This window comes from Macadamia integrifolia, chromosome 2 (assembly GCF_013358625.1).
Source record: "Macadamia integrifolia cultivar HAES 741 chromosome 2, SCU_Mint_v3, whole genome shotgun sequence".
NCBI classification, from domain to species: domain Eukaryota; kingdom Viridiplantae; phylum Streptophyta; class Magnoliopsida; order Proteales; family Proteaceae; genus Macadamia; species Macadamia integrifolia.
This window is the reverse complement of record NC_056558.1, coordinates 26714250-26781943: the sequence shown is the minus strand read 5'-3', so window position 1 is coordinate 26781943 and position 67694 is coordinate 26714250. Positions and strand designations below refer to the sequence as shown.

Below are 67694 nucleotides of genomic sequence, written 5' to 3'. Positions count from 1 at the left end.
TTTTTTTTTTTTTCACATCCCTTAAAATTTGTCTGTTGATCGATCTATCCAATGACTTACCCTCGGAAAAACATCATCGGCAGGGAAGCTAAGGAGCGGTGAGGTGCAGTGAAGCACCTCCTTGCAACACGTGTCTACGAGGCATCCTACGGCTGAGAAAACTCGACCCATTGAAGCGCAGTTTGGAAAACCCAACCGATGAAAGCTCGACCCATTAGCAGAGAAGAAGATGATTCACTCGTTCACTCCCGAGCCTTCGATGGATTCAGGCAGCGCTTGTCCTTCATTTCCAGGCAAGAGCTCTTCTTCCTCTCGAATCGATGCTCCAACGAAGCCCTTCGGCGTCTCATCTATAAATAGAGTCTTCCAAACAGATACCCCTCTCAACCACCGATCCTAGTCTCCCTCTTTTCAATCTCTCGACACTTCAGCGGAAGATGGATTCGCTTCAGCGACTCCTTTCTGAATCCGTCCATAGTAACACCTTGCTCGTTCGAGATCAGATGGATATGGTCTCTAAGGAGATCGTCTCAGCCATTCACCACGTCATTGTCAACGGCGCCGCACTTCCTTCCCAAAACAACGAGCAGCAAACTGGGAAGAAAGGAGAGGCGCTCTGCAGGTTTTCCTTCCGATCAGCGGTGTTATGAAGAAGATAAGAGTTGAATGAAAAAAAAAAGAGGGTTATTATAGGTATAACACAAGATTTTCACACTCCATCGGGTGGGTTTTCCAAGCTGGGGCGCTTGAACGGGTCAAGCTTCCACGTGGTTCAGGCAAGGCACTTCACTACACGCTCCTCAGCTTCCCTGCAGGGATGTTTTTTCCCTACCAACCCACCCACCCCTCTTTTGAAAGTTCCAATCCAAAAGTAGTGCCTCTGGCCTCCTGAAAATAACCCTAATTGTCATCCCCTTATAGGGATTCGGATCCATCGCCATCAAATTAAAACAATATATGCCTTCCAATAACACTCGTCAAAGTATTTGGATAGGTAGTGTCCCTAGTGATATATTTGACATTTTCAAAAGCAGATGCCATGAGTTGCTGGCAACACCTTTAACCGGTCCCCCCTCCTCCCTTTTTCCTTAAGGAGGTCCCACACTCCCACTAATACAATTGTCTATGAAAGGCACTAATATTGTAGCGAGAGAGTGGAGTGATGAACGGTAGGAGCCGCAAACCTTGGCCTCACGAGACCAAACAATAACCAGTGTCCATTAAAGAGGATTAACCCAATATTTAGAGTTATTTAAATCAAGAAAAAAATAAATAAATAATTTAAAATTGATTAATGATTATGTCATACTTAAGAGTAGTCATTTATCCATGTAAAATGATAGGATTTGCCTTCGTTAAAAAAGTAAGTGCACTATATTAAAAGGGCAAAAAAAAAATATTTATAATTTCCTTTTTCACCAATCAAATTACAGCGATATTTTTTTTTTTTAGTGTAAAATTAAGTATGACAAAAGAATATTGTCATGGAATATTTTGCCAAAGATAAATAGAAAAAATAATAATAATTAACTAAAAATTCAAATTTAAGGAGAGGCAATGCTATTGATTTTATTTATTTATTTATTTATTTTATTGACAAAAAGGAAAATATCATTAAACTAAGAAAGAAGAATAGAATGTAGATCATCTGGTAATATATGCCTAAGCTTATCTATCCTGGCCTTTGAAGCCAAGTAATATGAAACCGACACTAATAACATATCCTTCTCTTTTAATAATACAAACCCAATAGTACCAGATAAAATAGAAACATTATGCAAAATAGAAAATGACTAATCAAAGTTTCCATCACTAGAAAAATGTTGATACTTAGAAAAAAAACCATAGTAATCGATAGCAGTGGAGTCTTGTGTGACCATTTTTCAACAAACTTGACATTGTGCCCAGTTCATGTTCGTGGATTGACAGAAGAGTGGAAAGAACTTCAACTACATCCTCACCCTCTACTATGATTTTGCTAACAAGTGTTGTTTGTTGGATATGTATGTCCATCAAATTCAGTTCTTTTAATAAAATTGTTTATTTTTATCAACGCATGACATTTATTTATTGGGTTTATAAGTTGTTCTAGGGGTTTTCACCCCAACTTGTTCTTAGCTAGGATAGAACCGGACATTTTGTTTATATGACTGTCACATTGTATGTTACTAGGAATGTAGTTTCGATATATAAATATGAGTACACATACTATTGTATAAAAAAGAATCTAGTAAAAATCTTGCATATGCTATAACCAGTTGTGTGAGGATGGGATTCATACATGTCACTTGACCTTTGACATGAGAGATCCTATTTGTTGCAGTGTTGTATCACGTGGTTTGGTAGACCAGTAATTGATGTTCTACGGAATATAAATTGGTGCACTAGACACATAATTCCGGATTGTTAATGAAAACAATCATCAACTTGGGATCTACTACCTTCCATTGGGGAATATCGAGGAGAGATAATATTTATACTTGATCGGATAGAATTCTTTTACCAATGTCATTTTTGTAAAATTTTTACAAAGATTATTCTCTCATATGAAAAATAATATTTATTTTATTAAATTTTTATTTAAAATTTTTTCTTGTGTTAAATAATGATCATAGAATCCCTGATATAGACATATACAATAAGTTGGGGGAGGGGTTTGATAATATAAAATTATATGCCCTATAACTCATTATGGGATATTGGATAAGTGGAAGGTCTTATATGAAAATCAAAGAGTTTAATTATGCACGAAAATTTTAGAAATATTAATTAGTTAATTATCTTTTTATTTATTACAGTGAGGTCAGGACATTGCACGGATCAGAATAATTGAGAAAAAAAAAGTTGCAGACACCAAATTTTGTCTCCCCTCGGCAATGATGAATTACGGGTAATGAGGAGACATATTCTCTCTTTCAGAAAGAAGTTGAATTTTTGACATAAGTCTAGAATTTGTGATCGGTCAAACTTGATATTTTTAATGATGTAGGGAGGGTGATCGAAAGTGGTCATTAATACATTTTGATAGAATATGAAAATCAAGCCTAGTATGTACTCGATTCTCGTATCATTGGCAAGTACTTGAAAAAACGGTCCCATTGATATCTTGTATGAAAAAAAGGGATACCCAGATGTGCCGTAATGCCTACCTAAACTTTGAACCAGTTAAACCAGAATAAACCTGAACCAACCCAAACCAGACCAAACCCAAAACCAAACTAGACCAAACCAAACCAAACCCTAAACCATATCAAACCTTAAACCAGACCAAACCCTAAACCAGACCAAACCAAACCAAACCAAACCCTAAACTAGATCAAACCCTATACCAGACCAAACCGAACCCTAAATCAGATTAAACCCTAAAACCAGACCAAACCCTAAACCAGACCAAACCCTAAACTAGACCAAACCCTAAACCAAACTAAACCCTAAACCAGACCATACCCTAAACCAAACCAAACCTTAAACCAGACCAAACCAAACCAAAACCTAAACCAGACAAAACCCTAAACTAAACCAAAACCCTAACCTAAACTAAACCCTAAACCCGAACCAAAACCCTAACCTAAACCAAACCCTAAACCCGAACCAAAACTCTAACCTAAACCAAACCCTAAACCCAAACCAAAACCCTAACCTAAACCAAACCCTAAACCCTAAACCCAAACCAAAACCAAACTCTAAACCAAACCCTAAATCCGAACCAAAATCCTAACCTAAACCAAACCCTAAACCTGAACCAAAACCCTACCTAAACCAAACCTTAAACCTAAACCAAAACCCTAACCTAAACCAAACCCTAAACCCGAACCAAGACCAAACCAAACCTAACCTAGACTATGCCCTAAACCTGAACCAAAACCCTAACCTAAACCAAAAACTAAACCCTAGCCCAAGCCAAATCTTAAACCAAACCAAACTAAACCCTATCTTGCCGACCGACCTACGGCTACTGCAGTGATAAGATTTCCATCGAGGGCTACTGCCGCCCAATCTTCGGGGTAGCCACCACCTATGGGCATATTTGGAAGCCTTACGGGGTGCCACGACACTTTTGAATGCGTAACGGGGTGACACGGGGCTTTTCAAGGCATAATAGAGTGCCACAGGGTAGGGATCCGTGTAAGACTTACACGGATATGTAAGCCCTTACACAAATCCATGTAAGGCTTACACAGATCCATGTAAGCTAAGGCTTACACGGCCCTAAAAAATCTTTACACCCCCTTTGCAAGCTGTTGCGTGGCATACCTCCTCCCCTCTATAAATAGTGACCCCAGGTCACTATAAAACCCGAAAAAAAATAGAGGAGATCCCCTGAAGAAAAAAACTTGTTCCAGAGGCTTTACAAAAGAGAGAGAGAGAGAGAGAGAGAGGAAAGAAAAAGAATAAACCGAGCCGAGCTTATTGAAGTTGACGGAGTCCACGTCATCCATATCAGGTTAGTATGGAACTTCTGTTTAAGTTCATTTGTATTTAATTTTGATATTTCTCTGCACAAATTTTTAGAGCTAATTCCGACCCTAGGAATACGGCGTAGAAGCCCTGCCCAAATTTTGGAATTTGACGCGGAAGCCTTGTCTAAATTTACAAAGCTGATTCTGACCCTAGGAATACAACACAGAAGCCCTGTCCAAATTTTCAGAGCTAATTTTGACCCTAGGAATACAACACGGAAGCCCTGCCCAAATTTTCAAAGCTAATTCCGACCCTAGGATTATGACGCGGAAGCCCTACACAAATTTCTAAAGCTGATTCCAATCTTAGGAATACGGCACAGAAGCTAGTTCAGGTTTAGGGTTTAGGGCAGTCCAATGCACCTCGTACCATACCGAGGCTTGTTGTCGATGATGATGAAGAAGAAATCCAACCAAATCTTCCAACTGAACCCCCTAAAACTGAAAGGGAAAGGAAGATGAGGGAACAATTCGAAAGACTTGAAAAGTTGCTGTAGAAGGGGAAAGCCATGGACACTCAAGCCACAGAAACTGACGAGATGGTCCTTTTTCCCAGAACTTGAATTTCAGAGAAATTTAAATGGAACACTGATAAGTTTAACGGCAAAGGCGACTAGAGGGCACACTTGAAGGTCTTCATTAATATTTCCAGATCATAGAGATTTACTGAAGAACAAATGGGGCAAGCATTTTTGTTTACTCTTTCAGGCCTAGCTCTTTGTTGGTTAACTCAGTTAGACCCTTCCCAGACTCAGAATTGGTCAACAATCATGAAAGCAATCAACAAGTAGTACTCTTACAATATTGAACTGGATATAACTCGACGAGAGTTAGAAACTGTTCGACAGGCTCCAGCTGAGGGTTTCACTGAGTTTCTCCTAAGGTTTCGAGATAAGGCAGGTATGATGAAATATCGACTTACTGAAAAAGAACAAGTTGAAATGATCCTAGATAACTTGGCAAATCCCTATTATGATGTGTTATACAATCAATACATCGAGACATTCTCAGCGTTGCTAGCAATAGGGAGAAGGATTGAAAACCGAATCTTTAGAGAAGCGCAACATTGGAATAGTCCACAAGGTTCCTCAGAGCAGAGTAAAAATACAAGTATAGCAAAGGTCGTAATACAGAGGTGAACACTGTAACTGCCGCAAGCACTGACCAGCAGCTTGCAGTGCATACAGTAACTCTTAAGCCTGCTCCAGTTGTCATTAAGCCAGGTCTTTCAGCTTAAAAAGGTTCAATATAGAGGAGGCAATTCTTAGATTTAGGGATGTCCTTATCTGTGTGTTATGAGAAATTGAAGAAAGAAGGCCTCTTGAGTACGACACCTGCCTGTCCAATCAGTGATCCTCCACCTGCTTGGTACAAGGACAATGAATACTATTCTTTCCATAATCAAAAGGGTCTTCTCACTAACCAGTGTATCACATTGAAGCATGCAGTGCAAGATTTGATTGAATCAGGGCAGATTGAACTAGAATTGAAGAGCCAACCAAATGTGACTACCAATCCACTTTCAAATCATAAAATGGTTGGAATGCTACAAAGTGATTCAGATGAAAATAATCCTACATGAAGGATTCAACCTGCACCTAAGAGAGGGCGTCTCAATGCCCGAACTTATCGAGCTATGCTCAAAGCCAAGCACTTGTAAACAAAAGAGGAGGAGAATCGGAAGAGAATTGAAGAAATCAGTTCTTAGGAAGATGAAGGTCTCCCACCCTGCAATATTACCTTTCCTCAGACAGGGTCACCCTCACATCACCCAACATCACATCCTCCATCACCTTCATATCACCCAGCATCATACCTTCCATTATCTTCTTATCACCCAGCATCACATCCTCCATCACCTTCATATCACCCAACATCACATCCTTCCAGCATCACATTGTCCATCACCTTCATATCACCTAATATCATACCTTCCATCTCTGTCCTACCACCCCACATCATACCCTCCATCTCCATCTTATCATCCAACACCAAACTATTATATCCCACCTCGGACAGGATTGTCATCATTTGTTCTTGCCCTATTTCCCCAGTCATTACTGCCATTTTACCCAGAACCTTACTACCCACCAATTTCATATCACCTGTATCCTTATCCACCACCACCAGAATACTTTTCCATGAACGGATGGTTAGAAGAAGGGAGCCGACATTAGTGTTCAGAGGCAAATAGGCCGAATGGAACTTCTTGGATTGATATGTTAATGGATCCAGGTACTCTCACTTAATCCTCTATCGGATTGGTGAATCTCATAGATAGGGAAAAAGAGTCCCAAATTGACCCTACAACTCTCATTGTACTAGCAATACCTCAAGTGCATGTCATGGAAGAAGTCACACTAGACATGATCAGGGCAATGATGGCATTGGCTATTAGAGAATTGATCTCAGATGAAATACACCTGATCCATATAGTTGAAGAGATGACAGTGATACTGAAAACACTGAACAAATTTATGACACAGTGAATGCTATTAGGGGAAATGTGCCTGATGTGGATCCAACAGATATCATTTGCCCAATTTTCCTTCTGATGATGATTCAAAAGAAGAAGAGGACGAGGATGGGGACATAGAAGATGGTCAAGGATCAAAAAAATGAAGATCTAGAGGAAGACCTTGTTAAAGAAGACGAAGATGAAGATATAGAAGAAGGTCAAGAATAAGAAAATGAAGATCTAGAGGAAGATCTTGTTGAAGGAAGGGAAAACAATCAAGAGTCAGAAGGTGAATATTTTGTTGAAAGAATTGAGTTTGAACTATATCCAGAGGAAAGTGAAGAAGAGAATCCCTCTGTGTGAAGATATGTTAGTAACTGAAAAAAATATTGAGGAAAGTTGCAGTCCAACAAGAAGCTATCAAAGAAGTTTGTGAAAACCTTAAGGTTAATTTTGAGGATGGACCCTTTCTTAAAGGGCTTATTCTGCATTTGAATAACATTATTCAAATAGTTAAAGCTTAGGCTTTTGCCATTTCAGGGGGTCCTCAAGTCCATTCACACCATCTGCATATGAAGAAAGGACTGAAGAACCTATGGTTGGTGTGATTGTCGATACAAACAATGATGATGAGAGTAAATACCCTTATAATATTCTCATCAAAAAGAGGCCTGAAAGATTCAAGAAAGTGATGGCCACTAGAAGTGGGAAAGACTACAAAGCAAAAGGGTTGATAGTGGAATAACCAATGGTCATGGAGACAGGACAATGTAGCAGGCAGCCACACCCTTAGAATCAAGTATTGAGCCAGTTGAAAAAGGTACAGGCCAACATCTCTATCTAGGGGTTGTTAATGGCATCTCCTGCAAGTCCCTCACAAGTGTGCAAGTGCTTATCGAGATGGATCCATTGTGATTATCTCAGATTGTGGGAGGCACATATGTTGTTCAAGCATTAATGTTCTCTGATATAGACTTACCTTCAGAGGGTATTAAGCACACCCAAGCTCTATATATCACTGTGGAATGAAATATGAATACAGTACCTCAGGTCCTTATTGATAATGGGTCAAATTTGAATGTTCTACCATTGAGGGCTGCCACATGTATAGGCTTTAATCCAGACCAATTCAAACCCTCGACTCAGATCATTAAGGCATACGACAACACCAGAAGAAATATTGTCGGAATTCTCACAACGATGGTGATAATAGGGCCAACTAAGTTCTGTGTTGAATTCCAAGTGATAGATATCCTAGTGTCATCTACTCTACACCAGAAAGTAAAATTTATCTATGATGAAAATATATTTACTATTTCTGAAGATCCTCAGTTAGTCAACACATTGGCTAACATTGAAGTTGGAAAAACTCAAGAGTAGGAGGTGCGTCTGAGTTACTTTGAACTAGAAAAAGTTTATGCTTCTGTTGTTAAAGAGACAATGAAGGAGAATATTCTAATGTCCTATAAGGGCATGTGGAATACTACTGTTGGTCGAATAATGAAACAAATGCGTTATTTTCCTGGAATCGGATTGGAAAAATACCAGCAAGGACTTACGAGGTTGCCTGAATTCCCCCACACTGCAGAATGCGTGGTTTAAGATTTTCTCATAAGGAAGAACAAAAGATGCTATAAGATATAAGGAGGGGCCGAAGTAGAGAAAGTACTTATCGAGGGGTTGAGAATCGAAAGATGCTCGTGATGGCAAGGAAGGAATCCTCCTGTAAGAAAAGGGGTTGCAAACTACCCTACCTTAGAGAGGTACTTTGTGAAGGAAGCAGAAGGTTTTCCCGGTTATGAGGATCTTGACTTTCAACCTAAGAAAGAAGCAAAGAAAGTAGATTCTGAGTTCGAAGTCATCTATGAAGTTCAGATTGATTGGATCACCTATGAGCTGGAGCATCTAACATTCAAGGAGGAGAGTAAAAACAATGGTATCAGTGATATCTTTGAGATAGATGTGATTTCCACAACTAAAGAAGAATCTACAATTGACCCTTCATCCCTGATTCGATCATCACAGGTTCTCAAGCCTCGTCTTACTCTGAAAGAAGTTTGGCAACATAAATTAAGAGCTACTTGGCATCTCAATCTTTCAATAGAGATGCGAGCTCACATCTCTTCCTTCTTATGGAAAATGTATCTGAGGGAGCTGAAAAAGGGGCATTACCGCTCTTTTTGTGGGAGCAATTCATATGCTAGAAAGAGAAGAGCTAGAAGGATGAATATCTGCCCTTACTATGCTAGAAGCAACTGCAATGGTTACATCCAAGATGGAGGGCAACGTTGTGACCATGGCAAGGGGATCGCCTCATATAATAGGCTTGAGAAATTAGATTTTCTGGAGAGAGGGTTGAGTAGCCTGGGGCGAGGTGCATCTCTCAGGAAATTCAGATTTACAGATTATGAGATTGATCAACTTGTTTTTAACATAAGAAGTGCCAAGAATAAGCAAGCTAAGTCTAAACTCTTATGCCAAGAGAAATTGGGGCATCTGCAGCTCCATGAAGAAGGTGAAAGCAGTGGTGTCAACAACACCCTTGAGGTAGATGTTATTATCACTGAAGAAGTAGAGAAAGGGCCAATAATATATCTGTTGATTCATCCAGCCCACGAACCACTACTCAACTGGACCAATGCAAGTTATGACTTCAAGCTCACTAAGACTCAGGGTCCAATCAGTTCTAAAATAACCACACAGTACACTGAAGATTCCCTTACTGTTATCGAGTCTCCTTTTACTTGTACTTTTTATGAATTTCCTTCTGTTAATGAAATTTCGCACTTTCAGTATGTTGAGTCTGTAGTCTTTCCAGCTATCAATGAAAATTCTGATTTTGAGTATGATTTGTCTCTTTCTGATGATGATCTTAACAAAATAACTGATGAATATCATGAATTGTTAAAACAATCAAAAGAAAAAAGAGCTAAACCTACGAGTGTGGACACTCGACTCATTAACTTAGGATCCGATCAATGCCCTAAAGAAATTAAAATTGGTGTAACCCTGAATGAAGAAGAAACCTCACACATTATCAGCCTGTTAAAAGAATTTGCAAAGGTTTTTACTTGGTCCTATGAAGACATGCTTGGCATTAATCCAAAAATAGTGCGGCATCGACTTCTTATATATCCAGTTGCAAAGCATATCAAACAAAAGGCTAGAAGAATGTGGCATGAATGGAGTGAAAAGATTAGAGAAGAAGTAATTAAGCAATGGAATGCAGGATTCTTGCAAGTCATAAAATACCCCCGTTGGTTGGCCAATATTGTTCCAGTTCCAAAGAAGGATGGAAAAGTCAGAATGTGTGTGGATTTCAGAGATTTAAATAAACTCAGTCCTAAAGATGACTTTTCTTTGCCCATATTGATGTGTTGGTTGATAGTACAGTAGGACATGCCTTATTGTCATTCATAGATGGGTTTTCAGGATACAACTAGATCAGCATGCATCTTGAAGATATAGAAAAGACTGCTTTCACCACCCCTTGGGGGACCTATTGCTATAAGGTAATGCCATTTGGTCTAAAGAATGCTAGAGCCATATATCAAAGGATTGCTACTGCTATTTTGCATGATATGATTCACAAGGAAGTGGAATTCTACGTCGATGATATGATTGTCATGTCTATCGACAGACAGAGGCATATCTCAGCACTAAGAAAGTTTTTTGAAAGAATCAAGAAATTTTGATTATGGTTGAACCCTCAGAAGTGTGTGTTTGGTGTGAAGGTAGGAAATTTATTAGGCTTTCTTATAAGTGAAAGAGGTATAGAAGTGGATCCTATCAAGATCAAAGCAATTAAGGACATGCCTACACCTCAGACTGAGAAGGAAATATGAGGATTCCTTGGTCACATCCAATACCTCAGCTGTTTTATAGCCTAATTGACCACTATCTATGAACCAGTGTTCAATTTGTTGAAGAAGGATCAGCCCACACAGTGGAATTCCCAATGTCAAGAAGCCTTCGACAAAGTCAAGGAATACTTGTTAAATCCACCGGTTCTTATGCCACCAGTGAAGGGAAAACCACTTCTGTTATATCTATCCGTAGGACAATTCTCGATGGGGTCCATGTTAGCTCAGAAAGATAAGGCAAAATGAGAGAATAGGCTATCTATTACTTGAGCAAGAAATTCTTGGAGTATGAAATTTGGTATACATCATTAGAAAAGACTTGCACAACCCTTGTTTGGGCAACAAGAAGGTTACGACACTATATGGAGGCATACCCAATTCACTTGATTTCTAGAATAGACCCTATCAAGTATTTATTTGAAAAACCCGCACTCACTGGTAGAATGGCAAGGTGGTTGTTATTACTCTTAGAATTTGACATTACATATGTCAAACAAAGGCAGGACAATTGCGGATCATTTATTTGCACACCCCACAAAAGATGAAAGATCATTAGATGATGCTTTCCATATGAGAAAATCATGGTGGTTGAAGAAGAAAACTCTGTTAACACATGGCAATTATATTTTGACGGAGCAGTCAATCAAAGAGGTTATGGGGTAGGAGTGTTATTAATAACACCCGACGAGCTATATTTGCCTTCATCTTTTTAACTTAATTTTTCATGCACCAATAATATTACTGAATATGAAGCATGTGCAATTGACCTGGAGATAGCTCTGACAAGTGGAGTAAAAAGAATCCGAGTGTTTTGTGACTCATCCATTGTAATCTGCCAAACTTAAGGGAAATGGAAGACCAGAGATGAGAAATTAAAGGCTCATCAAGAATATCTAGAGAAGATCTCTAAGCACTTTGAAGAAATCTCTTTTGAGTACTTCTAGAGAGATAGCAACCAGTTCGCCAATGCTCTTGCAACATTAACATCAATGGTTGAGCGTAGTACTATGGTCCAAGTGAGACCTTTTCTAGTTGAAAGAAAGGTTAAGTCCATCTACCATAGTTAAGTGAATGCCTTGACAATAGATGGAAGATCTTGGTTTGCTCCTATTGTGGACTTCATCAGCGAAGGGAAATATCCTATGGAAGCAACTTCTAGGGAAAAGAAGTTTCTCAGAAAAAATGCCACTTAATTCACATTACAAGGTGATTTGTTGTACAAAATATCGTTTGATGGAATTCATCTATTGTGTGTGGATGAAGAACAGGCACAGAATGTGATAGAAGAAATACATCAGGTATCTGTGGACCTCACATGAATGCAAGAATGTTAGCCAAAAAAATCTTGAAATTAGGATATTATTGGCACACAATGGAGGCGGACTGTGTAGATTTCATTTTGAAGTGCCACAAATGTCAAATATTTGCCAATGTCATACATATTCCACTAATGGAATTCCATTTGGTTAGTTCCCCTTGGCCATTCTCTACTTGGGGTATTGATGCTATAGGAAAAATTACTCCCAAAGCATCAAATGGTCATGAGTTCATATTGGTAGCAATTGACTATTTCACCAAATGGGTGGAAGCACAGTCATATTCAGTCCTCACTGCTGCAAAGGTGGCCAAGTTTACTAAAGAGAATATCATTTGTCGACATGAGATCTTGCAACAACTGATATCTAACCAGGGCACTCATTTTCGAAGGCAAGTCTATAAACTTTGCATCATGTTTGAGATCGGATGGCATAAATCCACCACTTATCATCCACAAACAAATGGGGCAGTGGAAGCAGCTAATAAGAATATGAAAGTAATTCTCCAGAAGATGATAGACACGCATAGAGATTGGGCAGATCACTTACCATACGCACTATGAGCATATAGGACGTCGATTCGCACTTCTACAGGGGCAACTCTGTATTCTCTTGCATACGGAATGGAAGCTGTGTTGCCAATTGAGATACAAGTCCCCTCTCTCCGAGTCCTTATAGAAAGCAAGCTACCAGAAGGAGAATGGGTATAGGCTAAATATGATGAACTCAATCTGTTGGATGAAAAAAGAATGAAAGCCATGGATAATTTAAAAAAGTATCAATTGAGAATGGCAAAGGCATTTAATAAAAATGTTCGTCCTCACAGCATTGAAGTTGAAGATTTGGTTTTCAGAGAACAAAGAGCACCTACACAAGATCTTCGGAGAAAGTTCCAACCAAATTGGAGTGGTCCATTCACAGTGAAGAAAGTCTTGCCAGGAAAAGCCGTACTACTCATGGACTTGGATGGAGATGAATTGTTAGGTTTGGTTAATATGGATCAATTGAAAAAAAATTATGTTTAAGTTCAGGGTAATGACTTGAACTACGTTTGACATGATTCCTCATAAGGGATACGTAGACAACTCGCCATGTTCGAGTGCGATCTCATATGTACCAAACTCTAATATATATATATATATATAAATAAAATAAAATTTCTTAGGGCATTGATAAAAGAGAGAGAGAGAGAGAGAGAGAGAGAGAGAGAGAGAGAGATCTAGAGTTATGTCTCGAGTGTCCAAGAAAAGGAGCAAGGCTTTAAGATCATCATCTTGCCACTTGACACCTTAATTACTAGTCAACTTGTTTTTCCTAGTAGTTCATTTCTCTATCAATAATGGTCTACAAAAATCGCCACTCGGCATTATCAATCACAAGTCAGATCATTCTCCACTTGTGGTTCTTTTTGTTTACTTTTCAACTATAATATCCTATCTTCAGTGTACAAGTTGGAATTATGATGAAGGACTTATTGGTCCATGAAATATTTTTCTTTCTATCAAAAGCATCTTCTCAGAGAACAAAAATATTTGTGAGCTTGTTGCCATGTCTTGTATATGTTTATTTCACTTTTTTGATCAAGTTGTTTGCTTGTGTCATCCAGGAACAAATCAATTATGGCTTATCCCCGTGTAAATACTCTAGATGAGACTCTATGCAGGTGGATTGTGAACATGAATGTGGATGATTCTAGGCTATTGGAAGACACAAATCTTCAGGTTCTTAGCCAGATTCACTGCATGGAATTATGCCATAATTTGCTGAAGGAAGTTCCCAAGCATTGGGATTGTAACCTGCATGTGTTCAAATTTGGGTCAATGGAAATTTATCCAACTTTAGAAGAATTTAGAGCTTTCTTGCTCTCTCCACCCAAAGGGAAGCTTTTTCGTCTTACTTTGCAAGTAGACTACACCAAGGATATCCAGGAATTCTTCAGATGGAATGGAAAGGAAATGAAGAAGTTCATTGTTTTTAAGAAAATAGACATCTATACGGATATTTAGAGGGAATGGATCAGTGGCATAGAGGTAATATCAATCTATTCTACATGATTGCATAATACTTGTTGCGTTATCTTGGACGTGGAGCTATTCCCACCATCATCAAAGTAGTGTTACAACTTCGAGCAGGTTGTGACATTGTTCCTACAATCTTGGCTGAAACACTTAAAGGGGTGGAACAGATGGTCATTTATGGGAAATTTGGTACAAATCACTACAAGGGGTGTCCTGCTGCTTTCCAACTTTGGTTAACTGAGAAGCTACAATTGTTAAAGCCTTTCCAACATAGTAAGCTGACAACCATCCAATACCAGACAAGGAAGGAAATTCCAGAATTCCACTCAATTGCTAATTGGCAGGAGTACCCTCAAGAGAAAACTGAAGATAATATCAGATGGACCTGTCAGTGGTCACCAATTGAGAATCCTATTATGAATACCCCTAGGGTGCAATTATGTTAGGCTGATAGGTTTGACTCACATGTCCTACTACTTTCCACTCATTTTATCTAGGAGAAGTGTTGAACTTTTATCCCCCTGAGGAGCTATCCATTGGTGTCATAGATCTACTAGCAGATTTGTGGTGTAAGGTCTTTTAGAATAAAGAGTTCCAAACACTTGAGTGAAGATAGTTGAAGATCTGGTTTTTTGGTTTATTATACTTCCATATAACCATTTTTCGTTTGTTGTATACCTAAGCTTAGAATTGAAATAAATTTAGCCTTTTTTATCTACCTTCACATGAGTGGTGGAAAAAAGAAAATAAAAAAAAAAAAGAGAATGGAATCGTGCATAACCTAAATAAAAGAAATAAAATTGTTATAACATAACAAAACACCAGCATCCATTGCATCCTTGCATGATATGTATTAACATATGTACAAACATTGTTCAAGTCTAAAAAAAAAAAAAAAAAAAAAAGCCAAAATGCCATTTTACGAATGACATTTTCCCGACAGTGCCATAAGTGTAACTACAGTGTTAAAACGTCATTTCTACAACAATGCTAGAAAGTGCCAATTGTATGGTAAAGATGATATAATAAGAATGTCATCTCAATAATAGCACCATAAAGAGCCAATTCCATGCCAAGATGCTATTATAAGAATGACATTTCTCCGATAGTGTCATAAGTGTACCTTCAGTGTTAAAAGCCACGAAAAGAGTCATTTCTACAATGGTGCCAGAAAGTGTTGATTGCATTAATAAGAATGTCATCTCCATAACAGCGCCAGAAAGTGCCAATTCCATGCCAAAATGTCATTATAAAAATGACATTTCCCCGACAGCGCCAAGATGCATATGAGAATTCTTTTTTATGCAGCAGCGCCAAAAAGTGCCAATTGCATTGCCCGAATTATATAATAAGAATATCATCTCCACAACAGTACCAGAAAGTGCCAATTTCAGCATCGTTTCCATGATAATATAGGAAAATATTAATCTCAGTATCAATTTTCATGATAAGATATCAATAAGGTCAGAAGTATCAAGAAATGTTACAAAGAGGTCAATTTTGATCAGAAGAGCTGATGTATGTTATAAGAACGATATCCTTACAATTTTTCCAGTGAGTTATCTCTCAGGTATGTATTCTCTTTCTCATTAGAATGTAATTATACTTTGGGATAATTCTCTCATATTCGCATTCTTGGCCAAGTCCAGGACATTTTAAGTATGATTCAGTTCTAGTGGTTTGATATACTGATACTAGTCAATTGGATATTCTATCATATTAATTTCTTGTTTTCATCGAATTTTACCACCAAAGTCTAATTGCTCGCCTTTTGCATTGCCTATTCCTGAGCAGGATCTCGACAGTACATGCTCTAGGGTGAAAATTTTTGTTGTTCTTTTCTTTGCCCTTCGGTTGTTACACAGTCTCGGCCAAAGAGGGGCATTTTGTAGACACCAAAATTTGTCTCCCCTCTGCAATGATGAAATTACAGGTAATGAGGAGACATATATTCTCTCTTTTGGAAAGAAGTTGAATTTTCAGCACAAGTCCAGAACTTGTGATCGATCAAACCCGATATTTTTAACGATGAAGGAAGGGTGACCGAAAGTGGTCATTAATAAATTTTTTCTAGAATACAACAATCGAGCCTAGCATGTGCTAGATTCCCGTATCATTGGAAAGTACTCGAAATTACGGTCTCATTGATATCTTGTATGAAAAAAAGGGAGACCCAAATGTGTTGTAATGCTTACCTAAACTTTGAACCAGTTAAACTAGAATTAACTTGAACCAAACCAAACCAACCCAAACCTGACCAAATCAAACCAAACCCTAAACTAGACCAAACCAAGCCAAACCCCAAACCAGACCAAACCCTAAAACTAGACCAAACCCTAAACCAACCCAAATCAAACCAAACCCTAAACCAGACTAAACCCTAAACCAGACCAAACCCTAAACTAGACCAAACCCTAAACCAAACCAAAACCCTAACCTAAACTAAACCCTAGACCCTAAACCCAGACTAAACCCTAAACCCGAACCAAAACCCTAACCTAAACCAAACCCTAAACCTGAACCAAAACCCTAACCTAAACCAAACCCTAAACCTCGAACCAAAACCCTAGCCTAAACCAATCCCTAAACCCGAACAAAAACCAAACCCTAAACCCGAACCAAAACCCTAACCTAAAACAAACCCTAAACTCGAACCAAGACCAAACCAAACCAAACCCTAAACCTGAACCAAAACCCTAACCTAAAGTAGGCCCTAAACCCGAACCAAAACACTAACCTAAACCAAAAACTAAACCCTAACCCAAGCCAAATCTTAAACCAAACCAAACCACCCTAAACCAAACCCTATCGTGCCAACCAACCTACGGCTACTTCCGTGGCAAGATTTCCACCAACGGCTACTGTTGCCCAGTCCACGGGGTAGCTGCCCACCTATGGCATATTTGGACGCCTTAAGGGGTGCCACGGCAAATTTGAATGCGTAATGGGGTGACACGGGGCTTTTCGGGGCATAATAGAGTGCCACAAGGTAGGGATCCGTGTAAGGCTTACACGGATATGTAAGCCCTTACACAAATCAGTATAAGGCTTACGCGGATCCGTGTAAGGCCTTACAAATCCTTGTAAGGCTTACACAGAAGTGTAAGCCCTTACACGGCCCTAAAAAATCTTTACACCCCCTTTGCAAGCTATTGTATGGCATACCTCCTCCCTTCTATAAATAGTGACCCCGAGTCACTATAAAACCCAAAAAAAAAATAGAGGAGAACCCCTAAAAATAAAATTGTTCTAGAGGCTTTACAAAAGAGAGAGAGAGAGAGAGAGAGAGAGAGAGAGAGAGAGAGAGAGAGAGGAAAGAAAAAGAATAGCCCAAGCCAAGCTTATTGAAGTTGACGGAGTCCACGTCATCCATATCAGGTTAGTATGAAACTTCTATTTAAGTTCATTTGTATTTAATTTTGATATTTTTATTATGGCATGGAAGCCCTACACAAATCTCCAAAGCTGATTCTGACCCTAGGAATACGGCGCGGAAGCCCTGTCTAAATTTTCAAAGCTGATTTCGACCCTAGGAACATGGAGCAAAAGCCCTGTCCAAATTTTCAAAGCTAATTCTGACCCTAGGAATATGGCACAGAAGCCCTGTCCAAATTTTTAGAACTACTTTTGACCCGAGGAATACGACGCGAAAGCCCTACCCAAATTTTCAAAGCTGATTCTGACCCTAGGAATATGGCACGGAAGCCCTACACAAAATTTTGAAGCTGATTCCAACCCTAGGAATATGGCACAGAAGCCCTGTCCAAAATTCTAGAGCTGATTCTGACCCTAGAAATACGACGCGGAAGCCCTGTCTAAATTTTCAAAGCTGATTTTGACCCTAGGAATACGATGCAGAAGTCCTATCTAAATTTTCAGAGTTGATTCTGACCCTAGGAATATGGTGCGAAAGGCCTACCCAAATTTTCACAGTCAATTCCTATCTCAAGAATGTAGTGTGAAAGCCTTGCTCAAATTCCCCAAAACTAAATCCCATGTTTATACGCTAGCAAAGAAATCCTGTCAACTTTTTTTACCTTAGCGCAGTAAGTTTTTTAATTTCTCTAAGAAAGAGAGGAGAAAATTAGATCATTGCTCCTGAGTCGAGGAAAATTATCAAAAATTTCACCATTTTCATCGGTCGTAATCATGTAAATATTACATCGTAATTCCATTTGCATGTATAATACATACCTCATCTCTGTATATATTATTTTATGTGTCTATTGCATAAAATAATGATTTATTGTTTTTATTTCATGTATTAATTTTAGCGTCTGTACATTAAACGTAACATGTTTCATCATTTTATGTGTTATCGTATGTGTTCCTCACATGAAATAACGATCGTAATTATCATGTCATGGAGCATTTTACATGTATGTAGATAAGATAATTACATTTTTTAATATTTTATGCATATTTTATTATTTCATGTGGTTTTAATATAGGTCTATATTTCATATGATATTTCAATAATTTCCTACAATTCTTTCATGCAAGTTTATGTATATATGTTTGCGTTATTTCACGTAATAGGACTTCAATGCTAGCTTAGGCTGTTAAAATTCTTGGAGGAGAATATTCAAAATCCAAGCTTCTGGTAGAAAGACTAAAAATTTGGGCAAGGTGGGTGCCTAACACCTTCCCACACTCGTAACCTAACACAGACTCCAATCTTTGGAACAGACCAAAATATGAAGTCAAATTCGGGGGTTCCATCCTTTCATAGGAATCCAACCCCCTATTCAAGCTTGATCCCTTGATCAAAATTGGGCTCCATCATAGGGTTCTAGGCCCTAAATCCTAGATGGTGACTCCAAAAATCATGTTTTCCCCATCCCCCCACAGTCGCCAGACCATGTTTGGAGACCAATTCTTCACCGCTACGAGGCAGACCAGGTGAGAAGAAGGAGGAGATAAGTGAAAAAGTAGAAAAAGTATTTTCCTTTACAAAAGTACATGATCATAATTGCATGGTAAAAATGATAGCTTGTATAATAGCACTTGGACCTCATGACTTAGCTACGATGGTTGATTTTGAATATAAGAGTAGGAGTTGGCTAGCATAGAAGAGAATGTTGTTTATTGTTTAACTTTATGTTGAATTGTATTGTTATGCTTAGAATCATTGTTATTGATCAATCAATGATGTTCTTACTTGTTTATGAATGTTACATTAAGTTGATGGCATGATAAACAGAGCAGTTTGACTTTCTTCACTCGAGAACGAGCAAAAGTGTAAGTTGGGGAGTGTGATCAGGTCACAATTATTGTTGTTTAATTATTTATTTTTATTGGATGTCATGATTTAATCGATCCAGTTTTGCTACTTTATTGTGATTGCAGGGTTTTAAGGATAGAATCGATTTTTCTTGGAAGAAGGAGAGTTTATAAAAAAAAAATGGAAGAGAATGATCTCTCTCTCTCCTACTTTCTCTCATCTTTCTCTCTTGCTCCTACTTTCTCTTACCCTTTTCTTTCTCCTTGTCCAAATTAGAATAGGATTCTCCCTCTTCCACTTTTTCTAAAATATCTCTTCTATTTTCTCTCATCTCTCTCATGTATTCCTCCCTCTCTTTTGTCCAAATCTCTCTCTCTCTCTCTCTCTCTCTCTCTCACACACACACACACACGTTTTCTCCCCTCTTCTACTATCTCTCTCCTATTTTCTCTCTTCTCCCCTACAATTTCTCCCATTCTCGGTCTCTCCTTCTCAAGTCTTCCCTCTCTCTTCTCCTTACTCTCATCTCATGCACACCCTAATGTCCTTCTTTTTCTGTCCTAGACCAAATCCATCTCTCTCTTGCACTCACAGTTCTCCCCTAATACAACTCCACCTCTTTCAATTTCTCTTTCTTTGTCTTAATATCTCTCTCCCTCTTTTGAATGTTTAGGGGCTCCCTCTTTCTATCTCTCTCCCAATTTTCTCTCCCCTACCCATGGTTCTCTCTCTCTCTCTCTCTCTCTCTCTCTCTCTCTCTCTCTCTCTCTCTCTCTCTCTCTCTCTCTCTCTCTCTCTCTCTCTCTCTCTCTCTAAATCCATCTTTCTCCATCTTACTCGCGTTCTCTCTCCTTGTCCTAACCAGCCCCTAAAATATATCTCCTATTTCATCTCTCCCTCCCATATTTCTCTTCTATGATTCCTCTCTCTCTCTCAACCACAACTCACACAAGCGATCACTCTTTTGTGTGGGATTTATTTCCTTATATGTCGAAATTGACAATTGATTGGATTCCATTACGGAAATCCAATATTTAATCTGATTGCTAATTAGCTTGTATTCTATTAAGGATAGCCACCATTTTAGTTTGACTACAAATAGGGAAGATTGCTCTCTAATTGATTGGCATACCTTAATGGGAGATGTGCATTATATTATTAAAGGAGACTAGGTCCCCCCTTGTATGGTTACATACTAATCTCACCCATTAGAGAAGTGCAATGAGAAAATACTAAGTGGAGAAACTTATCTCCATTAAAGAAGAAGAAGGTTGCTCATTCGTGCAAAGACGGCATCAATGGCTGCCTCAAGCTCCGCTGAAAACAACACGCCATCAACAGTGAACGGTATGTCGTTTCTCCTCTTGTATTAAAATGGTGCATAGTGTATTGGTAAGATCCTTATTTTGATTTAAGAATTATTATGTTATAAATTCCATCAGTGGTATCAGAGTTTGGGTTTGCCAATAGGTTATGGATCGTTTTTAAATTAAAATCAACCATGAAAGTATTTTTGTTAGTAGAATAATTTTGAATTATTTATTATTGGGTGAACGCTATTAAAGAGGCTAAAATCAACCATGTCATAAGTTGAAATCAACCATTAAAGATGTTGTAATAATAGGTTAAGGTTCTATTAATATAATTTAGGTTGAGATTGAGATGAGGACTTTCCTATCATAATACATATTTGGTTGGATTTTTTAAATTCTTTTAATGATATAAATATTGAGTTTCTATTCTTTTATTTTATAGTGATGGGCTAGGTTTTATTTCTTTTTTTAAGTGATTTGGATATGGGCTTTAGCCATGTAATGTTTGATTCAAATCAAAAGGACTTAAATCCATTACTGCAGCCCATTAAGCTCAATAGCCATTAAGGGGTTTATTTGATCCAAAACCAAATCATATTGAACCAAACCAAATCAAATCAATTGTTTGAACCAAAATTGATTGGACCAAATATGTCTGGACCAAACCAAATCGAGTCGACCCATGACCTGACTCGCCGACCAAGATTTGTTACTTGTTGGGTTGGTCGGCTATCAGCCAAAATCTAACCGTCGTCGGTCAACTTTCTAGCACTAATCGAAATATTTCGACGAGTTATGTTTTGTTTAAAAAAAATGCTTGAATAAACTGAAATAAAAATTAGTCTATAAATCTGTTTGTTTTTATTTATATCTATTTCTGTTTCTGTTTATTGAAACAGTTTCCTATTTCTATTTATTGAAATAGCTTTCTGTTTCTATTTCTTGAAATTGTTTTTCTGTTTCTGTTTGTTGAATATATGTTTCATATTTCTTTTTATGAAAACAAACATGTTTATGTGATGGAACTTTAAGTAATAAAAAAACACATATTAGAGACATAAACTTAACCTTTTAGTGACACAATTTTTTATATGACAGAATCATTAAATAACCGCTTCCACTGTGATTCTCTATTCATTTTAAATCTAATTTTGATTCCATCTTTCTCTATGTTTTCTATTATGGAAGAAATTTAAGATAACATATTGATGACCGATAATTAATTAATAATTTAATGATGTTATAAATGATTAGTTGTTAAAATTTTAGGGATAAAACTATGAAAACTAGTGATTCGATTACCGTCAAAGCGGATCAATAAATTCAAAGTGATTCAACTAAAAGTAACTGTATCCAAACATCATTAAATAAATGATATTATAAAATCCTATTTTAAGGCATTAATGACATACACATGACTGAGAAGAGTGGGAGTATCCAAAGGTATACACTTCTCTCAATTGTGTCGAATTTAACTGTTAGCATGAAATATAAATAAAAATTTATCCCATAATTATTGTAATTAGTTTAGGGTATTAGATCATGCAATTAGGTTGAACGGGAGTATCCAAAGGTACACATTTCATCATAGTTTTGATGGTCACAACTATTAATCCTAAACATAATTGTGATAACATCAAGTTAAAGATAATTTTTTAGGACATTATGATAAATTGTTAGTCCAACAGTTGGGTTAAGATGGGAGTATCCAAAGGCACACATCTTTGCTTGACTATTTAGATAGATTTCTAGTCCTAAAGGTGACTTCCAACACCTGTTGAATGAACCACTAGCATATTACTTTCTTGATCTCGAATGATGGATTGTACTAATGTAATATGTTGCTCTTTCTAGAATTACAATTCTAGTATTATTGAAACTCAAAGTATTATTCATATGTAAGCATGTATTTATGTTTTCTTTCAGAAGGACCATCACCTATGGCTATCCCTAATTCCTTTCCCATCCTTACTGGCTCAAACTTCTCGGATTGGCACGAGGAGCTAATATACTATCTGACTACTGTCAATGGTGACTATTGTTTGCGCACTAAGAAGCCAGTTGATCTCACTAATAAGAGTATTGCAGATGAGATTAGTCTTCATGAGAAGTGGACCCAATTAAACTAGTTGTGCCTTTTGTTTATCAAGAAAACAATTGGAAAGGTTATCAAAGGATCGATCCCTGACTCTAATGATGCAAAGACATATTTGGCGTCTATTGAAAAGCGGTTCTCTACCACAATCAAGTTTCTTGCAAACACACTCTTGGCTAAATTAGTGAACATAAAATATAATGGCAGCAGTGGCATAACTGATCACATCTATGAAATGGTAAATTTATTTGCAGAACTAGCAAAGATGGACCAAATACTAAATGAACCTTTCCTAGTTGGGTTGATCATTCAATCTCTTCCTCATAAATTTGAAGCATTCAAGATCCACTACAACACAAATAATGATAAATGGGATCTGAATGAGCTTCAGAGCAAGTGCGTTCAGGAGGAACAGAGATTGAAGCAAGGAGGAAGATAAATGGCTAACATGGTGTCACATAAACATAAGAAGGAAAAGAACTTTAAAGTTGCACCAAAGAAGCAGACATTCAATCCACCTACTGACAGCAAGAATTCTGACAAAGTGAAATGCTTCTTCTGCAAGAAGGAGGGACATCTACGTAAGGACTATTAGAAACGTCAAGCCTGGTTAAAAAAGAAGGATAATAATTCTATCCTAGTTTGTTTTCATATCAATCTCGTTGACGTTCCTTGTAATGATTCTGGTGCAATAGTGCATATATCGAATTCCATGCAGGGATCCCTTTCAACTCGGAGCCCAAGTCCTAGTGAGAGTATCGTCTACATGGGGAACCAGATGGAGTCTGAAGTTCGAGCAATCGGCACTTGTAGACTCATAATGGATACCGAATACCAGTTGGACTTATTGAGCACTCTCTATGTCCCCTCTATTTCTAGAAATCTTATTTCTTTATCAAAACTTGATTCTGAGGGTTATGACTTTATGTTTGGGAATAATGTTTTTAAATTTATAAAGACAACAATCTAGTATTTACTGGATATTTGTTTTCTTAACCTTGTGGCATAGACATCTAGGTCATATTTCTACACCTAGGATGGAGAAATTGGTGAAGGAATGTGTATTTCCTATTTTGGACTTCACTAACTTTGGTACTTGTATAGATTGCATAAAAGATAAGCAATCTAGGACAAATAAAATTACTGTCACAAGGAGTGATGCACTGTTAGGATTAATTCATACAGATATTTATGGACCATTTGACCCCAACATTACTGGTGAGACGTATTTCATCACCTTTATTGATGATTACTCACGATATTATTACGTCTACTTGTTAAAGAAAAAGTCTAAAAGTATAAATATCTTTAAAACATTTTGTGCCGAAGTCGAAAACAAGTTGGACAGAAAGATCAAGACTGTGAGAACTGATAGAGGGGGTGAGTATTACGATAGACATACAGACCTAGGGCAAGTTGAGGGACCATTTGTCCATTTCCTCAAATCGAAGGGTATCACTCACCAGTATACACTTCTTGGTACACCTGAACAAAATGGAGTTGCAAAAATGCATAATTGTACCTATAAGGATATGATTCGTAGTATGATAAGCAACTCATCACTGTCTGAGTTTATGTGGGGTGAAGCTTTGAAAACAACTGTGTATGTGTTGAATCGGGTTCCCAGTAAGTCAATTCCTAAAAATCCTTATGAGTTATGGACGGGAAAGATACCCAGTTTGAGATACTTAAACGTATGGGGCTGTCCAGCTAAAGCCAGATTGTATAATCCACATAAAAGGAAACTTAACCCCAGAACCATTAGCTGCTACTTCATTGGATACTACCAATGGTTAAAGGGATTCAGGTTCTATGCACCCAAGTATAGTACTAGGTTTGTGGAAACTTCAACTGCTAGATTCTTAGAGGATGACGACATTAGTGAGAGTGTTGAACCACATAATGTGGTATTTGAGGAGCTCCGGGTTACACTTCCAGCTCCTATACATTATAATGACATTGTTATTCCATAAATTACCACTGGTAATGATCTTATGGAACAACAAACTACAGATGATGTATCACTCCATGAGGACGTTGTCATTGAGAACACTGTGGATTTACCTCCACCTCAGCCAGAAGTATAGGGTAGACCTCAGAGAGTGAGAAGGTCCGCTATTTCGGATGATTATATAGTGTATCTCCAAGAGTCTGAATTTGATATTGGAATCAAGGATGACCCCTTAAATTTTTCACAAGCTATGAATGATAATGATTCTAATAAATGGGTATATGCCATGAAAGACGAAATGAAATCCATGAGTGATAATAAAATCTTGGAGCTAGTTAAACTACCTTCAGGATCGAAAGCGACTGGTTGTAAATAGGTATTTAAGACCAAGCGTGACTCGAAGGGGAAAGTTGAACGGCATAAAGCCAAATTAGTCACGCAAGGTTTCACTCAGATGGAAGGCATTGACTACCATGAGACCTTCTCTCCTGTTTTTAAGAAGGACTCACTTAGAATCATTTTAGCATTGGTGGTTCATTATTAGCTGGAGCTTCACCAGATGGATGTGAGATGGGATTTAGAGGAAGAAGTCCACATGAATCAACCAGAAGGATTTAGTATACAAGGAAAGGAAAGTTTCATGTGCAGATTAAGTAATCAGTTTATGGACTTAAACAAGCTTCTAAACAGTGGTATTTAAAGTTCAACCACATCATTATGTCTTTTGGATTTGTAGAGAACACTTTTGACAAGTGTATATATCTGAAAGTCAGTGGGAGCAAGTTTATATTCCTGGTCCTGTATGTAGATGATATTTTGCTTGCCAGTAATGATCTTGGTTTGTTAAAGGATACGAAAACATTCCTCTCTGAGAACTTTGAAATGAAGGATATGTGCTTGGCATCTTTTGTTATTGGCATCGAGATATTTAGAGATAGATCTCGTCGGCTACTTGGGCTATCACAGAGAGCCTACATTGATAAAGTTCTTGAGAGATATGATATAAAGACTTACAGATCTAGTGTTGCTCCTGTGATACCCTACTTTCTAAACCTAGTCTAATTACCTAGTTGGTTCGGTTTGGTCATGCAGGATTTGAACTCGATCAAATTGAGTCGGGTACTCTATGAAATATGGTAGGAAGGGTGACCCTGAACTTGGAATGGCCAGACGAGTTTGATTCGGTGCCTAGAGAAGTCTGCGTGCCTAAGCTATGCACTTACACGTATCACAAGGCCATGTATGCACAATAAAGGTCCATAGTCATATTTTATGTTAAGTATATATTATAAATCATATATTGGGAGTGAGACATGTGTCGGGATCCGATTACCGTTGAAACCCCAATTATTCGACTAAGTTTCGACCGACCGGTGGGTGGCCATAGGTGGGTCAGACCCACCAGTGTGACCTACCACTTTGGTCATCAGATAGTTTGACCATGTATAAATAGCATTTATTACTTTTTCTTTTCCCTTATTTATTGTTTTACAAGGTGGGTGAGAAAGTAAAGAAGAGAGAGAAATGAAAGAAAGAGAAGGGAAGAAGAAGGAAGAAAAAGGAAAGGAGATGCTCGTTGTGCGACGTTGGGGTTAGATTTTTTGAATCCAATATCGGAAAAGTGATCCCTGTCTTGGGATCTATGATTTGAGGTGAGTAAGGGCTATATTTCATAAACCCTCAAGAAACCCTAAGTGAAACCCTATGATTCGGGTAGAAATCTTTTAGATCTTGTTAATCTCACTTTGAGAATATGAATCTAAGATTTAATGAAAGACCTACATGTTTTTTTGAAGGTTTTAGAAGGAGAAATCGTAAGATTTGAGAAGCATTTAGTGATTTCTTGAATCAGAAAAGAGATTTAGGGATTTTTGAAGGTGTTCTTGAGCAAAGAGGTAAGATCCAAGCCTAAAACTTAGAATCGATCCTAGATCTATGTTAGAATCATAATATGGGACCTTAGATGTGTGAAAAATACTGTCGAATCGACCCCTTGTGGTTTTCCCAAGGTGGGATGAAGAATGAAAGTGAACAGTAAAATCCCGATTCTGAGTGGTAAGTGCCCTGGAAGACCCACCAATCCGGAGCCTGCCTATCCTAGTTCGGCTTCTAGCTCGATCGGTGAGCAAGGATCAGTGGTCACCTGACACATCGCTCCTAGCCCGTCGGTCTAGACAGAGCCCTTGAGTAGAGCAGTGGGTAAGGACCAGTGGGTACGTGGCCCATCGGTTGACCTACTAGTCAGACCCATCGGGTTTTGATTGGGACCAAATATATCAGGAAACCTTCTTTAGTGATTTTAAACATGTTGGGATTATCGTACCTTGTTGGTTATGAGCTTAGAGTAGAGATATGCTAAACTTAACCTTTTTATGATAGGTTCTACTAGAAAATCACGTCACTACACGCCGAATCTTTCTCGTACCAAGGGTGAAACATTGCACATATCTAGGTAAGTGGGAAGAGGACGTTGACTTTATTTTTGGAGTATTTTTGTATCATTCCATTATTGTTGTAGACTAGCCATATCATCACATTATTATTGTGTGTAGACTAGTCATCCACAAATGCCATTTGTATGCATTGTCTTATGCATTATGAAATTCATTTATAATTTATTATATTGAAATATTTTATTATCATATGCTTATTCTTGCTATGAGTCATGAGATGGATGATTTTAAATTATTGAATATGATGCATTGTTAGATTAGATGTCGTAGTCGGCTTGGAGACGAATGCATTGGTGGCCCATGGTATGAGACGCGATGGTACTATGCAATCGTACTATCTCATATAGAAGCATATGGTTAGGAATGATATTTTTCTGTACTACAATGGAGGAAACCTGAGGTTGTGTACCAACGGTGGCGGTTAAAAGTAAGCCTGGCCGATCACTAGGACGGTCGACAACTTTGGTGATATAATCAGAGGGACAATCGTACTGCTTTTACTTTAATGTAGGGCAAGACACATTTTTCTTTAATGCAAGACAATGCCCATTTTACTTTAATGCAGGGCAAGGCCCATTTTACTTTAATGTCATTGAGAAACAGTAATTTACTTTTCGGTTCCCACGGCTGGCCTTCTCCGACAACCCTATAGGTGTATCGTGGGATGGAGTTCGCAACTCCTACTCAAGGCATATACGCACGGTGGTTGTGAGTAGAACATAACCTATGACTTAAGAATGTTGCTTAAGTGATTTAGGTTAATAAAAATGGATGCGCATGCATACAGGTGCATTTATATTGTGAATGATTGCTTGGTCTTTCTTTTCACTTACTGGGCTAGTGAGCTCATCCCACTTGCACACCTATTTTTTTTAGTTGATCTTGCAGGTTATCTGGCTAAAGAGCTAGAGCCAGGACCCACTGTGAAGTTTTCAGTTAAGGACTGGTGGGTCCCCAAAGATCTTGGGCACAGAGCCGAGTGCCCGTGCGAGAGTTATGTTGCAGGACAGCATCATTGATACCATCCCAGGATTTTTTTTATTATTATTTTGTGATGTTACCCCTTTTGTGCTCTGAATATTTAAATTATATTTCTTGTGTATATATCATGCCTATGGGCCCATATGTAAATGTATTGTGTAATACAATTTGGATATCAAGATTATTTGGGTATTTAAATCATATTTCTTGTGTATATATCATGCCTATGGGCCAACATGTAAATGTATTATGTAATACAATTTGTGCTCTGGATATCTAAATTGTATTTCTTGTGTATATATCATGCCTATGGGCCCACATGTAAAATGTATTATGTAATACAATTTGGGTATCAAGAGTATTAAGATATTTACAGGTATATACATGTAAGACTTCTACTTAAATAAAGAATTTACTTTCTTTATTTGTGTGTATGCTATGTAGTGGCTACTGCGTCAGATGATCCAGGCAGGTTTTGGGTTAACAGATGTTAGCCCCGTCACCGGTCTAGTTCTGTGTGAACGTGGTGTGACAACTCTTGTGCTTAAGGGTGATAAGTTTAGCTTGAGCCAATGTCCTCAGAATGATTTGAAGCGAGAAAAGATGAAAGGCATTCTCTATTCTTCAACCGTTGGAAGTCTTATGTATGCCATGCCTTGTACTCGTCCAGATATTAGCTTTATAGTTAGGATGCTAGGCAGATACATCAGTAATCTTGGTATGGATATTTGGTGGCTGCCAAGAAGGTGACGTGTTATTTATAGGAAACGAAAGACTACATGCTTACTTATAGAGCAACTGATCAGTTAGAAGTGACCAGTTATTCAACTCTGATTTTGTCAGTTGCCTCGATAGCAGAAAGTCTACATCTGGTTATATCTTTCTACTTGCTGGTGGGGCAATTTCTTGAAAATCCAAGAAACAGACTTGTGTCTCCACTTCTACCATGGAAGTAGAGTTCGTGGCATGCTTTGAGGCCACATCAATGGCGATTTGGTTATGAAATTATATCTCTAGGTTTCGGGTTGTCAACTCCATCATGAAACCGCTGAGACTTTACTGTGACAACGTCGCCGCTGTTTACTACTTCAAGAATGACAAGCATTCTAGCAGAGCAAAGCATATTGGAGTGAAGTACAAATTTGTGAAGGAAGCTGTTCAGGAACAGAAGGTGTATGTATCTCACATAAAGACAAGTCTGATGATTGCAGATCCATTGACCAAGGCAATTGTGCCTAAGCACTTTGTAGATCTTATATCTGATATGGGTCTTACTAGAGTTTGATGTATTGGTCACGTTTTATTATAGACACCCTCTATTATTTGTTATGATCATATTTATGGATGTTCCTGATCATTTCTCATTTCTATCTTTGTGTATACAATTATTGCGATATGAATGAGATATTATTGTTTGGACCATTTATTATTTGTTTCTCTACTTAAGAACCGATTTGGGAGGGATTATTGATACTGTGATTGTGGAAGGGAATTAGTCGACTGATAAATGATGCATAACCGCCATAGCTCTTATCAATAGTTTCATTCATTCAATGTATTATTGAATGCAACCAAGGATGGGGTGTTTTGTTAAAGTGCTCACATTGAGTTGTTTTCTAAAATTGTTGGAATCCAAGAATTGTCGTTTTAACAAATAAATCTTTTAACTTGTTTTTTTAAAATAAAACTTGGGTTGTTATGAAATGGTTCAAATAGGAGATTGTATGATTTATTTTCTTATATGTCTCAATTAACCATTGATTGGGTTTCATTATGAAAACCCAATATTTGATTTGATTGCCAATTAGCTTGGATTCTATTAAAGATATTCATCATATTAGTTTGGTTGCAAATAGGGAAGATTGCTCTCTAATCGATTGACCTACCTTAATGGGAGATGGGCATTGTGTTATTAAAGGAGACTAGGTCCCCCCTTGTATGGTTATGTACTAATCTCACCCATTAAAAAAGTGCATTAAGAAAATATTAAGGGGAGAAACCTACCTCTATTGAAGAAGAAGAATGTTGCTCATTCATGCAAGGACCACATCAATGGCTACGTCAAACTCCGCTGAAAATAATATGCCATCGACAATGAATAGTATGTCGTTTTCCCTCTTGTATTGAAATGGTTCATAGTGTATTGGAAAGATCCTTATTATGATTTAAGAATTATTATGTTATAAATTCCATCATTTTGCTCTTTCACATACTCCTTATTTAAGGAGTGCTTCTCCATTATTTGTGGGCTAGTTTTTCTCCCTATTTCACGGTTCCCCCTTCTTTTTGGATCAAACCTTCTTCTGGACGGATTTTCCTGGACAACATTGCCAGAGATTATTGCCATCGCACCAAGGTTCCATCACCACCATTGCATCGTATCACATCGCTGTTGAATCTCTTCACCTGTGTTCATTCTCTGTGGAAGAACATCATCATTGCTGTCCTTCTTTGATTCGCACCATGAGCGAATAAATCCCCTTTGTCTTTACATGTAGATGAACTATTGATGATTGTTATTTAATTTATGGTCTAAGCATACTTGATTATTTGATGTTGAGGCTCCATCCCTTTGTGGATGATTTAAATTGAATTATTTAGTTTAAAGAATATGCTTCTATGATTCATATTTTTTTATTTAAACAATATTTTTTATCGAAATTTTGTTTGTATCGATTATAGCCTTTAACTAACCGAACTAAGTGTGTTAAACATATGTGAAAGACGATAGTGCTTAGGAAGATAGGTTATACCTAGAATGAACCCAAATTATCATTCTGCGGTTGCATTAGACTTGTAGTTTTAATGAACAGAGTATGATCCAGAGTTTAATAATCATGTGAATGGGGATTCGAAACTGATGTGGAAAAAATTGACCGGACGATCTTCCCTACAGTTCCTGGTGCTTTGGCCGACCTGCACAGAAGAGATGACAGGGGAGAGCCGGGATGACCCGACAGGGGACTCTCCGACGCCTAAGTTAGATCTTTCCACAACAGATGCTTAAGGGAGTTTTTCCAGTAAGAGAAGTGAGTAATCGATCCCCCATGATGGAGGCTTACCTTGGTATTTATAGGCTGCTGATGGAGGGCAAGTGGGAGACAATTGTGAAGAGTCTTGTTTAGGCGTGGAGTCCTCAAGGGAGTGGCTCTGTGATTCTGGAAATATTCTTGGAATATTCCCAAGAATATTCCCCTCTTAACTCAGAAAGGCCAACCGTGTGACGTCTATGATGATGTGTAGTGGATAGAGTCCTGTCCTCCGGAATAGGGATTACGTTCCTTGAATGTAGGGGTGGACAAAAACAAGTTTCTGGAAACCTTGTTGCTGACGTCGGGCCGAGATGGCAGCACAGCCAGATGGAGGCCGAGGTGGAAGCACGGCCTGGAGGCCGAGGTGGACCATGGCCTGTTGGAGGCCGAGGTGAAAACGCGGCCTGATGGAGGCCGAGGAGGTAGCACGGCCTGATGGAGGTCGAGGTTGAGCACGGCCTGATGGAAGGCTAAGGTGGCAGCACGACCTGATGGAGGCCGAGGTCGCAGCACGGTCTGATGGAGGCCGAAGTAGCAGCACGACCTGATGGAGGCCAAAGTGATAGCGCGGCCTGATGGATGCCGAGGTGCAGCACGGCCTGATAGAGGCCAAGGTGGAGCACGGCCTGATGGAGGCCGAGGTAGCAGCACGGCCTGATGGAGGCCGAGGTAGCAGCACGGCCTGATGGAGGCCGAGGTAGCAGCACGGCCTGATGGAGGCCGAGGTGATAGCGCGGCCTGATGGAGGCCGAGGCGGAGCACGGCCTGATGGAGACCGAGGTGGAGCACGACCTGATGGAGGCTGAGGTGATAGTGTGACCTGATGAAGGCCAAGGTAGCAGCATGGCTTGATATAGGCTGAGGTGATAGAGCGGCCTGATGGAGGCCGAGGTACAGCACGACCTGACGGAGGCCGAGGTGATAGCACGGCCTGATGGAGGCCGAGGTGATAGCGCGGCCTGACGGAGGCCAAGGTGGAGCACGGCCTGACGGAGGCCAAGGTGGAGCACAGCCTGATGAAGGCCGAAGTAGCAGCATGGCCTGATGGAGGCCGAGGTAGAAGCACGGCCTGAAGGAGGCCAAAGTAGCAGCTCAATCATGTTCAGGTTTGCGTACATGCTTCAGCCGTGCTGAGGAAAGTGACATATTTTGCCTCATCAGAAACCTAAAGGTTGTTCTTCTTATAAATTCTCAGCTTTGTTAATTAGTCATTAATTTAGTTTTAATTTTACAATATAATTTTCAAAACAACATTCACATCAATTTTAATAAATTTTGCCTTTGAATTCTCCATGGATTTGACCCCTTTCTTACCATTATCTCATAGTTTTGTTAGATTTTTATTTTGATTTATTCATGACAACGATCAATGCTTTCATTTTATGAGGAGTTTCCACTCATTATTATGGTAAATAATGACACAACATTATTTGGACCTGAACTTTGGACAGTGGTCTTTTTTCTTTTTTTTTGGTTAGGGCCAGTGGTCTTGGACGGTAACGTCAATGTGAACTTTCAAAGACTATTATCCTCTTCCATTTTAGGTTAATATGCATGACCCGAAGGATATATCCGACCTAATAATCCAAGGTTGGAAAACCTATAACGTCAAGTGGGGAGAGAGAGAGATTCACCTGATCAGCTAACTTGTCAACTTCCATGGCGACGTCAAAGATAGCAGGATGAGCAATTTGGATCCTCGCGATCCGACGTATCTCGAGGAATCTCTACTCTACACTCGCCCAAGTCCTCCACCAACACCAACTTTGATCGGTCCTTAACATGCGACATGTCCTAGTACTCTTTTCTCTCTCTCTCTCTCTCTCTCTCTCTCTCTCTCTCTTTCTGTATAATAACCGATTAACCTCTGTTGCGCTGGCTGCAATCCCATCTCCGCCACTAGAGGCTTCTTAGCTCCCCTACTCAAAATACAAAATTACCAAAAATGCCACCAACAATCACATCATCTTCCTCGAACACGGATCTTCTACAGTGCCCCAGTGCACCTAACGTTTATCGGATGGCTGACAACACCCAAACACACACCCCTGGCAGTCAGATGCGCACTAGGCGCATTGACGCACTTGAGAAGATCTAGTTCCTTTGCCCCGCCCCTCTTAAGGCTGTCAGTCTAGGGTTAACAACCAAGCTAACCAATCCCAAGAGGGGAGACAGATTGTTAACCAAGAGCAGGGCCAAGTGGGGGAGAAGAGAGAAAGTGGGTAAAAACATCAAAAAGTGTTGGTGGATGTGGAAAAGTAACTGTTTGGGAAGGTTTGTAATACGGAATTTTATTTTATGTAATTTTGTTAAATAAAAGATGGGAGGAGGAATGCTAAATGGAATTCTTTCTCCCAAAAAACGATTAAGTGGGTAGACCTAAACCCATTTTTTTGTATGATCTTGTAATTTTCCTTATGTAATTAGTAATAGAATACTTATCTGTAAAATCATTGCGTTCTACCACCCATCTCGAGTTTTCCGCTTGCGCTTATTCTCTAGACTGAATTTCTCTAGACCAAAGTAGTTGATATTCCCTAACCTCATTGCCTTTGGTCTCAAGACCCTCGAGAGCATTCTGAGAGTCAATCTTGAGGCTAGTTATCCACTTTCTTCAAATATATATGGTAAAATGAAGCACACATTGCTCGCATTGGTCATGCCTCTCACAATCTCTACTTTTAACATTCTCTCTTCATCCACCCTTTTCCCCTGTTGACGAACCATGCAACGCACCCTCCCTTGCCCCCTTTGGCTGGCCGTGGGGATTCCATCTCACGCAGGCAGCATGATGATCCCCTGCCCAATATGTATACAAATATATATACTACATCATATGGCATTCGGGAAAAAGAACATACAGGGTACATATATTATGTATTGAGGAAAGAAATGTTATTCAACATCTCAAGATCAAGATGTTATACCCTACTTACATGTATATGTACACAAATTTTCTTCTCAAAGAAGAGGTAAAAACTCTTATGGGTTTGAGATGGTGGTGCCCTGCGCAACTCCCTCACAAACATCTCCACGGCAGAGTGGGCAAATCCTGTGAAACACCCAACAGGAAAACAAAAACATACATCATTACATAAAAATAAACACCAAACAAAAAACCCAAAAAAAAAAAAATATATATATATATATATAGAGAGAGAGAGAGAGAGAGAGGCCGATACCCATGTATCTCTTTCAGCCATTTATCAACACATGCCATATGATATTCATGGCGGCAGGGGAGGACTCTTATTTTATCCCCCTCTTCGTACTCAGCCAGGCAAATGTGACACCTGCTACAAGGCACACGTTAAATAACCAACTTAACTGCAAACGGTTAAAAAATCAACATTAATCAATGGGAAGGTAAAGAAGATACTGGAATAAGGTATAAGTTACCCTATATAGTAAAAGTAGATGATGATAACGAAAACAGGTAAAGAAAAGTATTATTAGCTCAAGAAGAAATGGGAAGAAGAATATCATTCGCAGAAATATCCTAGGCTCATTACAACCCAGCCCCCTAATATTTACCACATAATCAGTGCCCCCGATTACTTCAAGTTAAAACAAATCATCTTCAAGTGAAAAAATCCTTCAAAGTTCTCTGCAGAATAAACACCCCCCCCCACACACACACACATATATATATATATAGGCCGTCGGGTAGCTGCTTATCATGTCAAAGTCTATATCTGTGGTTCCAGAAATGGAATTTCTAATATGTATATATATAAGGGTGTACCCGGTGCACGAGGCTCTGCATGTGAGAGGTCATGGGGCGAGAACTATGCAGCCTTACCTCAAAAATGTTGGGAGGCTGTTTTTGACCGCTTAACCACCAAGTCGCAACATTTGTACCTTACCGTTGGACCAAGCGTGCCCTTATATGTGTGTATATATATAAATGGCTAAAAGTCAGCACCATAAATATATTAAAAGAACAAAAAGCAAACAATGATCAACATCCAGGCATAACTAGGTGAGATACAGACAGAAACTGAAAACCACTAAGGAAGATTCTCACCTTCGGCACTGCCATCACAAGAAACCTCCAAAGAGGATCACAAAACACTAACGAAACAAGAGTTCCCAAAGGAATGATAAGATAGTTATTTTCCAGATCGAACAACTCTCAGATATGGCTTCCTTTCAGAAGCTCGTCTAAAAAGGCTAATTAATAAACACCTGGAGGGGGGGGGGGAATTCCTATGGTCCATTCCAAAGGCTGATTTGATCACCATCAAGTACTATGTCTTTCACAACTGAGAATTCCATAGTCATCCTGGATAAGGAACCATCAGTCCATTAAAGTTGCAAACTAACCATTTCTAACTGCACAGCAATGGCCAAAGCAGAGGACATCTGATTAATTATCCGGATATACAGAGAATCATTAATAACAGCCTCAGGTACACTTAAGACCCCAATTCCAACAAACACAAAAGCAACCTCTGATCTATTTGAGGCTTGCATCAATGGTCATCACAGTTTCTGCTTGTGGCTCCCACCAACCTCAAAGGAACCAAAGCTAACAACTAGTAGATTCAGATCAATCTGCCTCAGCATGTTGCCCTAATTCTATTTCAAAATCAAAGTTCCGTAACATATCAGGGTATGAATTGAATTATGCCTCAGCATGTTGCCCTAATTCTATTTCAAAATCAAAGTTCCGTAACATATCAGGGTATGAATTGAATTATCATTGAGCACACCTATCCTCTCTAAACAAGAAAATACAGTTGAAAAACTCACTGTTCCGCATCATTTCCACCATCAGCTGTGCTTTTGTGACTCTTCAGCGGAAAGGAGTTAACAATAGATTCTGGAGCTGGGACTGTTAGTGAAAGTGACAAAGGTTGGCGATGAATTCCATCCAAAACCTGCAATCACACATTAAAAATAGTTCAACTGTCACAACATGTGATAATGTTCAAGCTTTTCATCACACAAAGTAGTAAAGTCAACAAAAATATCATCACCAAAATAGAGGGGGGGGGAGAAAATCGTGAAAAATACTTGATGATACAGTCTACAAAGGCATAGATTATATACTCAATTAAAAGGACATGACCGTTGGCTATGCCAGTGTGCAAGCAAGTACACCCATCTGGTAAGGTCAACTGATTCGGTTTAGCTTTGGTTCAAGCAGTTAATGGTGCGATCCAGAACCGGGAGAACCTAGTCGATTCTGGGACTATGAACCAGAACCTAACAGAGCTCGATTCGCTTCTTACTCAGTTCTATTCAGTTCTTTAGTATACTGCTTCAAATTTGTACTGAATCTCGAACTCCACTGGAAATTTGGAATTATCATTTTGGCTGCCTCCTGTCCTTCTATGGCAACTATCTGGATTAACACCTCCAACCTCCAAGGATTGAGAAAGAACCTCCAGTTCCATCCTTTTCCCCTCCTTCCCTACCTCTAGCTCCACGCCCACATTCTTTTCCAACCCAATCAAAACATAGCAGAGTTGTAGAGGAGGTAATCATTGGTGCGAACGTCTTTGCCGTGAAAGCTCAAGAAATAACTTAAACGAAAAGAGGATGATGAAGAAGCTTGGACAGAACACATCTAAAGGCAGAAGACTAAAAATTCTCTCTTATCAATGAACAATTAATTATATAATACTCTACGACTACCATTTTGATTTGAAAAGGAAAAAAATAAGTTTCCTTTTCATATATATATATATATATATATACAGCTATCCTTTCAACGTACAGATGAAAAGACAAAAAGTTTCCTTCAGCCAGTGCAATGTGCCTTGTGAAAGGATAAAATAAATTAATTCTGTTTGCCACCATGTGTCATGTGAATTGTGAAATGTTGGAAGGATAAAAATAACTTTATTTGTACCAGCATACCTGGGGAATTGCACGAAGGGAATACTCATACGAAATTCAGTTCGGGATCAGTTGGAACCGCTGGTTCCAAAGCTGGATCCAAAACCGAACGAAACCTAATTTTAAGCTCAAGTTTAAAACCAAAATATATTCAATTCGTCTTGGTTCGATTAATAAGGCTTGGTTTTGGTTTTTGGATCCGGTTCCAAATTGACACCCTTACACCCATCCCAAAGAATTAGACATCAAAAGGCAAAAAGAAATCACAGTTGTGTACAGAACATGAAAAAATAATCCATTAATTGAAACAAAATTAGAAGACTACAAATTAGAAAAATCAGTAAGTTACGGTTGCAATAGAAATCAAATATCCCTATCTGCCTCTCTCCAGCCAAAGTGACTAGTGACTTCTTAAGCATTCTAAGCAAGTTCTGGAGATGAAATAATCTTCAAGTCCCTTTAATCTCTCTTAAGCATTTGCCCACTTCATTAGGAGCAAACTATGACACAAAACAATCAACCAGGCGTAAGAGCAAATGCCACCAGCTCTCTAACAACAAAATCCATCGTAGCTTTATAAAATTGAACAGAAAAAACCATTACAGATCAGAGTAACCATGCCAACGAGACTCAGACAAAATGAAAGGAAGTAGAGAATTTATCCTACAGATTATCAAACTACAAACTGCAGGGAGGAAGATGTATTCTAAAAGGACATAAACCATAAACCGACAAGACAAAAAAATGAGATTCAATTAAAAGGGATCTACCTCAAATAAGGCCTCAGCAAGCATAACTATGCGTGAAATACTTGCACGAGTACCAGACTCTTCAGTCATCAAGAAACTCTCACATGTGCAGGTACCATCAGGGTGAAGCCCAGATGCACAAAAACTAGTTCTTCGGCTACTCTCATCAATTCCACCACGAAGCCTTTCCCACATCTGGAAAAAAAAAAATGTTCGTATGAGTAACATGAAAATTAACAAAGGATCTGGCAAACCAGAAAAACTATACTCACACTTTTGTATCTTGTCTCCTGGAGAGAAAATCCAATTGAGTTTCGTGAGAGAAGACTAAAACAATACATACCATTTATTAATTATAGGTCATCACAAAGGGTAGAAGATACAAAACCAAGAAGGGTGATGCAGGAACACTTCCTAGGATCGGGCAAAAATTGTTTGAGAGCCTTGAACAAGAACTGGATTAAAGTTTGATTGTGGTTCAGTAGGATATTAGAAGTTTATTGATTTTTTATTATCTTGTAATCATATATATTGGAGTTTTAGATAGAATTAGATTCTAGGAGATAGTTTCCCTATTTCAAGTTTCCTTACTCGAGATTGTTACCTAGTTAAATAGGTTTCCTTTATTAGTTGGGCCCTCTTCTTTTATATAGCTTATACCATGGATTTCAGAATAGAGCATGAAATAGTGAGTTGGTTGAGTGTGTGCCTGTGTGGCTGGGCAGCTTGGCTATCGTCTCCTTGCTTCTTCCCCCCCCCCCTCTCCTTTTTTCTCTTCTCATCTACTCTTTCTCCCCTTTCTTCCCTGCAAGACCTTCTCCTCCCTATCCCTTCTGCTGTTATTCTATCCCTACTCTATTCCTAGCTTTACTAGAAATACCCCTTGTTTTGTATAAAGTCCTTCCATAGTCAATTCGAATCCCCTAAGACCCAAACCCAAAGGCCCCTTTTGATCTTGGTTATCATACCTGCAACCCAGGCTGGTTCGTGTTCTACCGTCAGGAACAAATTCAGGTAGCTTTCTTTGACAATTTGAGGGCTGTTTTGCTGGGCTATCACTTGGATTTCATAGGGTAATGACCTGTGAACAGACCCCAAAGTCTTGGCTTGAATGGGTTTACCGTGTGAGAATTTCTCCTCATTGCAAGCCTCTCCTATTACCGTTGGTTTCGGTTTTGCTTGAAGGTTGAAGAGAACCCCACCCCTCTCCTAGTGCTATGTCGGTTTCCAAAACTACCATTCCCCATTTCATAAATTCTGTCCTGTCCTTTAGTTAAACTCCATTCCTAGTTTAACCCTACCAAATAAATGCTAATTCTTTCTATATCCCATCTACCAATTAGCACCTTAACACATCTGGTTATTTACTAGCCCCTTTGCAGCTTCAATAGAACTGCCGTTATTATTACATTTTAGTTATCAAGAGCTTGGGTGAGCCCATAGCGAACCCAAAGAGGATTTTTCAACCCCATCATCAATTTGGTATCAAAGCAAACTTGGCAATGAATTTTTGTGTGTTCAAGACTAGAGTTCGCTTTTCCAATGGGAAAACTACTCTTTTATTTGGCTTTGAAGGGCAGAGAGACAATTTTATCTCACGGTCCATGGACATGTTATCGAAGGCCAACGAGATCATCCTTAAGTCTGAGGATGATGTCTTTGTCAAAATTTTCCATTTCTCAATTTTATTAATGGCTTTTGTACTGAAGTGTTTGATTCTTCTCAGTGCATTAGTAAATTGGGTCGAGTGGTTAGAAAAAAACAAAGAGGCAATGTTGCTTGTGACAAAAATTTGTGCATCCTACAACCTTCTCACATGTGCCAAACATTTGTTCTACAAGGATTAGTTGTGAAGTATGCTTAGAGTCAAAGGTCATACCGACAGTGCAACCTCAAGACAAGCCGAAACAGGTCAACACAAGAGAAACACCGCTCGGATGTGGGACAGCAAGTAAACAGTCAAAGGAGACAAGATTGTTATTGTGGGTGAAACAACAACAAGCTCTACAACAGCAATGAACGTTCTACACATTTGAGTTTATTATTCCCCACATATTTCAAGACACAAATGCAACATCAAAGATTCGTATCTTAGATTTTGTTCAGGTTGAAGACATGGAACTGATAGTCCCCATTTGTGTACTTCTATTTTTATCATTCTACAAAACCAGTGGATGATTTTTTTCTCAGCAGTAGAGGACTCGACTCAGGAGCACTTCCTAGGATCCGGTTGAACATGTTTGAGAGCTCCAACCAAGAACCAAGTCTTGAGGTTTAGTAGGATATTACTAGTTTATTTATTTTTAATTATCTTGTCATCTTTTATATTAGAGCTTCAGATAGAGTTAGATTCTAGGAGAAAGTTTCCCTATTTCAGGTTTTCTAATTGCTTAGTTACCTAACTTGAGATTTCTTCCTAGTTAAATAGGTTTCCTTTGTTAGTTGGGTTTGCTTCTTTTGTATAGCTTGTACCATGAATTGCAGAATAGAGAATGAAATGGTGAGTTAGTTGTGCGTGCTTACGTAGCTTGGCAGCTTGGCTGTTGTCTCCTTGCTTCTTCCCCACCCCCTCCCCCTTCTCTTCTCTTCTATTCTCATTCTCCCCTTTCTTTGCTGCGAGACCTCCTCTCTAGCCCTTCTTTTCTTCTTCTTTTTCTATCGCTACTCTATTCTAGCGGTACTAGTAATAATTTTGTTTTGATTTCAATCTCTCTCCTCGCTTCCTTTTCCCTTCTCAGATCTTAGGCATATGAAGCCCTTCCATCGGTGATTTGAATCCCCTAAAACCAAACCCGAAAACACATCTGATCCTGGTTATCATCTCTGCAACCAATGCTGGTTTGTGTTTTACCGTCGGGACAATTTCAGGTAGCTTTCTTTGACAATTCAAGGGCTGTTTCGCTGGGCTTGAATGATTGGGGTTTCCCGTGTGGGAGTTCTCCTCATCGCAAGTCACTCCTTCTACCACTGGTTTCTGTTTTGCCTGACAGTTAAAGGCAATCGCTCCCCTACCCCATGATATGTCATGAATTCTGTCTTGTCCCTTATTCAAACTCCATTCCTAGTTCTGCCAAATAAATGATAATTTTCTCAATATCCCATCTGCCAATTAGCACCTTAACACATCTGGTTATTTACCAGATTGCCACTCTTTTGCAACTTCAGTATAATTATAGAGCTGCCATTATTTATTATATTCAAGTTATCTAGAGCTTTGGTGGTCCCATAGCAAACCGAACTAGGGTTTTCAACCCCGGGATTGCATCAATTTAGTGTTAAGAGAAAACCTGGCAATGGATTCCTTTGTGTTCAAGACTACAATTCGCTTTCCCAATAAGAAAATTACAATTTTATTCGTCAAAGAAGGGCAGAGTGACAATTTCATCTCACCGGTCCATGGTGGCATGTTATCAAAGAACAAAGAGATCATCATCGAGTCTGAGGATGATGTCTTCGTCAAATTTCCACTTCTCAATATTGTAATGGTGCTTACTTTGAATTGTTTGATTCTTCTCAGCACACTATTAGATTGGATTGAGAGTGGCTGGAAGAAAAATGAGGCGGCATTGCTTGTGACAGAAATTTGTGCACCCTACAGCCTTCTCACATGCAACAGATATTCGTTCTTCAAGGATTGGTTGAAAATGTATGTTCAGCGTCGAAGAAGGTGATACTGACAGTACAGCCACAACACAAGAGGAAGAACACTCAGCTTTGGGACAACAAATAACGTTCAAGGGAGATGAGACGGTTATTGTGGACTAACCAACAATAGGCTCTACTACAACGATGAACATTCTACACATATTATTCCCACATATTTCAAAGACACAAATGCAACATCGAAGCTTCATATATTGGATTTTGCTCGGGTTGCAGACAAGGAGCCGATAGCCCACGTTCATGTGCTTTTATTTCTACCATTCCACAAAACTCATGGAGAGCCTCGACCTAGAACCAGGTCCAAGTTTGGTTGTGGTTCAGTAGGATATTCAAAGTTTACTTATTTTTAATTATCTTGTATTCTTTTATTATTGGAGTTATAGATAAATTAAGATTCTGGGAGATAGTTTCCCTATTTCAAGTCTCCTAATTGCTTTAGTTTCCTTACTTGAGATTTTTTCCTAGTTAAATAGGTTTCCATTGTAAGTTGGGTGTTCTTCTTTTATATAACCTGAACCACGGATTTCAGAATAGAGAATGACATAGTGAGCAGGTTTAGTGTGTACCTACGTGGCTTGGCAGCTTGGCTGTCATCTCCTTGCTTCTTTCCCCCACTCTCTCTCTTCTATTCTATTCCCTCTCCTCTTTCTTCCCCGGAGATCTTCTCTCCTCCCCGATCCCTTCTTTTCTTCTTCTTCTTTCTTGTATCCCTACTCTTTTCTAGCTGTGCTAGCAATACCCTTGTTTTGATTTCAATCCTTCTCCTCCCTTACTTTTCCCTTCTCAGATCTTAGTTATATGAATCCCTTCCATAGGCGATTTGAATTCCCTAAGACCCAAACCCAAAAGTCCCTTTGATCTTGGTTATTATACTTGTACCAAGGCTGGTTCGTGTTCTACCATCAGGAACAATTCAGGTAGCTTTCTTTGACAATTGGAGCGCTGTTTTGCTGCGCTATCCCTTGTATTTCATAGGGTTATGAGTTTTGAACTAGGCCCCAAAGTCTTGGCTTGATTGGGTTTGCCATGTGGGAGTTCTCCTCATCACAAGCCTCTCCCATTACCTCTAGTTTCGATGAAGAGAAACCCTCCCCTCCCCACAATATTACTCCTTTTATGTTTGGTTCCTGAAACTGTCCTTCCCTATTTCATGAATACGCACATACAGTCTTCTCCCTTATTTAAACTCCATTCCTAGTTTGCCTCTGCCAAATAATGCTAATTCCCTCTATATCCCATCTACCAATTAGCAACTTAACACATCTGGTTATTTACCAGATTGTCACTCCCCCCTTTACAACTACAGTATAATTATAGGACTGCCATTATTTATTGCATTTGAGTTATCTAAAACTTGGGTGGTCCCATAGTGAACCCAACCAGGGTTTTTCAACCCAGGATCGCATCAAAGGGATTTGTGGTTCCATGGTCATATAAACAAATGGAAATTTTAAAAAAACATGGATGATGAACCTTTGAGTGGGAGATGACCCTAAAGCATCGTCAAGACAAACTAATAACACTTGTCACAATGTATGTACAGTTAAAAGAAAAGAAAATTGAATAAGAGATCACCTCCGATCTCGAACTCCGACGCCGTTCATATGTGTCATGCCTTCTGCTACCAAAATATCCTGAATCACCTCCAAAGCCATCCTCAAAGAGATCACCACTGAAATCAAGGAGCCATCTGTCATGAGTTCCCAGATCATCAGCATCCTCAGTTGAGAAAACTATGGTTGGAGAATCAATATGCCTTCTAGAACTGCGTCTTGAAAAAGCATCCCAAAACATTCTTCTACTATTCCTTCTTGCTTCATGGTTACTAACTTCCCCAGAACTACTAGATAATATGTTGGAAGAAATACTCACCACATCAACATGTAGTACACTTCCATTTGTTCTGCCTCTTTCCCTATCTGGCACAACAAATCCAGGGGCTGGAGGTACTGTCTCGTGACCAGATTCTTCTTCTAGTGATTGTGAACTTGCTTGTGTCTCAAAAGCACTAGGAATAGAATCTGTATCAAGACTGTGGGCACCCATGATTGCATCTGCATGATTTCCAACAGAGGATGCCGCATTTGCACATGAGTCACCAAGTTCTTGATGAGATGTACTGCTTGAACATACCCCTTCCTCAAAGATCTGAGAACCACCCACAGTTTTAGTATCATCAGCCCCAATAACAGCATTCAAGCAATCATCTACTTTTGCAGATTCTGAATCTAGCACTTCATGTTCTTCAAAGAAGGCACTAGCCTCATCACTAGTTATTTCAACGGGAACAAATTCAGCAGTTATCTGATCAGGAACTATTTCATTACTCTCAGACAAGCATTTGCTGTTCTTGCTTGAAGCAATACTTCTCGAACAATATTCCACAGATGTCTCCTCACGGGTCCTATTACTGCTTTCAGATGAAGCACTGTTTTCATCTCTTGAACTGAAGCACTCAGTTTCTGAATCAAATAATGAAGAAGGTTTCTTTATTGAGTTGGGGGTCTCATCAGCAATAATTGGATTACGATCCTTTGAAGAATTCACCACTAATTCAGCTGGACAATCTTCCATCTGCAGGAAAGAAACCAAATTCTATGTTAATTTCAGTTCCAAAGTTTCAGTTACAAAAAAAATTACACTCTGCCCTAAGTATTGAACTAATACATACAAAAGACATGCAACTGGATAGGGAAAATTTTCACCACCACACTGTAAAATGATGCAATATAAGACTTGGCCCAACTAAAATTTAAACATTTATTAAATGTGCTAGCACTAGCAGTGTTGAAGTGTCCCACCCAAAAACTAAAGCTCATAGGTGGGAATACCCACCATGTGTAGAGGCCCAAATCCAAGGTCTCAGTTAACCGATGTTGGCTATTCCCAACAAGCGGGACATATGCAGCAAGAAATTCTTCTCAGTCCACAATTACAAGGAAAGTGATTAATTATGAGTAACAAATTTGTGCTATACCACAAGAAAAATAGATTGATATGAGAATCAAGTCCAGAAAATCTATGTATGCAACTAGAAATTCTTCTCAGACCACAATTACAACAAGGAAGTGGATTGACTATGAGTAACACATTTGTGTTATACCAAAAGCAAAATAGATTGATTAAGAGCATCAAGTCCAGAAAATCTATTTAATGCTTTAATGAGTAGCATTTTTTTATCATATTCCGAATAATGTATCAATTATTGTATTATTCTTTCTCAAATTGTCAAGATTCTAGGGCACATCCCTAACCACATGTCCATGAGAACAATCAAACAATGGAACTTCTTTTAATATATTGATAAACTTAATGAGATAGACCTGTTTGAAAAGTTTGTTGAGGAACTTGGACAGCTGGACTGAATAATAATAAAAAATCTAAACAAACATTGAACCAGACCACAACAAACTAGCGAGACCAAAACCTACCATATTACTCAAGGACTTAAGGATCAGTATCTGAATTCAGATTTTTCTGGCTCATATGATACAAAAAAAGGATCAACCAATCCACAGAATAGAAGCCTTGCATCACAACTGTATGGGACAATCCACTAGGTATCTAGATTGGCTTGGTCCCATCAAATACAGATCAGATGATCTGATGCCAACCATTGGAAAAATAGTATTACTACTTAAGACTCAAAATAGTTAAATTAGGCCCTCTTTGGTATCATTTTTCTTTTTGATTTTTATTCATAAAAACGGTTTTGGTTGCATTTGGTATCATTTGTGGAGCTTGTTTCTATTTGAATAAATAAAAATAAATAAATAAAATGATAAAACACAAAAACCAAAACCACAAAGAGATCAAGAATCATTGATGTGTTTTGGCCAAACTTGATTTTCATCCATTTTTGCACTGAAATTTAATGAGCACGTGCTTGAATTCCCAATATGGATGGGGTAAAGTAGTCATTTGCTTTATAATTAGAAATCCAAGCCCCTTGCCCCCTCTTATTTTTCTTCCTCAGTCCAAACCATGGCCGTAGCCTTCAATTTCCACCGGTAAGACCTAACCAAACCCATTCCGTAGTTCCAACTGTAGCCTTAACAAACAATCACGTTCTTAGCAGATCATCTTGAGCATTTTACATTCTCAGTCCAACCATGACAACAATTAAGAAGAAAGGGGAGGATAAGGTAGAAGGAGAATTAGAGCGAAAGGAGTTGCAATGAGCAGAACAGAGAAAGTGGAGAAAGAGAGTTATAGGGTGAAGGGAACATCTCTTCACCCATTTCTTCAAAAAACCATTTTGCACATAAGGATACCAAACTTATTTCTCATAAAAAACCATTTTTGTCAAGTAGTTACCGAACCCTTTTTATGGTTTGATAAAAAAAAATGGTTTTCATTAATGATTTTTGTTAAATAGGTAAAAATCAAAAAGAAAAATGATACCAAAGAGAGCCTTAGTAAAATCACAATTTCACTCTTATTGCATGAAATAAAAGAAAATGAGTTCTACATTGTTCAGCTCTTCTTCACATCGGTGTTCCCCAACGAAAAATTGATGGCCCCATGCAAGGCCCACATAAACAAGAAATATAACATTCCAGCTAATTTGCAAAAGATTCCAGAACAATGTGCGCCAATGGCAGGAGGGGGAATCTCCCACGCCATACCAATTAGGGTGCGGGAATCCGTTTGGTAGTGACCCACATGGTCAGGTAGGAGAGAGTGTTAGAGATGTGAGAGGATGTGGAAAAGCATCCCACAATGACAGCATGGGGATATTTTTCCGTCATCTTAATAATAACACCTGCAAATTTTTCAAGACAAATTAATTTAAAAAATCCATGTATATCTTAATTGATACCTCTAGCATCCCCCAACACTGAGTCCTTGACTCCAAATTTGTTAGGGATAATAAGGTCCGACATCTCACACCTATGTAAGATTTCAGCACTGGCACTCACAAATCTTCAATCACAATAGAGAGAGAGCAATTTAAGCGACCCAGTAAATAAACTCCCTTTATACCCTAACAGAAAATTCAAAGTATCTCTCTGGTAAACCAATAAGTCATCAAAAGGATTTGAGAAATGAGAATTGGACTTCATGAAGGATGGACTGGCTCATAGATAGATAAGATAAGCTGAAAAAAACTTCCATAATAATTCAAAAAGATGATGTTACGGTACAAGATACCAAAAACATGGAAATTTGACAGCTCCTTCCACTTCACTTTTCAAGAATAAGAACCGGAGGGAAAAAACATATGAATCCAAACGTTAATTGAAACAACTATATCCCAAATGCTCTTCATCCAAATCCTCAGATTTTCATTGCTCCAAAAAAGTACTGCTACCATGATTTCAGCGAGGTCATCTTCAGCTCAATACACTGCTAAGCACTCACAATACCCCAATTTCATTTATTGGTGCTCAACTTCATGATAAGAAATGCAGATTCTTTACTTCATAAATCCAAGCTAAAAATCAGTCAGAAGCTTTATAGAAAGTCCTATTCCCCTGTCATTTCCCAGCTTGCCATCTAGCTTCCTGTAATCACTCAGTTATTCAAAAACTTATTAAAAATCGGCTGCAGCAAAGAAGATCAAAAGACCTATGCTTGGATCACCAATCTGAAATCAATTCCTTCAACTGATAATCTATCCAACCTTGGAATCATTAGGTCAGACAGAATATAACTAGCCAAAGGTAAGCCCCTGTAACACCTTCAAACTTGCATACTGTAAAGCCACCAAGCAATTAAACATCCTTCTAATATCACATCCACTGAGTTGGCTAGGCCACCAAATATCCATGATTAAAAAGTATGACAACCTGGGTTCCCAAACGAGTGTGTCATCTATTACTCTATCTCATTTAATTATATCAAAGCCAGTTAAATTTTTCTATACATAAAGGCAATCACCTTGAAAATACTACATATTGAAACAATCAATCTGTTGAACGACAACAATTACAACTACTCAATATTATTGAAACAGTACCATAATAAACTATTAAGCCCTAAGTATATCGTTTTGATAAACCGAATAATAAAATAAATCCACAGACAATTATTGTATTTCTTGGAAATTTTTTAAACAAATGAACATCTTAAGCCTATACCAAAGAAACACGCATATAACAGACGATCTTCCATAGTCAATCCATGTAGATGACCAAATAACAAATTCAAGAAATTACGAGAACTTCGAACAAAAATAAACCGATTTTCCTGAGCTTCCCCCTTTGTGAGGTGCTGCGATTACCTCAACCGGAGCATAAGAACTGGAGCCACCGCAGATGAACGGGAAGAACCTGCGATTCGAGCGATTAACGCGAGGACGAGAAGGTCGAGGACTCAAACGGCTGTTACTCGAACCCATCCTCACAAGTTTCACACACCACACCTTCCTCTTTCAATTCTCCTGACTTTTTTGCTCCTTTCTGTTAGGTTATCGCCTTTTCCTGTGAAGCTTCGTTTTGAAAAAGAGAGAGAGAGAGAGACAGAGACAGAGACAGAGAGACAGAGAAAATAAGAGTGGAGGTCGTCTTCGATTCTTACATGTGTGAAGGGGAAGAAAACTACCGTTGTGGAATGATAATGGAGAGATTGGATAGACACAGCGACAGCTCCACCTTCTCTCTCTCTCGCTCCCTTTAAAGTATTTAATTTTAGGCACCCCTTTCCTTTCAAAAATCCCCACTTCAATTTCACCCATAACCCCCTCTGCTGTATTTCACTTTGTTGCCGTAGACTTTCCAGCGGAACCCAACGATGACACGTGGTCTTTCTCTTTTTAACAAAATCTCCAGCTATCAGCACGATCAACGATCAAAGATCACGCGGATCACGGGTCAGAATGGCACTTTACAGTGGAACCCACCCCATCCAATAGGTTAAAATCGAGCATCAAAGTTCAAATCCTCTTTTTTAAGTCGGCATAAAAATGAAGGATAACCGTTCTCCTGTGGACAGTTGGGTGCATTCGGGCACACACCTCGAGGTGCTCTCGGTCATCACTGTCTCACCGCATCGATGTGGGGAGGTGGAGAATTCTCAAGTGATACATAGCATGGTGAAAATCGTCTGCAGTTTTTTAAAATGAAAATTGTTTGCATTTGTTATACCAAGGTAGTGAACATCGGATGATTAAAAATATTTTGAGATGCATATTCAAATGCTTTCAATCATTTGATATTCATGATAATTCATCATTAGCGGCAAAAAGAAGTGGAATCCTTTTTTTATTTTTAACCAAGGTGTCTAGGTCAATTTACAAGGATGTGAATTTTTTTTTTTTCTTTGGGGGAGGGTGGAAGGGGAGGGGACCAATTGGAGGAGAGGGTGGACCCATGATGATTTCAATCTTTTTTGTTATGATTATTGAAATTGTAATATTATTTATCAAAAAATATATATAATATGACATAGGGATTGAATTTCTATAACAATATATTTATTTCTACTGTAAGAAAAAAGAGATAAGCACAGAGGTGTTAGTGTACACTACACTACTTTCACAATAGGGATAGATATTTTATTGTATTTAAAAAAAAAGAGAGAGAGAGAGAGAGAGAGAGAGAGAGAGAGAGAAATGAGACAATGGGAGGTACTAACTACACTACACATACTGGTAGCATTTTTTCTTAATACAAAATTCTGTCCTAACCTTTTTGCAGGTGGCATAAAGTGAGTTAATCAAAAATATTTGGGAACCTGATTACCCACATTTGGTTACTCATTATTAAATTACCCAATTCTTGTTTCACTTAACAAAATCACACAAATTTGAGTTTTGGTTTACAAAACTACCCCCACCCACTTCTCATCTTCTTCTTCTCTTGCCTGAACCGGAATTACTAACCCGGAGCTCATCATCAAGGAGAATACAAACTGGTCCAACCTAGAAAGGTCAAGCCCCCCATTGCTGCTATCTTCTGCACAGTTGAAACGGCACTCGCTTCACCAAGACCACGTCAACAAAGCTCCTTAACATGGCTGAGAAGTCAAAGCTTGAAGGTAATGTTCAATGCTTGAAGGTAATGTTCAATGCAAGAGAAATTTGACAAAAGAACTCCCATGAAAGGATTCCTCGACAAATGAGTCACAAGTAGATCTGATCTTGATGCAAAAGAAGCTTTCATCTACTCGTGGATTGAATTTTTTCAGGAAATTCACAAAGCTCACGAATCAAATAACGATTACGTTGACGATGTGGAAGATTAGGTTTTTTTGGGGGGGGTGGAAGGGGGAGGAATTGCAAAGGGAGGGAATGAAGCCAACCCAAGATGACGCATCCAATGTTACAATTGTTGGATCCTAAGCTTGGAGTGTGACTTATTGTGTAGCTTCGTTCTTCTCTTTGGCATCCGAGTGTTAGGTGTAGTACTTGCAGAAGCATGTTTCTACATGAAGAAGGCATGACAGGGGATCGATGAACAGAGAGATGCCAATACTAATACCGGATTGGTGATTGAAGAAGAATGGAGTGGGGTGTTTGAGATTTTAAAATGTAACCGCAAGCATACGGATCAGTGTAGCTACGGGTTGAACACAGGGAGAGCAGCCACTTTATTTTTTTGCTTCTTTTAATAATGCAAAAGTGAACTGATTAATAATGGTTGTGATCTAATTCTAACTACCGTCCTAAACATATGTATCTAAAATAATGTCCTAACTATTCGTCATCTAAGAACTTAAATACGCAAGCCACGCAATTAAAATTAAATAAATAATTAACTGAAAATAAACACCCCACGCAATTAAAAAAACAATGAAGGAACAAAAATGCTGAAATAAAAATAAAATAAAAAAAGGGAATAAAGCTAGAGAGAGGCTCACAAGTAGGTTTTTCTACTTAGCCCAAAGGATGCATCATAATATGAGCTTCCCTACTTGACCAGGGAGTCACTCTTACAAGGGTTACTCTACTTGGCTTTAAGAAAAGGGAGGCAATTAAAATAAAAAACAATAAAATGATGGTTCTATGGCTAGGAGGGACAAAGCCAACACATACACTAGTTATGAACCTTGGGGGAAAGGGAAAGCAATAATATAATGATTAAAATTAAAATCCTAAATTAAGAAAGAAAGGGTAGTCAGAAGAGGGAATGAGAGGGGGGAAAGAAAACTGTTGAAGAAGCCTACCTACCTGAATCAATGCTTGAACTTGAAAGCTTGGGTGATTTGAGATACTGCCAACCCTAAAAGTCAGATCTGGAATGAACCAAATCTAAAATTTCTAGACATGGAGAAAACAAATCTTGAAAAAAAGAGATGCTCCACGGCTTGTGATCTTGTCACCTATATCTAAGCCTATAATTATAACTTAAAAAATTACAACTCAATTGCATAAATCATAAACAAAAAAGGTTGGATAAAAATAAAAGAGTGTTTACATTAATTGAAATAAAAAGCTATTACAAAAGTGATCAAAGAAAAAAAATAAAGAAGAACTAAAACTAAAGAGAGTTAGAGAGGGAAAGAGAGAGCAACTAAAAAAAAAACCCTAGAAGAAGATTGAAGTGCCTCCTCCTCTTACATGAGTTGTATTTATAGGGAATGAAGAGGTAGGGTAACAAATTTCTCTTTCCCAAAAGGGAAAAAACCACAATTGGTAGGTGAGATCTTTTGAGACCAAAAGTGTTAAGGTGGAGGAGAGAGAAGAGAGAAATAAAATTAGAGAAATTTTCTATAATTTTTTTGCTTATTTTCTTTCCTTTTTTAATTTATTTTTCTCTTCTTTTTCTCCCTCTCTTCAAATCTTGCCCACAACCCTTGTTGGCCAGTTTTTTTTCTTTTCACTGGACAATTTTTCTTCTTATTTTGTGTAATTTGGACAATCTTCTGGTGATGATGTGAAGATCCCCTCCATGCCTTTAGTGCTTTAAGTAGGTAAAAAACAAAAAATCTTCAACAAAATTCTAAAAAAAAAGATAACCATGTGATTCAAATTTGAGACCTCCTAGTGAGCAAGGGAATTTTGTAGACCATAACTCACCAATTACACTAGGTAATTGTTGTTGGAGAGATATGACGTCCGATAATGATTAAAGCCTTTAAAATACAAAACCTGCAAAAAGATAGTAAAAACCCAAGGTAGCTCCATTCTAAATATGTAAAATGTATGTTTACTACCCTAGATTTTATACATAAATGTACTCATCAGAATTCCCCACACTTAGACTTTGCTAGCCCTCGAGCAAAACAAAAACAAAAAGAATAAAAATAAAAAAAACCTAACTCACTTTCGTAGGAATCACGATTGCACTTAACATGTGTAATAAGCCTTTAAACCCCTAGGTCACCCCTAGTGGACGAGTTGTGTCTCGTGGGTGTTTGTAGTTAATATACACCCAAAATTCAGAATAAACAAATCCGAACCTTGGCTAATGGTAAGAGCCATACCGATCTGGAGCAAAGATAATTTCTCTTACAAGGGAGCCCCACAGTTAAACTTTTATTACCCTTTATCAATTCCAAACACTAGCATATTTCTTAATTTGGAACTCACATCGTCTCTTCCAAAACATTCTTATCTTATAGCAAAACCACTTGTAAAGAAATAAGAAACCAATGACTAAGATGTTGGAGTGTTTTTTACTAAACAATTTACCAAGTATTAATGATATTTCCATATTTTTTTTCTCATTTTTTTGCTTAATAAACTCTATTCTACTCCTCTACTTTTGGCCTGAATGACATGGTGGAGCAAATACCAGACACCCAAGTTATTATGTAGTTTTGCTTTTTGTATATGCCCACAAAGGCAGTGATGCTAGAGTTCTTTCAGAAGTTTCTTCCTTAGGAAGTTCGATCAAGCCACCACGCTTCTTAAGGTGCAATGCTCTGTCTAGTTCTAAGGGAATCAACTTTTATTCTAATTTATACCACATTTCACACTTCATTTAAAATTGTGCATTTATCAACTCATGCCAAATTAAACAGAAAATCTCAATTCCAAATCAAAAGTACAAGGAACCCACAAACTTACATATGGTCCAACACCATAAAACATGGATCTCTTATTTTTCAAAAGAAAGTCTCATCTCAAGACACATGCTTATTTTTTTCTTTTCAACAGGATTTTTATACGTTCAAAATGAGTACCTTAATTAAAACTTTTATTTCCATACATCAAGCAACTGAATGGTATGATCATTAGCCAAAACCCAAAGTAGGACTTCATCCTTAGCAAGCTCAAAAACAAAAAGAAAAAAAAATCAAGAAATTGATTTCCCTCCCCCACACTTAAGTCATGCAATGTCCTCAATGCATGGAAAGAATGAAAAGCCAAGACAATGCAAGGGGGTCATACCTGATTAAAAATTAGTCATTAATGTAAAGAGGTTCATAGAGATCCATGACCTCTTCACTACCAGTATTAAGAAACTCGAGGAACGGTTTTAAACGCTGACCATTAACCTTCAAAATTACCCATGTTCCTGGATTCAGAATCTCCACAGCCCCATGGGGATATACATTATGGACAATAAACGGGCCATCCCATCGGGATCTAAGCTTACTAGGGAAAAGATGCAATTGAGAATTATATAATAAGACCTTATCACCAATTGTAAAAGATTTACGTAGAATGTGCTTATCATTGAAGGCTTTTGTATTTTCCTTGTAAATCCTAGAACTTTCATAGGCATCATTCCTAAGTTCCTTCAACTTAGATAATTGGAGTCTACGATGAATTCCCGTATCAGACAAATCAAAGTTGAACTTCTTGATGACCCAAAAGGCCTTATGTTCCAACTCAACTGGTAAGTGGCATGCTTTCCCATACACCAAACGATAGGAAAACTGACTAAGATCGATCTTGAATAAAGTCCGATGGGCCTATAAGGCATCAATGAGCCTAAGGGACCAATCATTACGGTTGGGATTAACAGTTTTCTCCAAAATTTATTTGATCTGTCTATTAGACACCTCCACTTGGTCACTAGTTTGGGGATGATAAGGGGTATATAAATTATGGGTGATCCCATACTTTTTCATTAAGGCCTCAAAAGACCGATAACAAAAATGAGTATCTCTATCACTAATTATAGTATGTGGTGCACCAAAGCGAAAAAATGTTCTCTTTGAGAAACTGGACCACCACTTTGTGGTCACTAGATTTACAAGGTATGGCTTCTATCCATCTAAAAACGTAATCAACAACCAAAAGTATGTATGAATTCCCAAAGAAATTAGATAATGGTCCCATAAAATTGATGCCCTATACATCAAAGATCTCAACTACCAAAATAGGGTTGAGGGGCATCATGTTCCTCTTATTGATACAGCCAAAAGACTGGTAGGCGAGACAAGCCTTGCAAAAATAAAAAACATCTCTAAAAATAGTGGGTCAATAAAATCTGCATTGGAGAATCTTTGCGGCAGTCTTCTTAGGTCCAAAGTGTCCACCACATGCATGATCATGGAAAAAAGAGAGAATGGAATATTGTTGATGATTAGGAGCCACATCGCTGGATAATCTGATCCAAACATATCTTAAACAAATAAGGATCATCCGAGAAAAAATACTTAACTTGGGAATGAAGTCTATACTTGTCTTGGGTGGACCAGTCATCCAGAGTCATACCTGAAACTAAGATGTTGACAATGTTAACAAACCATGGTTCACTAGACACTGTAAATAACTGTTCATATGAAAAGTTCTCGTTGACTGAAGAATTGACAGTCAAGGAATAGGGAAGACAAGATAAATGGTCTGCAACTAAGTTTTCAACTCATTTCTTATCCCTAATTTCTAAATCAAACTCTTGCAAAAGTAAAACCCACCTAATGAGACGAGCTTTAGCATCCTTCTTCTGAACTAGATATCTAAGAGTAGAATGATCAGTATACACCACCACATATGAACCAACTAAGTAAGACCGAAACTTTTCTAATGCAAACACAACAGCTAAAAATTCTTTTTCAGTGGTTGTATAATTGAGTTATGCATCGTTTAAGGTCCTACTAGTATAGTGAATGACAGTAGGAAACTTATTAATCTTTTGACCCAAAACCCCTCCTATAACAAAATTTGAATCATCACACATCAGTTTAAAAGGTTCAGTCCAAACAGGTGGTGGAACAATGGATGCATTGGTCAACTCCTTCTTAAGTTGTTTGAAGGATTCTAGGCACTCTTTAGAAAACTCAAAAGTTTGATCTTTGGCAAGTAATGAAGTGAGAGGTCGGGCTAACTACTAAAGTTCTTAATAAACCTTCTGTAGAAGCCCACATACCATAGAAAAGACCAGACGTCCTTAACAGATTAAGGAGGTGTATCAATTAAATCCACATCGGCTTTATCTACTTTAATTCCCTCCTTGGATATTACATGGCCTAAAATAATACCAGATTTAACCATAAAATGGCATTTCTCCCAGTTCAAAACCAAATTCTTAGATATGTACCTTTTCAAAACTAGAGAAAGATGATAAAGATATTCATAATATGAATTTTTATGAATTAAAAAGTCATCCATAAATACTTCTAAGAATTTTTCGATAATGTCAGAAAAGATGTTCATCATGCATCGTTGAAACGTGGCTGGGGCATACGCCTGTAAGCAAATGTTCCATATGGGCATGTAAAAGTGGTCTTATGTTGGTCCTCTAAAGCAATTGGAGCATGATTATAGCCAGAATATCTATCAAGAAAATAATAGTATTCATGTCCAGCTAACCTCTCTAATATCTGATCAATGAATGAAAATGGAAAGAGATCCTTCCAGGTTGCCACATTAAGTTTTCTGTAGTCTATACACACTCTCCACCCTTATTGGACATGGGTTGGAATCATTATTGGCATTAGGAACTACATTCACACCAGACTTCTTAAGCACTACGTGAACTGGGCTTACCTATTGACTGTCAGAAATAGGATAAATTATTCTATGATCCAAGCACTTTAGGATCTTTTTCTTAATGGCTTCCATCATCACTAGGTTATCTATTTTTTGGGTTTCGTGGATGGTTTAGAATCCTCCATAAGATGTATATGATGTTATACAATAGAAGGGCTTATACCCTTGATATCAGCCATGGTCCAACTTAGAGCTTCCTTATTATCTTTTAACACTTTAAGTAACTCCTCTTCCTGGCTAGAAGTCAAATTTGAAGAAATTATTACAGAAAGAGTCTAGTCATGCCCTATGAAAGCATACCTCAAATTAGATGGCAACTCTTTAATATTTAGTTTAGGGGGCTCAACTATGGAAGGTTTGGGAATGAAATTGGAAAGGGGTCTTAAGGGCTCCATAGGTGTGTGAAGACTTAAGACTTCAGAAAATAAAGTTTCACTATCATCATCCAACTCATCTATATACTCTTGGAATTCTGAATCAAAATTAATATCAAAGTTGGTAATTAAATCATCAGAAAAATCAAAAAAATCCTCAAGCATATTGATCTCTTCTTCCATATGTGGTTGCTTTCCTATCCTAAAAATGTTAAACTCAACAGTTGGTTGCCAAATGATAACCTTAGGAAACCATTCTGACAATTGATTAATGCATTATTGGTAGCCAAGAATGATCTTCCTAGAATTATTGGGATCTCATCCTTGGTTGAAAAGGGCTTGGTGTCTAACATAATGAAATCAACAGGGAAAATAAAATCCCCCACCTTTAATAAGACATCCTCAACCATCCCTTTAGGAATCTTAATAGACCTATCTGCCAACTGAAGAGTATTTCCAGTGGCTTTTAATTCTTCTAATCCTAGTTGCTTGTACACATGGTAAGGTAAAAGATTCACACTTGCGCCAAGGTTAAATAAGGCATGCTTAATGTAGGTGTTGCCTATGACACAAACTATAGTAGGGCTCCCTGGATCCTTATACTTGGTTACTATAGGCTGAGTAATTATGGAACTAATGTTACCTGTCAAGAACACCTTTTGGGGCACACTAGTGATACGTTTGTGAGTACACAAATCTTCCAGGACCTTTGTATAGACAAGATCTGGGATATGGCATCTAAAAGAGGGATATTCACTTTTACCTTTTTGAAGACTTCTAAATTTTTTTTCATGGAAGCAGTCTTCTTTTTGTTTACCAAGTGATTAGAAAATGGGACATGATGAACATAAGGATTGTTAGGGATTTACCCTTGTTCAGAAGAATCATTTTTCGTTTTCTCAACCAAATCATTTTTAGTTTCAGAAAAATCTTTAGGTTCATCAGATGAACCTGGAATAAGAGGCACACTTGTGTCCTCAACTGAAGGAGAGTTAACAAGAGTAATAAATGGGGAAGATTTATGAACACTCTGTTGGTACTCTCTACCACTCCTAAGGGCATAAACAATATTACATTGGTTAGAAGGCCCTTGTTGGGTCTGACATTGTACTATATTCAATAATGTATTAGTTAGTGCTTGTGAACTAACATGCTGATGATGGGGGTTAGGCTCTGGTTGACTGGAAAAAGTTTTCGTCCCCCTCTCATGCATAATTGAGACAACTTGGATGAGTTATCTCATAAGATTTTGATAGCTTGTCATGAGGGGGCCATATTTTTTTCAAGTCACTTATTCTACTTGCTTCTCCCGTGTTGGTAAACCCAGGGGATTGCTGATAAGATGATAAGAGAGGGGCCCTAGGAAAACTAGTCTGAGGTCCTACATTTAGCCTAGGAAAAGTATTTTGGGAAAAATATTATTATGTAAAGGGGGCCTTTGGGGTCCAAGTTAACCTTTATTATGGAAATTGAAAGGCCCTGCTTGGTTGCCCTGATTCTAGGAGAAATTTGGGTGATTTCTCTATCCTAGGTTGTAGGTGTTATTATATGAATTATTCTGGTATAAGGCATAAACACTATCATTAGAAGTGCCCCCAGAGGTGTTGGGGCATTCTTCTATGACATGTCCAGGGGATTGGCACCAAGCACACATCTTAACCAAATTAACTGATGATGGCTCTCTAAGAACAATAGCCTCAATCCTCTTAATTAGGCTATCCAAATGGGCTTCCTTGGCTACTATCACATCCATAAAATATTCTTTTCCTCCTATGGTTCTTTCACTCTCTTAGATTAATTCCCACTCATGGGTTTTGTCAGCTAAGTCAAGTAAGAATTTTCATGCCTTTCCTTCATCTGTAAAGGATGTAAATCCCTCAGGACACATAGACTCTAGCATTTGTTTAGTTGGGTAATCAATGCCCTCATAAATTATTTGACATAAATGCCACAAGTCTAGGCCATGGTGAGGGCATTCTTGGAGTAGATCCTTGAATCTCTCCATAAGTTTGGAAAAGGACTCGTTAGGCTTTTGCCTAAACTGAAGGATATCACTTCTAAGCTTATTGGTCTTATGAGTTGGGAAAAACTTCTTAAGGAAGACAACTGTGAACTATTCCCATGAGATTATGGAATTTGTGGGTAACCCACACAACCACTTCTTAGCTTAGTCTTTCAATGCAAAAGTGATAAACCTAAGCTTAACAGCATCATCAGAACGCTATTGGATCTTAATTAGAACACATACCTCTTCAAATTCCATTAGAAATAGGTATGCATCCTCCGAGGTCAGCCCATGAAAGTGGGGCAACATAGTGATATATTGAGATTTGAGTTCAAAATTATTGCCCTGGACTTGTGGTGGAACTATGCAGGAAGGTTGGGCTGTTCTAGCAGGGTAGAACCTATCTTTCAGAGATTTAGGTGGAGGGTTTTGTTGTTGGTCTCCCATATTGAAGGGTTTTAAAGAGAGCAAACGTATATGATCATTACTTGTTGGATCTCTTCTTTCTAACCGATTTTTAGTATTACGTATCCACCTAACACTCATGCAACAGAAAACTACCCACAACTAGAGTAAGACAAGCACAAAAGAATGGATAGCAAAATTTTTCTTTTATGATTTTTTTGATTTTTTTTGGCTTTTTGGGAGCTTACCAGCAGGGATCTAGGGTTGCTCAGGTCAATTTCTGAGGTACTGCTACAGGGCGAAACCTGTCTTTATCATACTGTGTGGCATGGCAACCTCCACAGATACAACTATTATTGCAAGTTGTTCTTTTCAAGAATTCAATAAAAGAAAAGGAAAAATAAAACATAGCAAAAAAGCACTCAAGTTTACCAAAAGAAAGCGAAAAATAACATAGAACTGTTTCCTCGGTAATGGCGCCAAAAGCTTGTTTGAGATTTTAAAATATAACCGCAGGCGTACGGATCAGTGTAGCTACGGGTCGAACACATGGAGAGCAGCCACTTTATTTTTTTGCTTCTTTTAATAATGCAAAAGTGAACTGATTAATAATGGTTGTGATCTAATTCTAACTACCGTCCTAAACATATGTATCTAAAATAACGTCCTAAGCATTCGTCATCTAAGAATTTAAATACGCAAGCCACACAATTAAAATTAAATAAATAATTAACTGAAAATAAACACCCCACGCAATTAAAAAAATAATGAAGGAACAAAAATACTGAAATAAAAATAAAATAAAATAAGGGAATAAAGCTAGAGAGAGGCTCACAAGTAGGTTTTTCTACTTAGCCCGAAGGATGCATCATAATATGAGCTTCCCTACTTGACCAGGGAGTCACTCTTACAAGGTTTATTCTACTTGGCTTTAAGAAAAGGGAGGCAATTAAAATAAAAAACAATAAAATGATGATTCTATGGCTAGGAGGGGCAAAGCCAACACATACAATAGTTATGAACCTTGGGGGAAAGGGAAAGCAATAATATAATGATTAAAATTAAATCCTAAATTAAGAAAGAAAGGGTAGCCAGAAGAGAGAATGAGAGGGGGGAGAGAAAACTGTTGAAGAAGCCTACCTACCTGAATCAATGCTTGAACTTGAAAGCTTGGGTGATTTGAGATACTGCCAACCCTAAAAGTTAGATCTAGAATGAACCAAATCTAAAATTTCTAGGCCTGGAGAAAACAAATCTTGAAAAAAAAAAAAAAACTGAACTTGAAAAAAAGAGATGCTCCACGGCTTGTGATCTTGTCACCTATATCTAAGCCTATAATTATAACTAAAAAAATTACAGCTTAATTGCATAAATCATAAACATAAAAGGCTGGATAAAAATAAAAGAGTGCTTACATTAATTGAAGTAAAAAGCTATTACAAAAGTGATTAAAAAATAAATAAAGAATAACTAAAACTAAAGAGAGGGAGAGAGGGAGAGAGGGAGAGAGGGAGATAGGGAGAGAGAGAGCAACTAAAAAAAACCCTCGAAAAAGAATGAAGTGCCTCCTCCTCTTACATGAGTTGTATTTATAGGGAATGGAGAGATAGGGTAACAAATTTCACTTTCCCAAAAGGGGAAAAACCACAATTGGTAGGTGAGATCTTTTGAGACCAAAAGTGTTAAGGTGGAGGAGAGAGAAGAAAGAAATAAAGTTGGAAAAATTTCCTATAATACTTTTTCTTATTTTCTTTCTTTTTTTTTTTAATTTATTTTTCTCTTCCTTTTCTCCCTCTCTTCAAATCTTGCGCACAACCCTTGTTGGCCGATTTTTTTTCTTTCCCTTAGACTATTTTTCTTCTTGTTGCTTTCGAACTTGAGACCTCTTGGTGAGCAAGGAAATTTTGCACACCATAGCTCACCAATTATACTAGGTAGTTGTTGTTAGAGAGATATGACGTCCGACAATGCTTAAAGCCTTAAAAATACAAAATCTGTAAAAAGAGAGTAAAAACCCAAGGTAACTCCATTCTAAATATATAAAATGCATATTTTACTACCATAAATTTCACACATAAATGTGTTCATCATGGGATGAGAGGAGTAGCAGCGAAAGGTGGGGTGCAAGGAAAAACCGTTGGGCGTGGGTGGGGTGGGGTGGGTGGGGTGGGGTAGGGGGGGGTGGGAGAACGGGTGGGGTGGGGGGGCGGGGTGGGGGCAGGGACAGGGGCAGGGTCAAGGGTAGGGGAGGGATGGGGTTGTACGGTAATTACAAGGAGGGGTGATCGAAGAAGGGGAAGGAGGGTTGTTGGTGGTAAAAATGGTAAAATATATCCTTTTGTTGAGTGAAGATTACTATTTTGAGTAATTTTATAAACCCAAAATTGATTTTGTGTATTTTTGTTGACTGAAACATAGAGTGAATATTTTTGTAAAATAAAACTCAAAAATAGGTAATCATATAATTTTTCCAAAATATTTGATGGAAGCCATTTCAACCCATCTTGGTAGCCATACCCATCATCTTTGCCCTCTCCTAGTCCAACATTAGGAACTTTCCACATATTCACAAATGATTCACTTTCCTCAAGGCCTAGGGCTTTTGGTGTGAGAAGTCTTTGTGTTTGATGAGAGACTTATCCCATCCATTGTGACCCTGACATGGCCTTAGTTGAATTGATTGCCTAGGCGGTCAAAAGTCGATAAGATACTAGCTGGTACGAAGCAGGTAAATTGTGTAAGATCGAGCCCCCTGAAAGCAATTCATTTGTTCATGCCATTTAAAAATGAGGAAATTTACCATGCCACCCCCTAGAGAATGCCATAATGTTAAGACCACCCCCTCTGTTTCACCAAATTATTCTCTGACCCCCTACCGTCAGTCAATGTTAAGTATGGGGTTAAAATGACCAATATACCCTTATCATTAAAAAACTCTTGTTTTAACCTTTTGCTATTAAAAAACCTATCAACTTTACCTTTTACTTACCTTCACCGAGAAAAATCAAACTCAACCTTCATTCATCACCGACGAGGTATCTCTCTCTTTCTCTCACTCTCATTCCCATTCATCACCGGCGTTTGGAACAGGGATTTGTAGTTGCTGCCGAGGTCTCTCTCTCTCTCTCTCTCTTGGAACAATTCTAGATTTGTGTTACAAACAGGGATTTGTGATCTTAGAGTACGAACAGGGTTTGAACATGTTAAATCCTTCTCTAATACGTATTTGTTGAGGTGTGCTAGGTGGATGAAGTTCTTTTCTTTTGTTTTCTTCTTTGGAATGGAGTATTTTTTTTTTTTTTTTTTGTGTGCATTTTTTTGAGTTTGGTTTGGTTGTTGGATTGTTTGAATTAAGGCTCACAACTACGTGAGAGGGAAAAGCAATGGTAGAAGCTTTTGAGTTTCAGAACTACACTGGACCCTTTTGTTTTCACATCTTATCATTGTGTTTGAAACCTTTTATATGAATTTCTTTTCTTTTCTTGTATCATTTTCTTTTATCTTTGTTGTGTTGCTATCTACAAATACTAAAATATATAGGAACATGGTCTCTTTAAGCTGACATGAAGATTTGTGATGAATTATCTTATTAGTCTCTATAGTTTCTTTTCAGTTCAAAATGGATGTCTCATAGTTTCTTACTGAATCAGTGGTCATGGCTGGTTCATTACCTAAAATTACTCCTTGCTTTTGCACATATTCCCACTTATCTTGCAGCACATAGAGGAAAGCAAATTAGCAAAGTCCAAAGTCTTGTACTTACATAAAAGCGCTAACAATTGCACACAGATGTGTGAAACATATAATACCCAACCAAAACAGTGTTTGCTGTCTTTCCTCACAGAACATGACACATGATGCTCATGGAATGAGCAATCACTTGATATATGATAGCTAGTCTCAATACATTTTGTATTCCAATTTAGTATTTTGATATAGAATTCTTAACTTTCTCTGGGTACCAATATAAATGTAGATATGATGTCGAGGGTGCCTGGATGTGTCATTGCTACATGAGAGAGTATTCAATTTTCACATCAAAGTCAGGATCGCATTTTGGAAGAAAATATTTCAAATGTCCAATGAATTGCCCATTTTTCATATGGGTTGACCACCTTAGGATTTGTAAGTGTGGCAAAAGCCAGTGTAAAGTAAGAACTGCGAAGACAAATGCTAATTATGGCCGATACTTTTGGTGTTGTCCGCAATCAAGTGGGGTATGAATTTTTGACTTTTTGGTATAATTAACATACATATCAGTATTTATTTCCTTAAGTTCATAGAATTGATTATCTTTTAGGTTGAAAGTCAAGGATGTCAAATGTTCGAATGGATACCAAATTCAAGTACAAGCTTCAACATTGACCAGACTCCACCTCAGACCCAATATTCGGAAACCTCAACTTCATCATTTCCTCCCCATCAACAGACTATATCAAAAGATATTTGAATGGTGCAATTAAAGAATCTGAGGACAAGACAAGGATGATGAGAGATGTGCTAGAAGCAGTACAAGCTAGACTTAAAAGACTAGATTTAACTTTGATAGGAAAGCTTGTTATTCTTTGGAAAGAAAGACGTATGAATTATTCTACCTATATGGTAGTCCTTGAATTGTAATAGAATGATTTTTTTTTTATTCTTTTTTTTAGAAATGCATTTGAACATCATGGACTCGTTCCTTAATTCTACTTAATTTTTTTTTAATGGCTTACATTATTGTTTTTGAGGTTCAGTAATTAAATATTATTTCTAAGGTTCAGTACTCTGTTTTGGAACCTCTGAATTATGGATTTATTCTTGAATAGGTCATAATTTGTAGATGATATTATTTGTGCATTGGCATGGCAAACTCTTTATTGTTGTTTTGCTTTGTATGGTCAGTCCTGCCACATACCATTGATGCACCTACCATTGTTCCGAGATAGAGATATCATTGGAGCACCTGCAAAAGATAGTCCTCCAAACAATATTGTAATGGTAGAATCAAGTGCTTTAGAAGCACTGACCAAGTATCTCTTTCTTGGCCCACAAGATGCAATAGAAGAAGTTGTTACAGATTTATTAGTGGTCCTGTTTGGCAGTGCTGAAAATGAAGCTACATTTGGTGCTGTCAATTAGTTGGTTGCTGTTATGCCTTGGTGGAAGAGGGGCTAGGCTGAATGGGATCATAGGGTATTCCTTGCATCGACCTCCCCTTTGCCACCACCAGCGATTGCCTTACATACTCTTGTTCCTCTTAAATCTTTCTTATCTTTACTTGGTGGTTTCAACAATATTTGTTCTGTTCTTTAGCTGAAATCTTCATGTAATTCATTGCAAATACTCCTAATTCCCACAAAGTTGTTAATTTCAGTTTGAGACGAGTAATCATATTTTGGTGGAAGAGGGGCTAGGCCTAGGTTTTGTTATGAGCTTGTTATTATTTTCTAGCCTCATGCATTTTCTTGAGACGAGTTGCCATTTGTACAATTTTGTTGTGTTAATGAATTTGTGATTGATCCTTGCTTTGGAAACCTCCTCCTTTGGGGAGTCCTGGGGTTTTTTCTATCCTTCTGCTCATCACCATGAATATGAGCCAAGTCGATTCCAAAAACACCTAGCTTGGATTCTCTCTTTATCTTATACTTGACTTTCTCCATGGAGCAGTGGTTCAAATGGACACTGAGTATTGAGCTGCTCCTTTGGTAATGATTATATGGATTTTAAGATATGTGCTTGTGGTTGTGTATATTTCTCTGTGGTTCCTACAAAGCTGTTAATTTCAGTTTAATCTATTAGAAGAGCCCAATTAATTGTGTTAGTTCATATGAACAAATTCATGGGGGACCACTGAAAGCTTCCAATACTTTTCCAGAAGATCAGTATTTGATAGAGCTATCATCTTCAGCCAATGGAGAGGAAGTCCTGGGAGATGAATTCGAGTTCTACTCATATATCTTTACCTATGAATATATCACCCTCAGAGACCTCCTACTAGACTCTAATTACAGAGGAGGTGGCATTTCAATCATCAACTCAATTAGAATTACCATAGATAGATGTTACATTATTCATTTCACAACCAATGGTATCTTAGTCCACAGTGGCCATGAGACCCACATCAGAAACCTCTATTTGGAACCTAGGAAAGAGGTAGTATTAACCAAAAAATTGGACATCGTAGACCTGTTCTATAACAGAAATCTCATATTCATTTTACTTGTTCAAACATTACGATTTACATCATCCCATTTGATGAATCAAACATACTAGTAGGATATTAAAAAATAAAAAATAAAAACAGTTGACCTGTACAATATAATAGGGATACCAAGTAAAGAAAGTAGTATCTACATCCAAAACAGAAGCATATGTCTTCTCTCCAAAAAAGCAAAAGAAAGTAGCATCTACATCCAATTTACATTCTTCCACCAAATACATAAAACTAAGCCCCTTAAAAGAAATAAATTGTTATGTAACCTAAAATAACAGCTCATTACCAAAATTAATCCTTGATTTGCAACTTCGTTGCTTCCTTTTCACATCTCCTTGCACGAGTTGCTGCCATTCTTGCTCTTCACCTTGCTTGAACACTATCCATTTGGTCAGTCGCTTCATTATGTGATCTAGTCCTTTGAGAGACATTGACATCAGTTTGAGTGCCCACTATATTTTGATTATACCACACAAACAAAACAGAGAAACACATTTATAGTGAAGATAATGTCAACATAGTAAAAACAGTTAACGATGTTTTAATTCATAAAAAATAGTACCTGCATGATCTGTTTATATGATCGTTTCCTCTTCCTTCTAACGGCACCATTCGTACATGATGTCTTATTATGACCCTCAAGCTTGCATCTTTGACATATTACTGAAGAAGACTTCGTCCTATACTCCCCAGCAGCTGGTTCACCAACCTCTCTTTTCCTAACCTATTTGGGTCTCTCTGGTTGCCTTCTCAGAGGTGGTGGCTCTACCACACCCATAATACTAGTATCCTCCAACTTTGAAATATTAGGAAGTGGATGTATCATGTTTTCATATGCTTGCATATATTTACCAAGGGAGTAAAAACTATCACAATAATCTTCAACACTTTCTCTCTTGTACGCAATACAAAAAATTGCATGTTTACATGGTAGCCCAGTTGCTTCCCACACTTGACACCCACACTTTCTTGTATTCAAGTTGACCACAAACCTCGAAGCCCCATCATTCACCTCAAACTCATTGTAACCTGCAGATAATGCCACACATGATCTTGACTGCTAGTAGATAACATCCAATTTCTTCTTAATATTTGGTGTCAGGCTCCCCTTATATGAACATGATTGCTCAAACCTCTTGTGTAATTTTTCCATCAATAAAATACGTAGTTGGTCGATGAGATATAAAATTGGTTTGTCTTTGTATGGTCCTATACAATTATTGAAGGACTTTGTCATATTGTTAGTGATATGGTCACTCTTTGCTCCATGATCAAATGCCTATCTGGACCATGAATTGGGAGGATTTGCACTCAACCAATCATGTGCATCCTTTCTAATGCTCTTAATCTTAGACAATAACTCTTTAAATTCAATTTCTCTGTAAGCCCTTGATGCAGCCCAAAATAATGACTTCATCTCATCTCCTGCAAACTTACTCCTGAAGTTGGCCTTCATGTGCCTACTGCAATGTCTGGTATTTGAGTCAGGGAAAACCTCTCGTACTACCTCAGTTAGACCCTATGCATCACATAAGAAGATAATGAGATCAATATGTGCAAGGAAAGACATAGTATATGAATTAAAAAATAAAAAAAAAGAAAAAACTATATATAAGTCATCATGTGCTACCTTCTGCTTATCTGAAATAAATGTTAGGCATCCTATGCCATCTAAGCTAGAATGAAATGCAATATATAGGTTGTTTAGGAACCACCACCAGCTATCTTTACACTCAGATTCCACAACTACGAATGCAAGTGGAAACAATCCATTGTTTTCGTCTATAGAAACTGCTGATAGTAGAATGCCTTCATACTTTCCCTTCAAATGGCATCCATCTAGCCCAATAAATGGTCTACAACCATTGACAAACCCCACTTCACAAGCTTCATAACAAATAAAGCATTGTTTGAAAACAGGATTAACAGACACGTTATTTCTGGAAATGAATTGTAGCTTAAACAAAGAACCTGGGTTTGTCTGTCTAACCATCTTTCCATACTTTGGAAGTTTGGCATATGACTTGGCATGATTACCCTTATTGGTTTCTTTTGCAATAACTCGTGCCTTCCAAATTTGCCTATAACTTGGTTCAATCTTATACTCCTTCCACAATATAGCTCTTATACTTTTATTAGAGAGCGCGGGATCTGCCTTAAGTTGTGGACCACGTTTCTTGGCTATCCATGTTGAGGTTGCATCTAGGTTTCTATCTTTCCTCTTAGAGCAGGTATACCTAGGATTAAATGACTTAACCATAAAAGTCACTTTATCTTCAGTAGGGGAAGCATGAATCCTCCACTTACAACCATCATTTGCACAAACAGCAGTGACCCTAGTCCTTTCAGTTTTCAATTTTTGCAACTGAAAACCCTCTTGGATTACAAATTCTTTCAATTCACTCCTAAAGTGATCTACATCATCAAAAATCATGCCATCCTCTATCTTCACTTTGCTTTGATCATCAAACACCCTTTTTGCCATACTGACTTGTGGTGCATGGAACTCATCAGAGTCATAATCTGATAAATCATCATTAGTTGCTTCATTGCCCAGTGCAACCTCTACATCTTCTTCAGTCACCTCCCTTTCTCCATCACTCCTACTATTATGTTCTTCAAACCCATCATCACTTCCCAATTTCCAATCTTCGTCCTCAAAATCAGAAATACTACTATCAATTCCACTAGAAAATTCCACAACTACATCATCCTGAACATCGGGAACATCCGGAACATCATGAACCTCTTCTTCTAGAATGGATTTGCCTTTATCACTCCTGCCTACATTAATACCTGAAGAACCACCCATCCAAACAGTCTTCTTTGGCAATGTATTTGTGTCATCCTCTATAACTGGCACATTACCAATAGTAAAATCATGTATCTCATTTCTCTGTCTCCTTTCTGGAGTGTCTCTACCAACAACTTTCAATGGATAGTCATTAATTGTCACATTGGAAGAAACACTGTCAATTACCGTAACATTTGATACATAGATTCTGATGATCCTCGCCTCTTCAAATATGGAGAACACTTGCATTAGAGACTCATCATTCCATATATCAATCTTCTCTGTATCACCTTGTAGTACAGCTTGACTAGAAAACTTGATAGACATCCCATTTGGAATGTGGCCCTATACTGTATTATAAACATCACCAAGAAGTCAAATTATCCATATTTATCTCTATCAATTAGCTTATGATGAATCTTCCCTTCATAATGGTAATACATTGTAAACAGCTCCATCCTATAAATGAAAACCAAGAAATGAACAACAAAAATCATAAGTAAGACCATAAGCAAAAGTAAGCATAAAAGGAACCGATATCAATAACGGGTTTAAAACAAAAAATAAACAACAGTGAACCAGATTATAAAGAATAAAGAGCACGGAGGTGGCCCCCACCTAGAGCTTCCTCTCTAATGATGTTGGAGATGCACCCCTCTAGTTAAAAAA

The 67694-nt window shown here is 38.0% G+C and overlaps 2 protein-coding genes, 1 long non-coding RNA gene and 1 other non-coding gene across 6 annotated transcripts; 2 read left to right on the top strand and 2 right to left on the bottom strand.

Annotated features, from left to right (window-relative positions):
- Nucleotides 1-26209: 26209 nt before the first annotated feature.
- Nucleotides 26210-29546, top strand: LOC122093241. Its single transcript, XR_006144393.1, has 4 exons — nucleotides 26210-26350; nucleotides 26495-26593; nucleotides 27078-27150; nucleotides 28577-29546. It is a non-coding gene; the product is annotated as an uncharacterized LOC122093241 (long non-coding RNA).
- A 4209-nt stretch (nucleotides 29547-33755) lies between these two features.
- On the bottom strand, nucleotides 33756-48097 carry LOC122068977 (E3 ubiquitin-protein ligase RLIM-like). Of its 2 annotated transcripts, none has more exons than XM_042632899.1 (7): nucleotides 47650-48068; nucleotides 42999-43997; nucleotides 37782-37955; nucleotides 35920-36047; nucleotides 34347-34457; nucleotides 34101-34216; nucleotides 33756-33963 (listed from the first exon to the last, which is right to left on the bottom strand). In XM_042632899.1, the coding sequence occupies exons 1-6, from the start codon at nucleotides 47764-47766 to the stop codon at nucleotides 34147-34149; spliced, it is 1599 nt and encodes a 532-aa protein (XP_042488833.1). In that variant the 5' UTR covers nucleotides 47767-48068; the 3' UTR covers nucleotides 33756-33963; nucleotides 34101-34146. The 2 variants fall into 2 exon arrangements, with proteins under 2 accessions (XP_042488833.1, XP_042488825.1); XM_042632891.1 differs by lacking the exon at nucleotides 33756-33963 and having other exon boundaries at nucleotides 34002-34216; nucleotides 47650-47856; nucleotides 47970-48097.
- Nucleotides 48098-57583: 9486 nt separating this feature from the next.
- Nucleotides 57584-57690, top strand: LOC122072455. The gene has a single exon (XR_006138470.1). It is a non-coding gene; the product is annotated as a small nucleolar RNA R71 (small nucleolar RNA).
- Nucleotides 57691-64347: 6657 nt separating this feature from the next.
- Nucleotides 64348-66254, bottom strand: LOC122093683. 2 transcript variants are annotated; one of them, XR_006144533.1, is made up of 3 exons: nucleotides 65862-66254; nucleotides 64794-65750; nucleotides 64348-64683 (listed from the first exon to the last, which is right to left on the bottom strand). XR_006144533.1 is itself a non-coding variant. In XM_042664076.1 (2 exons), exons 1-2 carry the CDS (start codon nucleotides 66222-66224, stop codon nucleotides 65511-65513), a joined length of 603 nt encoding a protein of 200 aa, XP_042520010.1. In that variant the 5' UTR covers nucleotides 66225-66254; the 3' UTR covers nucleotides 64348-65510. The 2 variants fall into 2 exon arrangements, 1 of the variants encoding a protein (XP_042520010.1); XM_042664076.1 differs by having other exon boundaries at nucleotides 64348-65750.
- Between the last annotated feature and the right edge of the window lie 1440 nt (nucleotides 66255-67694).

Coding starts and splice junctions, on each gene's coding strand:
- LOC122068977 (XM_042632891.1), bottom strand. CDS start 47,766: ATGGGTTCGAGTAACAGCCGTTTGAGTCCTCGACCTTCTCGTCCTCGC. Junction 43,998..47,649: donor GTTCTTATGCTCCGGTTGAG/GTAATCGCAGCA, acceptor TCTTTCCTGCAG/ATGGAAGATTGTCCAGCTGA. Junction 34,458..35,919: donor GGTGGAAATGATGCGGAACA/GTGAGTTTTTCA, acceptor GCCTTGTAGCAG/GTGTCACATTTGCCTGGCTG.
- LOC122093683 (XM_042664076.1), bottom strand. CDS start 66,224: ATGGTTAGACAGACAAACCCAGGTTCTTTGTTTAAGCTACAATTCATT. Junction 65,751..65,861: donor TTATTTCAGATAAGCAGAAG/GTAGCACATGAT, acceptor TGTGATGCATAG/GGTCTAACTGAGGTAGTACG.